Here is a 67,462-nt window from a genome sequence, read left to right on the forward strand (position 1 = left end):
ATCTCAAATTCACTAGAGAGAATGAAAACAGAAGAAAGATAAAATCAAGGTGGAATCAACTCGAAATAGCAACATTCATGATGAAAAAGATGCGTTTTTTGGATTACATTCGAGAAGGGTAGAGGTGATTTTAGCGAGGATGAAGAGAGCGTGAGCGCGTTGAAGAGGGGGCATTTCGGGAGGGTTTGAGGGTCGGAGAGCGACAAAAAGTCGTTAAAATGCGTTCGGAGTAGTTGAAGGTTGGAGAGAGTGGCGTTGGCTGCATCCATAACCAGCTCAGGAACTGCACCGCTCTCACTTGCTTTCACCATTTTGAAATTAAGAGGTTAGAGTAGAGAGAGAAGATGCTAGCTACCACCACTGTCACACACGCACACACAGAACACGGGTACAAGGTAGGGTTTGGTTCTTCTTTTATGCCACAAAATACAAGAAAATAGAGAGTCGATGTTGTTGGGTTGAAAGGGAAAGTTGAAAGGGAAAGGTTCAGAAATTTTCTAGGTTTGGATTTGGAAGGGGAAGCTGAAAGAGAGGTTCCCAAATTGGGAAGTGAATCAAAGACAAAATTTGGCTGCCCTATCTTACTGGGATAAATTCAGTGAACGTCCTGTAAGCGAGGGCGAACGGAGGCAGAGGCGAAACGGTAGTGGGTGATGGCTGCACTGTGATGAAAGTGGGGCGAGCGATGTCATATTTTGAAGGGTGAGTAACAGAAAATATAATTTTTGACAATTTAAAAATAATAATATCCAGCTCAACCTTTCACAACTTAACATGTCACCGCATACAATATAAAACTAATATAAAAATGACACGTTATCACTACATTCTGCCAGATAATCATTCTCTTAACTTTGTTTGGTTATATTTAACGGAAGGGACTAATTTGACTCAAAAATTTAAAAGTAAGAACCCATTTCAAACACTTTTGTAACGATGGACTAAATTGAGATTTGCCAACCAAACTAGGGACAAAATTGGGTATTAAACCTATTCATAAGCATTGCATAACATTCATAAGAATCAAATATTCGAAAGCAATTTCGTGTTCGTAGGGAGACGACTCAGGGTTACTTTAGCCCTATCTACCCTCTTGGATACTACTTGGCAATACGGAAGTTGCCTTGAAAAGTAGTATTAATTTGATAGGTTCAACAACAGCCTATCATTAGGCTTTGTTGCTATTGATGGCGCGACGACGCTGAGTTCCTGCGGCTTGGGCTGTTGAGGAGGAACATCGTGGCACGATGATGGAGGAAATGAGGGCGTTGTTGCGATAATCATGAGGGTTGGCGGTCCTGGTGGTGCTTGTGATGAAGGCACACGACGCGATTTTAGGGCTTGGGGGGCGTTTCTGTGGCAGTGGCTCATGACGGTGGCGACAAAGGGCAGTGGCAGGCGGTGTTCAAGGGTGAAAAAACCCCAACCCTAGGCTAGTGCGAGAGAGAGAGAAAGAGAAGGGGAGAAAACGCGGTGGCCAACCATGGTTTCGGTGGCACCTGCTGTCGCCGGCGATGTCAAGACTTGTGGAAGGTGGTGGCGCGGTGGCCAGTTCTGGCTGAAGCGGCGGCGAGCCTCCGGGAGAGGCAAGAGACCTTGGGTCTCTGGAGAACGTGAATTACGAGTGTTGGGAATGAAGGGGGAGATGCTCAACCCCTAGGGATTTCTGGATATAAAAAAAAGATATTCTTCCTTGCACCCCCCTGTTTTCCTTTTCACACCCTTTTCCGCTTGGGCTTAGACCCAATAAAGTTCGTTTAGTCATCCCTGTTCTCACTTCCACACCCCCTTTCAGCTTGGGCTTAGGCCTAGTATGTTTATAAAAGGAAAAATGGTTTGGATACCCCATTTTCTCATTTAGGCACTCCCATAATTTTTATTTTATTTATTTATTTACTATTTTATTTCATTTGTTTTGTTTTCTATTTATCTTATTTAATTTGTTTTTTATTTTAAATATCTACCTATTTAAAAATATATATATATATATAATGATACATAAAAATAAAATATATATATAAATAATAAAAAATATATTTTAAAGGTTAAAGCACACGTGTGACTTTTTGCGTCGTCCTTGTGTTAGAAACCTTTTCTCCTTTTTTTAAAAAAATATTTTTAAGATTAAAGCATACGTGTGACCACTCGCGTCGTCCTTGTGCCTAAAACCTTTTCTTTTTTCTTAAATAAAAATTATAAAAATATGTTTTAAAGGTTAAGCAGACGTGTGACCGCTCGCGTCGTGCTTGTGCTAAAAACCTTTTCTCTTTCTTTTAATAAAAATAACAAAGTATGTTTTAAAGGTTAAGCACACGTGTGACCGCTCGCGTCGTGCTAAAAACCTTTTCTCTTTCTTTTAATAAAAATAACAAAGTATGTTTTAAAGTTTAAGCACACGTGTGACCGCTCGCGTCGTCCTTGTGCTAGAAACCTTTTCTCTTTCTTATAAAAATAACAAAATATGTTTTAAAGGTATGAGTACTCGCGTGACCGTCTGCGTCGGCCTAGTATTCATTACCTTCTTTTTCTCAATCATGCCAAAAATATCAAAGAAAATATAAAATATTCAAAAACTAAAAACATTCACATTTTCCAACAAACAAACAATCTTTCAACTAGAACTACATGATCCTTGATTCTCCATCAAAAGTGGAGATACGTAGGAGCAGAGCTAGTCCTTGTCAGGTTCACTTCCCAAAAATCCAAAATCATTTCAAAACAAATTTTCAAACAATTTGCTAACAAACTTCTCAAACAATTTCAAAAGAACTACGTAACCCTGATTTCTCGTTTTGAATGAGAATACGTATGAGCAAGGTCAATCCTTGTCGGGCTCAAAAAACTAAAAAATATATTTTGTTTCTTTAGAGTTTTATTTCTGGGGATAATTAACCATTTTGAAAACCACATCACATTCGCGTATTTAGTTAAAGGTACTACCTTAGGGCAGGTGCGGTAGGGTGTTAATACCTTCCCTATGTGTAACCGACTCCCGAACCCAGAATCTGGTTTTCACAGACCATGCCTTATCCTTTTATGGTTTTTTCGTAGTTTTCAAGAATAAACTATGGTGGCGACTCCAAATCTCTTTTTCAACCGTCTTTTTTTGGATTGTCGTCCCGTCGCGATTCTAGTTGCGATAGTCTAGACTAGGAACCAAGCTTTAAGTTTCCACCTCTAGTTACCCACAAATTGATGGACAAACTGAGGTTTTCAATAGGTGTTTAGAGACCATGTTGAGGACTATTTTGAAAGGAAACCACAAATCTTGGGATGAGTACCTTCCCCATATTGAGTTTTCATACAATAGGGTGGTTCACAAAATCACCAAAATGTCTCCTTTTGAGGTTGTGTGTGGTTTTAATCCTCTTAATCCCATAGACCTCATACCTCTCCCAAATCCAAGTGATTTCATTCATAAGGAAGGAGTATCCAAGTCTGAATTTGTGAAGAAAATGCATGAGAGGGTAAAGTCACAAATACAACATCAATCTGAGAGATATGCCAAGCATAATAACAAGGGCAAGAGAGAAGTGATCTATGAAGAAGGAGATTGGGTTTGGCTCCATTTAAGTAAAGATAGATTTCCAACACAAAGGAAGTCCAAACTCAAGTGTCGTGGTGATGAACCTTTTAAAGTAGCTCAAAGGATTAGGCTAGAGTTGTGCTGTGAGTATGATGTAAGTGCTACTTTTAATGTTTGTGATCTAACCCCTTTTGTAGGAGATTTGGAGCAAGATGAAGATGAGGAGCCTCAAGATTTGAAGACAAATCCTTCTAAAGAGGGATAGGATGATGACAAACCTCTAGCCAAGGGTTCAATCACAAGAAGCATGACCAAACAAATTCAAGAAGATTTAAAATCATCCACAAAAGAAGGAACTAAATTCTTATTTACTTGGGTTATCATGAAGTATTTCTAGACCTTGTATTAAGGGTCAAGTAGTATATGATACCTTTTTTAGGGCTTGTATATTGGGCCTAGTATTGTATGGTTTGTAATCTTATCTTAAAAGAGTGTGTCCCACCATGGGACATGATGACCACATGACAAACTCTTAGTGAAGAGTTTTTCTTAAGAAGAATGTAGCCACGTGTCATTTTCTAAGTGGAGAAACTCTTGCTAAAGTGGATTGTCACATGTCACTCTAAGAGTGGAGAAACTTTGCAAAAGTGGATTGTCACATGACACTCTAAGAGTGGAGGAACTTCGCAAAAGTAGATTGTCAAATGGTACTTTAAGAGAGGAGAAAACTTTACAAAAATGGATTGCCACATGGTACTCTATGAGTGAGAAACTTTGTAAAAGTGGATTGCCACATGTCATTTTAAGAGTGGATAGTTTTTAGGGTTTCTTGTATACTTTGGAGACGCATTTCTCTATAAATAGAGCGGTCTCCCGCCTTGTAAAATCACTTGATGAATTTGAATGTTATTATGCCAAAATGTGTACAAACATATCTTGTCTCAAGTCAAGGCTAGAGCATTCCATGAGGTCCCTCTAACCACCCTTCTCTCTAGAGATCCATCAAAAACCTCCATCTCACCACAAATACTCACCAAAAACCATCAACACCACCTCAAAACCGTGAGCTCACCATTATATCCATAGCTTTCGCACCATTTCCACCTCCATAGCTTCATCTTCGTGCTTTGGCCCAACCTAGCTTGAGGAGGACCCTATCATAAAAAAATCCCTTTTTCTTCCACTCTCGATGCTTTACAAACTTCTCCGAAAAGTGCATTCTCACTGAGCCATAGAATCCTCTTGCTGGGTTATAGCTAGGCTGCGAGACTTTATGGTTGGGTAAGAGTCCATGTCTAGCTAGGCTAGTGGTGCTTATGGTTGGGCTAGTAGCTTTTGGCAGCAACTCTTTATTCTTCTCCAATCTTCCAATTTCCTGCAAAATATACCAAAAATAGATAATTATATATACCTTTGAAGACTATACATAAATCTTACATCTTTTCATGGATTCAACACAAAACACATGATATAAAGACAAATAATGAGTTCTAATAAGTGTGAATAATATGTAATTATTACACTTATAAGGTACCATAAATGTCATTGTAGGACAAGCTTTGTCAAGTAACTTTTGCTTGATGGTGACTTTACCTCCAATGTCAACCTCATTGAATCGTTCCTGAACCATATGTAGTTCACGTTCAATGGATAACTCTGGATGAGATTCATTTGATTCAATATTTCAGAAACGATCTCGCCCACATTATATGAATTTAAGCAAAAAGGATTACTCTAGGGTCATATCGTGCTAATTCACAAGCACAAAGGAGACCAAACGCCCGTCTTAGTATGCATCCACAACTTGAACTATCCAATCCTATATGTTGTACTTGTTCCAATTCCTCAGTAGTGAGATCCAAAGCATATTTAGCTACACGTCCAATAAGTCTTTTGTATCTGATTCCTTTATAAGTTTCACTCATAAGATTGAAACTTTTTTCGAAGGACGCCTTAATCTTGTTCTGTTGGAAGCCAAGGATTGTACAAGTATAAAGCATTGGTGATGGCTCCGATCAGGTGCTGAAACAACAATGACCTAGGCTGGTTGATGTCGTTTGTCTGCAGCATTGTTGCCAAGAGTATTGTCGCCACAAAGGTTGGGGTTATCTTCTTGCCATAGTACGCATCACTACAACACAACACAACAACATTGGCATACTGAACCAAATTTGCAATACGCCTAAAAATAAATGCCTTTGTTAGTGACACTGATGTTGTATCCAACCTCGATGAACAATGACAACAAGTAGGGCTTGACTGAGAGATGGATGAGGAAACAACACTTCATACTCTAAAGTAGATAACCAAATGGAGGTTAAGAATGGAGACATGAAGAAAAGGTTTTACGACAAGAAGAAGTGGAGAAGTTGAAGCTTCTTATTGCAAAACCCATGCAGATCAATTGCCAAAAAACAAAATCCCATGAAAACCTTATATGCATTATCTTAAGAGTACATTTTGGATTCGACAATCTAGAATTCTGGATTACATAAATTGGATTACGTTTCCAAAATTCATAGATGCATACTAGATTGAACAATCCAGAATGGTTTTTCGAATCAGGTAATGCATACCGAATTGAACAATTCAGAATGTAGTCTTGGATTTAGGAATATATTTCAGATTGCCCAGTCTAAATATCTCACTTATTAGACAATTCAGAATGTATTTCTAAATATGATACTACATTCTGGATAAAAAATTCTGTGAGTGAGCATTTTTGTGTGTTTTTTTAGGGTTGTTTGCTATGTGTGTAACATAAGCGTGTGGGGCACGACATGCGTGACCCATTCATGTCGTTGTTGGCGACAACTTCTCCAGTCAACATCATTGCAATCGGTGGTGGGATTTTATTGAAGAAGATTGTGGGAATGGTAGAGATTAGAAGGGGAAGTGATTAGAATATGACGATGGGTAGTGAAATAGTGAGAGGGAGGTACACGCGAGAGATAGGACGCTAATTGAAAATATGAGAAAGGGGAAAATGGGAGAGAAAACAATATTAGTGTTTTTAATGTATGAGGGTAAAAGTAGGATTTTAATAGTTTGGGTTGCAGGAATAAATTGCCCTTTCCAACATCATTTATTTCACATTATCATAAACCAATTTCCTTTTTTCACACCTTGTTTGCTTTTTTAGGCCCAATTTATATTTTAACAATCACACCTCAGATGTTGGTGGAAGTGAAGGAACAAGGAAACAACTCCAAAAGATTACACATGCTCTTCACACCTCAACAAGCATATGATCCTTTACCATCATCTTCAACCTTCACCTTGAGAACTGTCCTCCTCTCAATTATTCCCAATCACCCTCTTTGCGCATTCTCAACACCATATAGAGACACACTACCAATATACTTAGACATCCATTTGTTCATATTACCAAAAAATATTCATAAACAAAAAAATAGAGTATAAAAAATCAATAGAAAGTACTTGAGGGCCCACAAACGTCATAATTTTCCTATAAATAGTACTACCATTGAGATAAATAATTATGTTCGTTATTATAGCATTAACTGTTATCTGACACACTCAACTAATTTGGATATTAGAGTGCCTTTTGTACACACACCCCCTTTCAATCTTGAAGAGGCGTAGACCTAGAACATTTCGATTTGAAGAGTAAGGAGTTTTTACTAGAAGGAGTTTGAAGAGTCTTCACAAGGTGTACTCAGCTGTATATGAATAGGGAGGATATTAAATGTCAGGTTAGAAGCTATTAGAAGTTGTTAGAATACTCTATGTCAACACCTAATTTCGTTCGGGTAAGTAAATAATTAAAAATAAAGAATAAGAGAATAATAATTAATGGTGGGTAAAAAGGGATAAAATAATAACTATAATACCGGACACAATATTTTTGAAATGTTAGTTTAATATGGTAATTATTTGAATAAATATTATGCTAATAATTATAAACAGTAATTAAAATAGTATATTAATATAATTTGCTGCGTCAGTTGCTTTTAAAGAGGAAAATATGATTTCTTTTAAAATGGACAAATTTTCTGGCAATATTGATAATCAATGTTTTGAATATTATTTTATTTGTTTTCTAGCAACCAAGACCATTTCTTTCCCTATTGTCGCAACCGGAATCGCGACGGGACGACGATCCAAGGAAAATAAATAAAAGTTTTTGAAAAAAGAGATTTGGAGTCGCCACCATAGTTTATTCTGGAAAACTACGGAAAAACCATAAAATGATAAGGCATGGTCAAATAGAACCAGATTCTGGGTTCGGGAGTCAGTTACGTGTAGGGAAGGTATTAGCACCCTACAACGTCTGCCCTAAGGCAGTACCTTTAACTAAATGCACGAATATGATGTGATTTTCAAAATGTTTAACTATCCCCGAAAATAAAATTCTAAAATAAACAAAACATATTTTTTTAGTTTTTTGGGCCCGACAAGGATTGACCTTGCTCCTACGTATTCTCATTCAAAATGGGAAATCAGGGTTACGTAGTTCTTTTTGAAAATCTGTTATGAAAAATTTTGTTGAGAAATTGTTTGAGAAAATTGTCTGGGAAAATTTGTTTGGAAATGATTATGAATAATTTGGACTTTTAGGGAAGTGAACCTGACAAGGGCTAGCCTTGCTCCTACGTATCTCCACTTTTGATGGAGAATCAAGGATCACGTAGTTCTGGGAGGAAGATTGTTTGTTGTTGCTTAAAATTGTTGATGTTTTTGGGTTTTTTGAAGATTTTATACCTTTTTTGTATTTTGTTTTTTTAGAAAGAGAAAAGGTTTTTAGCACAAGGACGATGCGTGCGATCACACATGTGCTTAACCTTTTAAAACATATTTTTGTAATTTTACTTAAGAAAGGGAAAAGGTTTTTAGCACAAGGACGATGCGTGCGATCACACATGTGCTTAAACCTTTAAAATATATTTTTTGTAATTTTAGAAAAGAAGAAGAAAAGGTTTTAGCACAAGGACGATGCGTGCGATCACACATGTGCCTAAACCTTTAAAATATATTTTTTGTAATTTTAGAAAAGAAGAAGAAAAGGTTTTAGCACAAGGACGATGCGTGCGATCACACATGTGCCTAAACCTTTAAAATATATTTTTTGTAATTTTAGAAAAGAAGAAGAAAAGGTTTTAGCACAAGGACGATGCGTGCGATCACACATGTGCCTAAACCTTTAAAATATATTTTTGTTAATTTTATTTTTTTATAAGTAAAATTATTATATATATATTTTGAAATAAGTGGATATTTAAAAGAAATAAATAAAATAAAATGAAATGAAACAAGATGAATAAAAAGGCAAATAAATAAATAAATAATAAATAAAAACAACAAAATGGGGTGCCAAAATAAATAAAATTCTGATGACAGATTGGGCCAAAGCCCAAGTGGAAAAAGGGGCTCGACTTAGAAGAAAGGGGGGTGGCAGAGGAGAAACGGTCAGAAGAAAAGGGGGTGGCAGAGGAGAAACGGTTAGGACGAGCGCCAGAATATGGAGTGACCTGCACGAGCGCTAGAATAAGGAGTGACCTGCGCGAGCGCTATTTGCTTCCTAAACGAAAGCTTAAAACCGAACGCTTGGAGACAAACGTCATTGAGACCGAACGTTCAAACGAAGACCGAACGCTTATTAAACAATACAAACCGAACGCTTACTAACACATTACACGACCGAACGTTCACTAACACAAAACAAAACCGAACGTTCACATAACATGACCGAACGTCCACATACAACATGACCGAACGTTCACTAACACAAAACCGGACGTTCACACGAAGACCGAACGTTCATTAAAACATTATGACCGAACAGTTGACTCTTTGTATGACCGAACGTCCTAAAGATCAGTATGGACGAACGTTCGAATAAGGCAAAGTACGAATGGTGGAGGACGAACTTTCGTGAAAGTTAAAGGACGAACAGTTGCATGCACAGTTGATGGCGAACGGTCGCATAGGATACGGGAAGAACGTTTGAAAGGGGAGAAAACGAATGCGCACGGTCGAAAAGGCTCGAGCGCTCGTTCGTGAGAAGGTTGAATGGTCAGTCGAGAAAAGCTTAAGGTTAACGAGCGCTCGTTCTTTTGGATAACGAGCGTCCGTTGGTGTGAAGGTTGAATGGACGCTGGGAAACGGGCTGAATGACGAACGCTCGTTGGGGGACGAACGTTCGTTGGGGAATTGACGAACGGACGCTGGGAAACGGGCCGAATGACGAACGTTCGTTGGGTCGAGCGTTCATTGGGAAGATGAGGCGGGATGACGAACATTCGTTAGGACGAGCGTTCGTTGGGGATATGACGAACGTACGTTGAGTACAGGAGGGTAGATGACGAGCGTTCATTGGGAAGAGCGTTCGTTGGGCGATGACGAACGGATGCTGGGAAATGGGCTGAATGACGAGCGCTCGTTCGGAACGAGCGTTCGTTCCCAACGAACGGATGCTGGGAAATGGGCTGAATGACGAGCGCTCGTTGGGACGAGCGTTCGTTGGGCGATGACGAACGGATGCTGGGAAATGGGCTGAATGACGAGCGCTCGTTTGGAACGAGCGTTCGTTGGGCGATGACGAACGGATGCTGGGAAATGGGCTGAATGACGAGCGCTCGTTAGGACGAGCGTTCGTTGGGCGATGATGAACGTACGCTGAGAAGAGGAGGCTGGTCGACGAGCGCTCGTTGGGGACGAGCGTTCGTTTGGAAGATGAGGCGGGATGACAAACGCTCGTTATGTACGAGCGTTCGTTGGGGCATTGGTGAATGGACGCTGGGAAACGAGGCTGCAAGACGAGCGCTCGTTGTGGACGAGCGTTCGTTGGGAGATGGTTACCCAAACGGTCCGTCCAAGAAGTGGCCGGACGGACGTTCGGAGAGGAGGTAGATGACGAACGTTCGAAAAAAGGCCGAAAAACGTGCGTTCAATATGGGCTTGGCCCACCCGGGTGGTTTCTAACCTAGAATTCCCCTAGGGGTTCTCTCACTCTACACTCAATGCTGCCTCCCTCCATCGAGACCCAAGTCTCTTTCTCTCTGACCCGGAAAAGCTAGGGCTGGGAGGCACGCCCCGCCACCTCCGAACCAAACCAGCCACCGCGACGAAGATGGGCACCGCGTTACTGCCCCCTCTGGACCAGCCACCACGTCACGTCGCGTCTCGATCCGGCCACCCAGGGAGGGGTTCCTCTCCGGCGTCTCGGCACCGCGCCTGCCTAACTGGCCGCCGCTCACCGCCGCGACCCAGTCACCACGCCGCCGCCTCTCGTTCCAACCCTTCCTCTCTTTCCACTGTCATTTCTTTGATTGTGTAATGGGTGCCATGTGTGTGAATGTTGTTTTCTGGTTGTTACGGGTGTGTGTGTATGGTGAAGGGAAAACATGATTGAGACCAGGCACCGAGTGGGTTTTGGGTTTGGTTTGTTGGGATTGGCCGTGAGCGTGGGAGTTAGGAAGGAGAGAGGGAGCGTGGTGAAACAGAGAATGAATGGAAGTGGAGATCGGTGTTGAATGGTTGATGGCGACGGTGGATGGTACAGTGGCAAATTCTGGCTTTGATTCAGTGAAGGTAAAGTACGAGCTTGTGTTTGGGTGCTGGAAATGGGTCATTGTTCTTGGTTGGTTGTGGCTTTGTGCAATGCAGGTTGAGGATGATGGTGTTGGAGGTGATCATGTTGACCGAATGGGATGGGTTTCAAGAGCAGAGGAACTGAAATCAGTGGTAGCTGGGGAGGATGATAGATGTAGCGCGTGAGTTGGGATGGATTTGGTTTCTTCCGATCATTGTTTTGTTGTTGTTTTTTAATGCAGGGGAACTGTGAATAGGTGTATCAAGAAGGATGAAAATGGAGATGGTGATGATTTTGGCGGCAAAGATGGAATAGGAATCAAGGAATGAATCAAGCATGTTTCAGGTTAAAGTGGAAGTGTGCTTATGCGTTAGACCAGAGAAAGGAAAACATTCACACCATAATATCATACTCAAACAGAGCAAAATCAAGCATAAAATGACATACAATGCCGCCAGCTTATATGGACAGGGTGGGAGCGAGGTGTGCTTATCCCAGTATATATGACAGTATGAACCAGTGAAGGAGTTCCTTACCTCTTGGAGCTCCTGTGTTGTTGCTTGGTGCGTGAAGCCGGTGATCCCTTCTCCTTCTTCCTAGCCAACCTCTGTCTTTCTTTTGCGGGTGCCAACAATGGTGGACCTCAGAAGCAGTGTCCAATCCTCTTTTTCCTTTTCTTCCTCCAAACTCTCCTCTCTTTTCTCTCCAAAACCAGAATAATAATCCCCTCCTGCTCTCTCCCAAAACCAGAATAATAATCCCCCCCGCTCTCTCTCTGTGCTTGTTTTTGTGCCCTCTTCTGCGCCAAAAATCCTTGTACTGACTTCGTACGCACCCAAATCGCGTCTGCCACCCTGCTCTCCTCCAAAACGTCTCTGCCACCACCTCGGCTTTCTGCAGAAACAGTTTCTGTCCCCTCACGCTCCGCACACATTTTTTTTTTAAATTATATTAATTATATTAAAATATAATATAAAAAGGTAAAACAAAACAAAAAAAAAGAAATACTAAATAAAAGGGAGAATAAAATATGATAATTTATATAAATAAAGATAGAATAAAAACACAATAATAATAGATAACAAAAATGAATAAATAAATAAAAATAATAATAAAAAACGAAAATAAAAAAATGAAAAATAAAAATAAAAATAAAATAAACTAATAAAAAAAAATAAAAACTAAAAATACATAAAAAAAACAAAACATAGGAGACAATAAAGCCAAAAAAATCAATCCGGACGAAATTCGGTATTGACACCTATTTTGTTTTATTGTCATCTAATTCACAATTAAGGCAAGATTGCCATAATATTACAATGTGTGTATATAAATACGCACTCTGTCATAGAAAAAAAGGACGAAAGAATAGAGAGAAGGAGAAACAGGCAGAAATAATAAAAAGAGAGAAAAAAAGTATAGAGAAAAATAGGTTCTCACCCATAGGGGTTCTGTTAACGGCAATCACCAAAGAAGAAATAGAAGAGTATTGAAAGCTAAAAAGGTATGTCACCTCTACACCATTATTTTTTCCCTTTTTATTGTACTCTGAAGTTTTTCCTATAAGTATGTGTCAGCTTGTGGCCAGTTTCTTTCTTTTTCCCACCATTCTTAAATAATAAAAAAATACGAGATCTTTAAAACCAAAAAAATGTCAATCTTGTTAAACCAAATCTTTGTTGGGTTCGCTTTTCAAAAATCTATATCAATCTATAATAATTTTTAAAACAAACTCATAAACATTTTTCTACATAAAGAACTACGTGATCCCGGATTGTCCATCATAAATGGATATACGTAGGAGCAAGGTCAATCCTTGTCGGGTTCATAAAACAAAAAAATATTTTTTTGTTTTCTTAATAGTTTCTCTATATTATTTTTTTTAGGTACAATAAACATTTTGAAAAAACGACATCAACTTTATACATTTAATTAAAGGTACTGCCTTGGGCCATACGCGATAAGGTGCTAACACCTTCCTTACGCGTAACCGATTCCCGAACTTAAAATCTAGTTTTCGCAGACCATGTCTTATTTTTTGGTTTTCCATAGTTTTTTCATAATAAATTATGGTGGCGACTCGCAAAACTTTTTCTCAAACCCGTTTGTTTTCTTGGCTCGCCATCCCGTCGCGATCCCGGTTGCGACAGATGGCGACTCCACTAGGGAAGCTAGAGAATCAGGCCTTCTTAATTAAATGTGCAAAATTGATGTGATTTTTCTTTATTTTATTTTATTTTATTTATTTTCCCTATATTTAGAGGGGTTGTGTAGCGGTGTCACGTCTGGACTATTTCTAGTTTGGCTATCGTGAGAACCCCAGCCAGTGTCTATTCTCTTTACGTGCAAGTTCACACCTAGTTGCGTTTCAACTGTTGTGGAAAAGCTGTGAAAAGGACCATAACTCTGGTGGCCTTGATTTTAGGTTTAGGAAGCCATCCTTGTGAGATTGCATACAATCCTTAGACCTTAAGACATTGGACCTACCTTAAAAGCATAAAACAAAACATGTTGTCTTTTAATCATTATTTGGCATAAACATCTTCATACATCATATGCGTTAGCAATTTTCATCATTTTTCCTTCATTTTCTTTATATATAACAATAAATGTATCATGTTTTTATAAAAAAAAAGCAAAAACAAAAATTTCATGCTTTAATGAATAAATAAATAAGGCAAAATAAAAACCATTTAATCTAATAAATAAATAGAATAAACTTATAAAATTTTCATCATTTTCAATTTCTATCATAACGATATTAAGGAATTGTGATTTCCGCCTATTTTTAGCATGCATCATTTTTGCATTTTCGCATATTCAGTTTTCATCTAATTCAAATTAATAAAAAATATAAAGTTAAATAAAAAACAATGGCGGGACTTCCACGACATCCTTATAGAACTCGAGCGAACTCTAAGACTATGGAAGTTTGGGAAGAAGAACATGAAGTTCTAAAGGTCGATATTAGCCAACTAAAGGATAAGGTCGGTCAAATCTTGGAGGCTTTGAAAGCCATAAAAACTACAGGAGAGACTTCGTTTGTAAAGGCTGATGATAATGCTCACCCTCTAGTACATAACGCTGCAGGCACACAATTCACATTTCCAATGTATGGTTTACCACCAGGTTACACACCGCTTATTGGAGATCATGTAGAGGCATAGCACACTTTTTTGGTTTTTCCCATAACCAGCAGCGTACTCCCCATCAGTACCCAGGGGCCTATCTACACAACCGAAACCAAGCCGAATGAAATGTCCAAGCTTCCCCACAAAATTGTCGCACAAGATGCTGCTTTGCTCACAAATGAAGAAGGAACAAAAGGTAAACTTGAAATTCTAGAAGACAGACTGAGAGCCATAGAGGGGGTTTGAAAGTTACGGGGTTTAGTGACGTGGCAAGGTTGAGTTTGGCCCCACGGGTGGAAATTCCACACAAGTTTAAGGTGTAAGAATTCGAGAAGTACAAGGGTAACACATGCCCTAAGAACCATTTGACTATGTATTGTCGAAAAATGGCTGCCTACGCTGACGACGATAAACTACTTATTCATTTCTTTCAAGATAGTTTGGCTGAAGCAGCGTTGAGTTGGTATACACATATGGAATCCTCTCATATTCGTTCTTGGATAGATTTGGCGGATGCCTTTATAAGACAGTACAAATACAACATGCATGTCGCGTCAGACAGGTTACAATTGCACCACATGGTAGAGAAAGAGGAGGAGTCTTTTAAAGAATACGCACAACGATGGAGAGAGCTGGCAACGCAGGTTGAACCACCTCTATATGACAAGGAGATGGTTGCAATGTTTGTAAGCACACTACAACCACCTTTTTATGAGCATATGATTGGCAATGTGTCTTCCAATTTCGCTGATATCATCATCATAGGCGAAAGAATCGAAATCAGACTAAAAAGTGGAAGAATTATATCTCAAGCCACCACTTCGAAGAAATATGTTTTTAATCTGGGGAAAGAGAAAGAAGGGGGAGTGCATGCAACATCAGCAATACCCATGTGGGGAGGTCATGCGCCCACACATAGCTATCAACCAAGCCCGAGTTATCCTCCTTATGTGAACAATACAGTGTCTGGTTCTCAAATGAGACCTCGACAACCAGGATATTATCAACCACAACAGGCTAATGCCAGGGGCATTGGAGCCGGTTTAGGTTCAGATCAGAATGTTGGTCATAGTACTTATCCTAGGAGGAACCAATTGAAAATTTTCACTCCCATTCCTATGACGTATACAGATTTGTTACCTCATCTCCTTAAGAAGGGTTTGGCCGCTATTCGTCCAATGAAACCCTTACAACCTCCATACCCTAAAAGTTTTGATGCAAGTGCGAGATGCGATTTTCACGGGGGAGCCATTGTCCATTCGACTGAAGGATGCACCTCTCTTAAATTCAAAGTACAATCTCTAATTGATGTAGGATGGCTGAAGTTCCAAGAAGACAAACTTAGTGTTGAAGTCAATCCCCTTGCCGAGCATGGAAATACCTCAACAAATGCCATTGAGGTTGGACGACACAGGCTAGTGAGGGATGTTAGTAAAATTTGTAGTTCTAAAAAGGTCATTTTTAAACGCTGATAAGATTAGGTTTGTTAAGGGGTGGAGATGGCCTCGGTGAGGCATGTGGAATCTGTCCAGGAGCCGAACATATCATTAATGAATGTACCAGGTTTAGGAGCTTTCTCCAAGATCTGATTGACAGAAGTTTCCTACAAATATACTACGAGAATAAAGAAGAAGAAGTATCTGCAAACCCAAGAACTGAAAGATAAAGAATTTGCCTGTGATGCTTATTGAAATGTAATCATTTTTAATTAACCTCACTGCTTTGCCCGAAGCCTTGGGGTTCGTGCTTTACAGGTTGACACTTTCTTTTGCATTTGGTTTAACATTAAATCATGTTTGTGTCTTAATTTTTTTTTAAATCGAATAACATGGATATGACAATGAATGTTTTGAAAACAATAATGTGGTTTTTCCTAATTTTGAGCACCTTATCAATAACATGGAAGATGATTATGACTGACCCGGAACCCTCTCCAGAGTTAATGAGATTTCTGAAGCAAGATTCTAAAGAAATAAAACCTCATCAAGGGGAGGTTGAAATCTTTAGTGGAAGAGAAGAAAGCGAGAGAAAAAAGGTAAATGTGAACACTAGCATGAAGAAAGAGTTCAACACGAGTTACTACTCAAGCCAGAATGTCTTCAGAATCAAAGATGAAGTACGAAAGCAGTTCAATGCGAGATTCTTAGCTGGGGCAAAATACTCCCAATAGGTGGCAAGTATCGTGTTGAAGAAGGACGATAATGAGCAAATGCATGTGGACTATCATGATTTAAAGACAATTTCTCATTGCCGCAAACCTGAACAATCAAACTTCCCATCGTCGTCCAAAGATGAATGAGGCAATCAAGGCAGCTAATAAAAAATATCAAGAGGAATGTACCTTCGGTTACCGCACATCGGTACACATATCGACTAGGGCAATACCTTTTTCTTTGGTATATGGAATGGAAGCAGTACTACCCTTCGAGGTAGAAATCTCATCATTACGAGTGTTAATGGAAACCCAGTTAGAAGAAGCGAATTGGGTTCAAACTCGATTTGATCAACTCAATCTCATTGAGGAGAAAAGATTAACTTCCGCATGGCATAGGCAATTGTACCAGCAAATAATGAAAAGGAATTTGACAATAAAGTACATCCTAGGAAATTCCAAGAAAGTGAATTGGTCTTAAAAAAAAGAGATTTTGTCAATACAAAAGGATCACAGGAGCAAGTGGACTCCAAATTATGAAGGCCTATATGTGGTAAAGAAGGCTTTTGGCGGTGGTGCACTTATTCTTACAAGAATGGATGGAGAGGAGTTACCTTTGCCGGTTAATTCTGATGCGGTAAAAAAATTCTATGCATAATGATTCCATGATAGGGAATGCTTTTAAAGTGGAATTGACATTATTGTATTATGCTTTATTCAATATTTATTTTTTCTTCGAATTACCTCCCGAAAATAATAAGCATCACAGGCAGGTTCATGGGGTGCGAGTTTGTTCTTTAGGGATGTCGTGGAATTAGTTAAAGCGAAACGGGAAAGGTAATAAAAATATTTGAGTCTCACTTGATTTTTCACTCATACATTCATACATGCATCATCATGCATGCATTATCATTCATGCATCATCATGCATGCATCATCATACATGCATCATCATAGAGGTTCAAAGAAAAGAGAAGAGAAATATGGCACACCATGCATCGCCAACTCCAACGAGAATGATGGATTCGATGGAAGGAAATCAAGAAGTACATCAGTAAAAAGTTCATAATTTAAAAAAAAAGGGCGAACAAGGGTCTCACACGAATTTCCACTCATACATCGGTACATCAACAAAATTCAAAAGAGAAAGTCCAGAGCTATATAAGAAGAAAAAAAGAGCATCTGTTTCGAGCTTGTCAAAGCCCAGTTTTCATCTTGGCACCAAAGCCCAGTTTTCATCCTGGCACTCAAGCCCAGCTTTCATCCTGGCACCAAATCTCTTTCTTCTTCAAAAAAAAACGAGGTTTATACATCTCTCCAACGAAATTCATAGGGTAAGTACACATCTTAAGTGAAATCAAAGGTGATACCCCCTCCACAGCGAGATTCATAGGACAAGTACACCTCTTAAGCGAAATCAAAGGTGATACCCCCTCCACAGTGAGATTCATAGGGAGTGTACACCTCTTAAGCGAAATCAAAGGTTATACCCCTCCACAACGAGATTCATAGGGCAAGTACACCTCTTAAGTGAAATCAAAGGTCATACCCACTCCACAGTGAGATTCATAGGGCAAGTACACCTCTTAAGCGAAATCAAAGGTGATACCCCCTCCACATCGAGATTCATAGGGCAAGTACACCTCTTAAGCGAAATCAAAGGTGGTACCCCTCCACGAGGTTCGTGTGCCTCACCATCAAATTATACGAGGTTCGTGCGCCTCTCCATCAAATTTTACGAGGTTCATGCGCCTCACCATCAAGTATTACGAGGTTCGTGCGCCTCTCCATTTCATTTTACGAGGTTCGTGCGCCTCTCCATCAAATTTTACGAGGTTCATGCGCCTCCCCATCAAGTTATACGAGGTTCGTGCGCCTCACCATCAAATTTTACGAGGTTCGTGCCCCTCTCCATCAAATTTAACGAGGTTCGTGCGCCTCCCCATCAAATTTAACGAGGTTCGTGCGCCTCCCCATCAAGTTATACGAGGTTCGTGCGCATCACCATCAAGTATTACGAGATTCGTGCGCCTCTCCATTTAATTTTACGAGGTTTGTGCGCCTCTCCATCAAATTTTACGTGGTTCGTGTGCGTCCCCATCAAGTTATACGAGGTTCGTGCGCCTCACCATCAAGTTATACGAGGTTCGTGCACTTCTCCATGTAATTTTACAAGGTTCGTGCACCTCACCATCTAGTATTACGAGGTTCGTGTGCCTCTCTAGTAAGTTTTTTGAGGTTCTTGCGCCTCTAAAAAAAGGAATAAAAAAAAGATAAAAAGGTTTCAATTCACGAGGTTCATACACCTCTTCAGCAGAATTCATAGGGTATGACACACCCTCCATAGGTGTTACGGCTATTCAACAAAGTCCACAAGGTTGCTACATTCTCTACCAAGTACGCTCCGAGGTAATCTCTTTCCTTTTCTTTAGACCCAAACGAAATTAATGTCTTTATCTTTATTTAGCTTTTACTATGATAAATCAAAAACTCTAAGGTTCATGTTATCTAGCAAAATCCAAATAAAGAGGGGCAGGTGTCAACACCCAATTTCGTCCGGGTAAGTAAATAATTAAAAATAAAGAATAAGAGAATAATAACTAATGGTGGGTAAAAAGGGATAAAATAATAACTATAATACCGGACACAATATTTTTGAAATGTTAGTTTAATATGGTAATTATTTTGAATATTATTTTATTTGTTTTCTAGCAACCAAGACCATTTCTTTCCCTATTTTGTTTTATTATCATCTAATTCACAATTAAGGCAAGATTGCCATAATATTACAATGTGTGTATATAAATACACACTCTGTCATAGAAAAAAAGAACGAAAGAATAGAGAGAAGGAGAAATAGGCAAAAATAATAAATAGAGAGAAAAATAGTATAGAGAAAAATAGGTTCTCACCCATAAGGGTTCTGTTAACGACAATCACCAAAAAAGAAATAGAAGAGTATTGAAAGCTAAAAAGGTATGTTACCTCTGCACCATTATTTTTTCCCTTTTTATTGTACTCTGAAGCTTTTCCTATAAGTATGTGTCGGCTTGTGCCCAGTTTCTTTCTTTTTCCCACCATTCTTAAATAATAAAAAAATACGAGGAGTGATTCTTCCTACACCTCACTGCCTTCATCCTGCACCCCCAATTTTACCTTTTTACCCTTTATTAACAAAAAGTTAAAAATTAATACCGCACTTTGAAGTGCGTTTTAATTAATTTTTTTCTAACCGCACTTTGAAGTGCGTTTCCTATAATTAATTGTTTCTTTCCTAACCGCACTTCGAAGTGTGTTTCCTATTTTAATTAATTGTTTCTTTCCTAACCGCACTTCGAAGTGCGTTTCCTATCTATTTAATTGTTTCTTAACCGCACTTCGAAGTGCGTTTCCTATTTTAATTAATTGTTTCCTAACCGCACTTCAAAGTGCGTTTTAATTAATTGTTGCACTTTAAATCCAAAATAATATTTAACATTACATATAATAATTATTATTTAATTCAATAAACAATTTAATAATTATTTCAATTTCATAAAAAATTAAAAACTTAAATAAAATTAAATACATAATAAATAATATATTAAGAAAATAATAATATGTTGAAAAATAACAAATTCAACAAAATTTAACAAACAAATAAAATAATTCAAAATATATTAAAACAAAACATTTTATTTAACAACTAACATAAAAAATTAAATTTATTATACTAACCTAATAAAAATAAAACCTAATAAAATAAATATATACTAACCTAATAAAAAAATTAAAAAACTAAACCCTAAAAATCTAACGCACTTCGAAGTGCGGTTTGTCTCAGCCGCAGATCGGGGTTTGTGCTTTTCGCTTTTGGAGGTGCAGGAGGAAGTTGCCGCAGTTCGAAATGCGGTGTGCAGAAGGAAATTGTCGCAGTTCGAAATGCGGTTTCTCTGTGAAGGGTATCATTGGAATTAAAATATGTTTTGGAGGTGCAGGAGGAAGACCGTGAGGTGCAGGGAGAATCACTCAAATACGAGATCTTTAAAACCAAAAAAATGTCAATCTTGTTAAACCAAATCTTTGTTGGGTTCGCTTTTCAAAAATCTAAATCAATCTATAATAATTTTTAAAACAAACTCATAAACATTTTTCTACATAAAGAACTACGCGATCCCTGATTGTCCATCATAAATGGATATACGTAAGAGCAAGGTCAATCCTTGTCGGGTTCATAAAACAAAAAAAAATATTTTTTTGTTTCTTAATAGTTTCTTTATATTATTTTTTGTAGGGAAGATTAAACATTTTGAAAAAACCACGTCAAATTTATACATTTAATTAAAGGTACTTCCTTTAGGCAGACGCGATAGGGAGCTAACACCTTCCTTACGCGTAACCGATTCCCGAACTTACAATCTAGTTTTTGCAGACCATGTCTTATTTTTTGGTTTTCCATAGTTTTTCCATAATAAATTATGGTGGCGACTTCCAAAACTTTTTCTCAAACCCATTTGTTTTCTTGGCTCGCCATCCCGTCGCGATTCCGGTTGCGACACTCTAAACATCTCTTTTGTAATCAATACTTTAGGTTTATAACTATTTACATATAAGCCGATGTATTGTTTAAAATAAATCAATTGAGTAAATCTTTGCTCATTAAAATTAATCATTTTCAAGTACCAACATATAATTTGGCGTTTTGTTCATGTGGTCATGATTTATTCTTTTGTTGATATATTGAGTTACACAAAATTCAGTATAGATTAATTAGGTTTTATAGGCACGTCTAACAATTCAAGTTCAATCTCCCTTTCATGTTTGACTTGAAAATACTTCCACGTTGGAAATATTAGCTATTACAGACTAAGAACATGATGATTGTTTTTGGGAAACAAACCTTAACGTTTGATACCATGCAATTCATTTATTGGTTAAACATTTTAGGCTACAAGAGAGGATGAAACTAAATCCATCATAACAACATTTCATCCCAAAAGATGAAATTCATATGAACTGGGTAACCATAGATAGAAAATGGTATTAAATGTCATAATTTACATTGATCATATATTGTTTAAATACAAATAGTAATGTATGATAAGTGTGAACTTTACTTGTATTTGTTACTTAAATTGTTGTACTTTTGAGTAGTTTAAGTGTTTATTCTCATGAAAAGTATATAAATGTTGATGTAAGTATAGTTTTGAATGTTTGAATGTGTTTTGATGCTTTTGTATGTTTATATCGAAGTAGAATAAGCATTGGATACTATCAAAGACTTGGAGTGCTTCACTCGCCAAGCCAGAAGGATCCAGTAGCTCAGCCAGCTGAAGCTCCTCGCCCAGCGAGCTGGAGCTGCTCGCCCAGCGAGCCACTCGTCCAACGAGCCACTCGTCCAGCGAGCCACTCGCCCAGCGAGATGGAGCTGCTCGCCTAGCGAGTGGAAGCTTCTCGCCCAGCGAGAATTCACTTACGGTCCTTCTCTTTAAAATGTCGCGAAACTGATCCAGAGAAGAGGAGGAGAAAGAAGGGAACGCTGCAGCTCGCGTCCAGCTCGTGTTTGGGTGCTTCCAAGGTGCAAAACCACCACTTTCTACCATCCAATCCATCATTTATCGCTTCTGAGAGGTATATGTGTAGCTAGAACTCCATTTCACTAGGGTTGAGAGTAAATTTCTGAAACTCTTTGTAATTTCTCTATTAATGCATGATCTTGTATGAATTTTGTGTTCTATCTTTATTATTCATGCCTACGATGGGAATCTGAGCTAATTGAACGGTTAAATCATTGGGAAATGTATGAGACCGCGGACCTAGGATAGAACAACTAAAGGATTTCAAATCCTAGACATAGGTTGGAACTTTTAGTCATCTGTGACATTGTGTTTAAAGCAAATCTGAGAACTGAATTAGCTAAGGGATTAGTAATTTAGTTTGAATGATTCAGAAACTGTCATATGAGGGATCAGAGGTTGTATGCGCCTAGGATGTCGATGCTTAATTTTGAGGAATTGTGTTAGTAGAAAATTACCTGAGTGATGAACTTGAATTTCAACCCCAGTGAAGCTAATTTCGACTGTTTTTATCACTTTATTTACATCTGTATGCTAATCTTAAGTTTGTTACAAAAATACGTTTAATAATCGCTAAATTGGTAAACTTTAACAATTAGTGAATCGAAACAAATCTCTTGGGAAAACGATATCCGGACTTACCGGTTTATTACTTGAACGACTCGGTACGCTTGCCGAGGTCTCAACAATGTATAATCCAGATCTTATAATTATTGTAATATAGACAAATAATTTCCTAAATAGACGAATAATTACATTAATTACTGTAATATTATACCATAAAGGAAAATTAAGATTGTGAATCACCAAAATCAAGAGTCATTAATGATATAATATTTGATAGAATATTTGGTTTTGTTTAACTACCATATCCTATAACAAAACAACCACTTCAGCAAGAGAAACTTTATTCATTTAAAGGAACTAAACTGAATTAGTAATTCATTTTCAAACTTAAAGGATTCCTTCATTTCATCTTCAGATTCATCAGAGTCTCTGATGCACTACAAATCGAATATGACCTTGCTGGGGAGTAATCTCTAAAGATGGTGTCACATGTTTTCCCTTCCACAATGTCAGTCAAAGCATCAACAACCTATAGTAACAAATATGAGGTCAAGTAAAATAAAAAAGCATCACCTTAGAATCTGCTCATGCATTTTATCAAGTTGATCATGAATGTTAGGGAAAACAATATATGATTGTTCTTCATTTAATCTAGCATTGTCTCTAACATATTCTTTACTATTGGATATGTCCAAAAGCTATAAGTAATATAAAAAGAAGACAATTCCAAAATTGTAGCCTACCTGAATCATATTTAGTCTCCTTTGAGGGTCTCTAGCTAGACATTTCTCAGCTATTCGAACCATCCAAAATAGTTGATGAATATCATGAGATATAATTATTCTTTCATCAATTAAATGTGCATAGTTCCTCTCTTTTAAAAGTGGCTTTGCCTGCAAGAAATTTTCTTTTGGATATTAATTGACAAACTAAATAGGATATTTATCAGAGTGTTGGAGTTAAAACTTATAAATCAAACCCAACACTTCTATAAACACAAAATAAAAAGAACATTATCAATGCTAGTTTATTGTGTCATGGACTTAAAGGTCAACTGAAAAGAAATAGAAATGAACTACCAATTCTACCTCAATAATGTGAAAATAAGATCTAAGTGGGACTAATATTTTAGCATATCCCTGAAATTTATTTGAATCATGTTGATGCCTTGATGAGTTGAGGTTGTACGAAGGCTTTAAGATACTTAAATTAAAATTTGGGTTAAATATGTTTTTAGTTCCTAAACTATTGGTCGTTTCTGGTTTTCGTCCCTCTTTCAAAATAAGGTATAATTTGGTCCTCATTCTTTTCGAAACTTTGGTTTTAGTCCTCGAAAACTAACCTCGAAAACTAGCACATTTTTAACGGTGTTAGTTTCCGAGGACTAAAACCAAAGTTTCGAAAAGAATGAGGACCAAATTGTACCTTATTTTGAAAGAGGGACGAAAACCAGAAACGGCCAATAGTTTAGAGACTTAAAACATATTTAATCCTTAAAATTTCATAGCCTTTAGATTGTTACATATCCCACAACAAACTTCCAAGTCTTCATTTTGGTTTCTGATCGAAAGTCGCCTATCTTAGTAATCTACTAGGAAAGCAAAAAATGTTACTTTCAATCAACACAACAATCCTATAAATGTTATACAATATCCTAATCTTGCGTAATATGTTTTATCTTCACGCTTAACTTTTTTATATTTTAATCAATGTGAGGCTTAAACTCAGTTAGATTTCCAACACTAATAAACTTTTCAAACAAATTTAAACCATAACCAGTCTAACTAATATAATGTCACTTGGTTTAATATACTGTAACAGTGCAACAGACTTAAGAAGAACAGTGTTGCCAAAAAAGTGAGAAGAAATTGTTAGAATTAGTCATAAAAGGGTTTTATCCAATAAAAATCAATGAAGGAGAGAAGATTAAGGAAGTCAACAAATTAAATAGAAAATAAGTTAATATATAAGAGAAAAAAATGAATAACAAAAGATGTAGAGAAGAAAAACAAATTGCGAAGAAATTTCAAGTAATGAAGAAATAAATAGAGAGAAAAGTGATATTGTAATTTTTATTTTTTATCAATTATATATTTGTAGTATAATTTAAGGAGTTCTAGTTTGAGTGTTACTATTTCACATTTATACTTTTTTCTCACAAATCTAATTAAGAAAAATTATGCTAAATTTCATAAGAACTAGTATCCGAGCCTATTGTTATTATTGTAATCAACGATTTAAAGGGAGTGAAATTTAAGTGGGAGAAATGACTGTAGATGAAGGAAAGATAAAAATTGAAAAGTTCGATTATACAGACTTTGACTTTTGGAAGATGTAGATCGATCATTATTTATAACAGAAAAAGTTATATCAACTTCTCTCGGGACATAAAAATAACATGAAGGATAAAGATTGGGCTCTTCTTAACCGACAAGCTCTCTGAGTTATTCGATTGACATTATCTCGCAATGTTGCATTTAATATTGCAAAAGAAAAGACCATGTTGGGTCTTATGACAACTTTTTCAAGTATGTATGTAAAGTCATCAGTCTCAAACAAAGTTCATTTGATGAGGCGATTATTTAATTTGTTAATGTCAGATGACACAATGGTAGCACATCATCTTAATGAACTCAATATAGTTACAACTCAATTGAGTTTAGTTGGAATCGAATTTGATGACAAATAGTTTTGTCTTCTCTACCAGAAAGTTAGAATGCTACAGTCACATCTGTGAGTAGCTCATCAGGTAGTAATCAATTAACATTTGATGATGTTCGTGATCTGATTCTCAATGAAGAGACTCAACAGAAAGAGTATGGAAAATGTTCAACCTCTTCAGTTTTGCATACAAAGTCAAGGGGAAGAAGTTTGATTAGAGGATATGAACATGGAAAATCCAAGGAGAGGAGGTCCAATTCTAAGAATCATTGTAGTTCTCAAAACTCAAAGATACTTGAGTTTTGGAATTGTGGAAAGATGGGACACTACAAAAATCAGTGCAAGAGTGCACGAAAGAATCCAAAGGATAAAGTAAAACCAAATATTGCTTCAACCTCAAGAGGAGAAGATGCATTGATATGTTCTTTAGAGAATAACGAAGAGTCTTGAGTTTTAGAATCTAGAGCATCCTTTCATGCCACCTCACAGAAAAAATTCTTCGAGAATTATATCCCTGAAAACCTTGGAAAAGTTTACCTTGGTAATGAGCAATCTTATGAGATTGTTGGTAAAGGTATGGTGAAGATTAAGTTAAATGGCTCTGTACGTGAATTGAAAAATGTTAAACATATTCCCGACCTAACAAAGAACTTAATTTCAGTAAGCCAGTTGGCCAATGATGGCTACATAACAGTCTTCCATGGTGATCATTGAAAGATTTCAAAGGGTGCAATGACAATTGCTCATGGTAGAAAGAGTGGTACTCTTTACAAGATAGGAGGAGCTTGTCATTTGATTGCAGTTGCAATAAATGAAAATCCCAACATATGGCACCAAAGGTTAGGTCATATGAGTGAGAAAGGGATGGATCATGCACTCAAAGGTGAAACTACCAAGTCTTCGGTCAATAGAAATTGACAATGTGTGAAAACTGTATACTTGGAAAGCATAAACAAGTTAGCTTTCAAACAAGTGGAAGAACTTTGAAGAAAGAGAGACTTGAGCTTGTTCACTCTGATGTTTGGGGTCCAACAACTGTCTCATCCATTGGTAGTAAACAATACTTTGTGAATTTTATTGACAACAACTCTAGGAAGGTATGGACATACTTTCTTAAAAATAAGTCATAAATATTTGAGGCTTTCAAAATTTGGAAATTCATGGTAGAAAATGAGACAAGATTAAAGATAAAAAGACTTAGATCGTGGTGAATATGAAGACACTATATTTAAAAAATTTTGCTATAAGCACAGAATCAGAATGGAGAGGATCGTGCCAGGTACGCCTTAACATAATGGTGTGGCAGAGCTTATGAATCAAACTTTGATAGAGAGAGCTAGAAGCTTGTGTTTTCAATCAGGCTTACCAAAAGTAGTTTTGGACAAAAGAAATCAACATAACAACTTACTTAATCAATCGAGGTCTGTTGGTTCCATTGGAGCTCAAAATACCAGAAGAAGTATGGAGTGGTAAAAAGATAAAGCTTTCACATCTTAGAGTTTTTAGTTGTGTAGCATATTGCACATTAGTGATCAAGGTATAAATAAGCTTGATCCTAAATCGAAGAAGTGCACTTTCATCGGTTGTGGTGAAGGTGAGTTTGGTTATAGGTTATGGGATAATGAAAATCAAAAGATGATTCGTAGTAGAGATATGATATTTAATGAAAATGTGATGTATAAGGACAGGGACAACACATGCAATAATAATTCATATCAGAGTAGGCCAATGTATGTGGAGGTGGATGATGTCCTAGAAACTCCTGTAATTAAGACTCCATAGTCAGAAGAATCAATTGAAAATAATGATGGTGAACAACTTGACACACAAGAACTTCCTATTCTAACTCCTGGCTTGCAAAGGTCTTATCAGCCTCATGTAAATATTAAATATCTTAATTATATATTGTTAATTGAAGGAGAGAAGCCTTAAAATTATAAGGAAGCATGTCAGATGATAAATGCTAGTCTTTAACGTCCAATCAGACATGGAAACTAATAGAGTTACCTACTGAGAAAAATGCACTTCATAACTAATGGGTGTATCGGGTAAAGGAGGATCATGATGGGTCCAAGAGATACTAAGCCTGACTAGTTGTCAAAGGATTTCTGTAAAAAGAAGGAGTTGCCTACATTAAAATATTTGCTCCAGTTTTGAAGCTCAATCATATTATATTTTTTTAAGTATTGTTGCCAGTGAAGGATTGTACCTTGAACAACTAGATGTGAAGACTACATGCATAAACCTGAAGGCTTCTTAGAAGAAAGAAAAAAGAGCATGGTATGTAAATTAAAAAAAAGCTTTGTATGGTTTGAAACAAACTACAAAACAGTGGTTCAAGAAGTGTGAAAGCTTCATGCACAAGGAAGGTTTCTAGAAGTGTAATGTTGACCATTGTTGTTTCTTCAAGAGATATAAGTCCAGTTATATCATTTTGCTACTTTATGTTGATGATATGTTAGTAGCTAGTTTAGATATGAAAGAGATTAGAAGCTTGAAGCAAAAATTATCGAAGGAATTTGACATGAAGGATTTGGGTCCAGCAAAAAGGATCCTTGGAGTGCAAATCACAAGATATAAGCAAAAAGTTATTTTGCAATTATCTCAGGCAGAGTACATTAATTGTGTTTTGTAAAGATTCAACATGAGTGGGGCCAAAGGAGTTAGCACACCTTTGGCCAGTCATTTTTGTCTGTCTAAAGAATAGTCCCCTTAGATGGAGAAAGAAAAGGAGTTCATGGATAAAATTCCATATGCTTCAACTATTGGAAGTTTGATGTACACGATGATCTGTACAAGGCTAGACATTAGTAATGCAGTGGGAGTTGTTAGCAGGTTTATGTCAAATCCAATTAAAGCCCATTGGGAAGCTGTTAAATGGATTTTGAGACTATGAGGCACTATAGAGAAATGTTTGTACTTTAGCAAAGGAGAGTTAAGAGTAAAAGGTTACATAGATGTAAACTTTAGAGGTGAAGTAGATCACTAAAGAAGTACTACAGGTTACATTTTCACTGTTGGTACTACAATTGTTAGTTGAATGTCACAAGTACAAAGGATTTCTTTATCAACTACAAAGGCTGAGTATGGAGCAGTAACAGAAGCTAGTAAAGAATTCGTATGGCTTCAAGGATTTTTAACAGTGTTGGGATTCATCCAAGATGAGTGTTTTGTATAGTGATAGTCAGAGTGCAATACATATGGCAAAGAATTCAGCATTTCACTCTAGGACAAAACATATTGAGGTTTGTTATCACTTCATTAGATCTTTGCTTGAAGATGAGGTGCTAAAATTGAGAAAGATTCTTTAGAGTAAGAATCCACCTGACATGTTAACAAAAGTGGTAACCATTGTCAAATTGAAATTTTGCTCAATGTCGGTTACCTTGCTACAATAATATATTACAGAAGATTATTGTAATAATCGAGGTGTGAAGACAGATTGAAATCAATCTTCAAGTGAGAGATTGTTAGAATTGGTCAAAAAGGGTTTTATCCAATAAAAATCAATGGAGAGGAGACGATTAAGGAAATCAACAAATTAAATAGAAAATAAATTAATATATAAGAAAAAGAATTAGATAACAAAGATGCAAAGAGAATAAAAACAAATAATTGAAAAGAAATTTCAACACAGAAGAAATAAAGTGAGAGAAAATTGATATTGTAATTTTTATTTTTTATATATTATATTTGCAGAATAATTTAATGAATTCTATTTTGATTATTATTATTTCGTATTTATATTTTCTCTCACGATTAAGAGAAATTATGCTAAATTTCCCAACAGAAGTGACAGTGAGTTCTATGCATCAAGCTTTACTCTATTCACTTATATGATTCTTACCCATTCCACCAGACCTTTACCACCAAGTCGTTTGTCTGTGGTCCTCATTCCAGTTATTAACTGTAGTAGAACCACCCCAAAGGAATAAACATCTGTTTTAATTGACACTTTACCAAATTCAGCATATTCTGGGGCCATATAACCCATATTCCCAACACATTCTGTACAGTATGAGGAGTCTTCAATCACAGTTCTAGCCAAACCAAAATCGCCTAGCTGATAAAACAAAAATTAATTCGTTAGTCAAACTTGATGAGGGGAAGCATCTTTTGGCCGTGGAACCAAATTACAGTGAACTATAACAGCTTATTAAATTATCACTCATCATTACTATATAGCAAATAAAATATATAGGAATCTACTGTTTCTAATAATCCATTATAAATGAAAGCCTAAATGGTAGAGAGTAGATGCTACAATATTGCAAAAGGGAGAAGCATTGCTAATAAAATAAATTAGTTATTCATTCTTTTGATGATCATGTAATATGCATGCATGTATTTTGTTTTATATAAATGATATATATCATAAAGTATTGACTGTGCATATTATTACCAATGGATCATAATCATGTGTAAGAAGAATGTTGTTTGCCGTCAGATCTCTGTGTATTATGTTATTCTCATGCAGGTATAACAGTCCTTTGGCAGTACCATCAGCTACTTTCACTCTGTCTGGCCAATCAAGAAGCTTACGAGAATGTTCTGCACAGTGAGAAACCAAGGTTTGTACCCCTTCAATTTAATATCAACTAAATGCACGCATTCATAATCTTGGTAGTATAGGCTATATAAGTTTGGTTTGATTTCTGTCATACGAGATAAATGTAGGTCCAATGAAGCATTGCAGAGATATTCATACACAAGAAGTCTATGGTGCCCTTCTGAGCATGATCCTAACAGCATGACCACATTCTCATGCATTGCTTTGCTGAGAACATCAACTTCAGACTTGAATTCCTTCTCTCCCTTTTGGTTAGCGTACGTGTGTTGCTTGACAGCAATCTTCTGTCCACACAACTCCCCTTTATAGACAGAACCAAACCCTCCTTCTGATAGATAGTTCTTAGGGGAAAAGCCTTGTGTGGCTGCACACAACTCAGCATATGAGAACTCTTTTTTTCTGTTCCTTTCAAACTGTGGTCTTCTGTTATGGCAAACAGAGCAAACAGATTTTGCAGCCCTTTGGTGTGCTTCATGGTAGCTCATGTGCTGTTTTTCTTTTTTAACTTGTGTGTGTGGATTAGACATTTTTGTTTGACTTGTCCCTTGAGCATAGAAAATGAGAATGCACAATGCCCTATTTGAAGGATTCTACTAACCTTGAATTTGGAGCCAGAAAATTTGGCATTTTGTGAGATTATACATATGCATGTTGGTGCCTTGGTTTTCCAAGTTTTACTAAGTTGAAGAGCAATTGAGGATCTTGAAACTGTCTTTACCACATGACATTGTAGTGATTGTTAAGGAATTGCATGTGAGGATTCTTTTCATGAATATACTTGAAGTTTTGGTGTTATCAATTTTCTTTTATTCTAAAACTGATTTTCTTCCATTAGATCATACAATCAAAAGTACAGTCACTTTTTGCAAAACCTTCACAATTACGGCAAATAATACTCAAGAGAGAATAACAAATGATAAGATAGAAAAATTGAGTGGTTTTCACATTTTTATATAAGAGTCTTAAAATATTATAACTATTTAGTTTATATTTAAAATTCTCCCTAGTCATGATACTTGGTGAGGAAATTTGGTTAGAAGTTTATTTTAATGAAAAAGGAAAAAGAAATTCTCGAGGGGTTAAGATCCTAAAAACAAAAATGTTGAAGAAAGAGACATCTCCATAGTACGAGGAGTATTGTCTATGTGATATTTAGGATTGAAATGTTTTAACTTTGGAAAAAGTCTAAAAGTAGCATTGTTGTCGAAGACACTGTTTGAGAATTCAAGATAGGCTTTGGACATGAATGGAATAACAATGTGCGAGAAATTAATGTTTCTAAATCACAACTTGTAGGCTTTTCAATATTTTAATACCCTACAACAATGTTGAAGCAATGTATTCACACACAAAGATGTTAAAATTGATTTCTTTCAAAAATAAGATGTAATATATATATATATATATATATATATATATATATATATATATATATATATATATATATATATATATATATATAATTTTACGAGAACTTCACAAATTTTAACCAATAAAATTATAGTGCGTTAAAAGAAATAAAGTTTGAAAACTCTGAAAATAATTCTCCACTCGCATCTCCATGTAAACCGCATCAACAATATCCTCTGTAACATCATCTCTATAAATACGATCATCGCAGATGAAAACCATGACAAAAAATGCAAAGGTGAACTAACAACATCAAAATCAAAAACACATATAATAATACAATTATTATAAAACAGTTATATAATAATGTACAAGTTCACAACACAAAACAAAATTTTTTATCCAAACTCTTATACAGATAAACCATGTCATCACCCTCAACCGCTATCGCTATATGTTGTCTTCCGTACTCCAGCACACACGATCAATTCACCAAAATCAGGCCTACGCACCACCGTAGGACTTTCTTGTTCACCAAAACGTGGCCCATGCACCAACGCAGGTCTTGCATATTCACCAAAACAGGATCCACGCACAAATGTGGGACTTGCCTATTCACTAAAACAGGACCCACACACCAATGTGGGACTTGCCTATCCCAAAATAGGACATGCTCAACAAAGTAAGGACTTTCTCACATCACGGCTAAAGAGTACGTAAGACTATATACAATCCACTATCTCAAACACAACAACATGGTTTATCAGACAACAATACGGAAAAACAATTCAACCAACATTACAAACAACTCAATCAACATTACAAGCACTTCAAACAACTTGGCACACATATATAATGATTTGGCAACCACATCACACAACTTGAAAAGTAATTTAAATAGCTCGGTCTCACCTAGACCATCTCGGCAAACTGCTTAAATAGCTCGCCCAACACCATAGATAGCTTGGCCAGGTGCTAAAACCTCCAAGCCGACCTAAACCACACTCATAAATAATTTCCAGAATCCCGAAATCGAGGTCCCCAAACAACACAACCATACAACTCAGCCAAAACACGAATAATTCAAACAACACCTAAAACAACTCGATCAACTTCACCAGGAGGTCGACCAACATCAAAAACCTTTAAAACGATCCTAAGAATGTCCAAATCTAAGCTTTAGAACCTTGAGATCGATGTCTAGAATCTCTTAGACCTACACATCCCGGCCGCTTGGCCAAAGACCTCGGTCAGCCAGGCCATAACTTGGCTAGCCCGATTTCATACCCTATATCACCCAAAATATACCAACAAGGCATCGAAACATGGAAACACACCAAGTACTCATCAATACAATCATAAAACATAATTATAACAACCTAAGAAGCATGGAAATCAACTATAACAATGCATATGAGTCGACCATCCTTTAAACATAATAACCTTATGTAAAACAACCCTAAAGAACTCTGCATAGTCTATTAAAAACATGGTCTAGGCATATATCAGCTTGACATTACACATACACACCCCTACACATGTTATACTAACCCTATAACAACCCGACATAACCCAATACCACCCTTACACAACCTAGTCTTGGAAAACAATAATCCAATAGAATCATATAATACATAAAATCATGTTTCATGTTCATGCAACACTTAAAAACCCTAAAATTATTCATAATAATTTACGAATAGAAGGATGAACATAACTCAACAAAACACATACAACACAATGACATTTGGTTAAAACAATTAACATGACTCATATGATACATACCATCACCTTCACTACACACACACCAAACAAAATAGACATGCACTCACACATAATTTCTCAAACATATACATTGAAGGCTAACTCCCTTTACCTCTACCCAAGCAACCCTTATCCGTACTCAACCTCCAACACTTTCAACTTCTAGACCTTGACGTGACAAATCCAAAAGCCCTCTCTCTTTCTTTAAAAATTCTCTCAAGGTGGCTAGGTTTTTTAATTATGAGGCTAACCCTCATTAATTTAGATTTATATCCCTAAACTAGACCTAAAACTTGTCCCAACTTTGGCCCAAATCTAGAAAAATAAAATACTAACCTTAACTCACCGTTTTGGCCCCAAAATTAAAAGAAATCAACCTCTTTAGACACTTTGGGGCCTCGAAAGGGTGTAAAAGGGAAAATAATATCCCTCACACCACAACCAAGACTCGAAGGCAGGTCCTTCCCCGCATGGAAAGCGAGGTCCAACACATCCACTATTGGACCATTGCGCCTAAACTAGTAAACGATGCAAAAACTAATATATAACCCCTTTTTATCTCACTTGGTAGTTCTCCAACATGATAACAAAATTAACAATCTCTTATACAATATTACATGCATTCACCCAACATATTTAATCTATGTCACAAGTGGTAGTAACATAAGGGAAATTCAGGAAAAGAATCTAGAGGAGAATAAATCTGTTAGGAAGAATGGACATATGTCAAGTAATCCTATAATTGTGAGTAATAGAAAAAATGCAAGGATGAGGAGGCGCAATCTACATTTGAAAGATTATGTGTGAGGTGGAAGTAGTTATATAAATCTGAGAGGAAAGGGAAAAAATGGGGGGTTTGTTACATTCTGTTTTTCTTATCCGTCTTGTCTCTGTAGTTACTATCATTTTGAAGTGCCCTTCATTCCTGATGAGAGAAAACGAAGCATAATAATACTTTGAGAGTTTTTTCGTCAAACAATATTTTGCTTTGTGACCCTTGTCATTACATTGGTGCTTTCACTCTTCACTTCCATTCGTGGATGAAAACACTCGCTTGAAAGAGTTATCCTCTGATGTTAAGTGCATTTTAAAATTGATGGAATCTCGGCACATGGAGTATTCTACTCGTTTTGAGAGTCTTGAAACTACAATGACGTCGTTGCATGTAGCGAGTACCTCATCGAACAGGTCTGATTCCAGTTTTGTGACGCTATTTCAGATTCGTAATGTCAAACTTGATTTCCCATGTTTCAATGGTTCAAATGTGTTGGAGTGGACTTTTCGGGTTGAAATTTTTTTCATGTTTTACAATACCCCGGAGGAGCAATGTGTTACCATTGCTATATGGAGGCAAATGTAATTCCTTGTTTCAAATACTAGCTAAGACCACTCCATTTCAATCTTGGATTAATTTCAAGCGATCCTAGGAATTGGAATTTATCTCTTCCCCTTATGAATGTCTTCGTTCTACCCTTTTTAAATTGATGCAAATGGGATTCGTTTAAGATTATTACCGAGAATTTACAGTTTTTGTCAATCGTGTTTAGGACATTACTACAGATGCTTAACTTGATTTTTTCATTAGTGGGCTCAAGATTGACATCCGTCGTAATGTTATTGCTCAAAATCTCATAAAATTATTACGTGTTGTTTCATTGGAAAAGCTATTTGAAGAGAAATACCAGCCAAAACAAAAACCTACCTCAACCCTTCATTACCCCTAAATATCCACTATCCTCTTTAGCCCAAACAACAAAATCTACCAACTTAGCAACCTTGTTACCCAACCCAAACACTATAAACCAGCCTAATTTATAGTTAAGTAAGTTTGTCAATGTTAAAAAAATGTTTACAACAAAAATGCACTTACGCCAGGACAAAGGATTGTGTTTTACTTGTGATGAGAAATTTTCACCTCGCCATAGATGCCCTAACAAACAATATTTGTTGTTACAATTAGAGGAAGAGGTGGACTCGACACTAGAACCTGAACCACCTGATGTAGTCAATAATCCTCACATGCAATCACTAGACCAAGAACATCACCTTTCTTTTAATGCTCTCAAAGGAGCCTCTAGCATTGGTACTATGCGATTTCAGTGTACTACCAATGGGGTCACGGTTCAAGTACTACTTGACAATGGGAGTTCAGATAACTTCTTGCAACCACGACTTGCCCATTGCTTGAAATTAACCATTGAACCCACCACTAGATTTCAGATCATAGTTGGTCATGGAATCTCCTTGACTGTGGAAGGTATGGTGAAGGTAGTTGACCTCCAGATCCAAGGGCACTCTTTAAAACTACCAATTTACTTATTGCCAATATCGGGTGCATATTTAGTCTTAGGGGCAGCTTGGTTACCTACTTTGGGCCCCATATTTTTTACTACAAGGCTTTGACATTGAAGTTCTTGGTGGAAGGGAACTATATAACACTTCATGGGGATAAACCACAACTTCCAACTCCAACACAATATAATAATCTTTGAAGATTGCAAAGAACTCATGCCATATCTAAACTATTTACACAGTTTCAGCAACCCCATTGTGTTGTTGATCACAGATTTCAATTACCTATGATTTTAGACCCTGAATTAACTTTACTTTTGCAGACCTATCATGATGTTTTTGCAGTTCCTACTAGTCTTCCTTCAAGTAGATCAAACGATCATTGTATTCCTTTGATTATAGGGGTTGATCCTGTTAAGGTTATACCCTATAGATACCCTCACAGTCAAAAGGAACAAATTGAGAAGATGGTCAGAGAGATGTTATAAGAAGGAATTATAGTGCCCAGTAATAGCCCTTTCTCTTCACCAATTATGTAGGTCAAGAACAAAGATGGTACTTAGAGATTGTGTACAGACTACCGCGCCTTAAATGCCATAATCATCAAAGACAATTTTCCTATTCCCAGTGTTGATGAGTTAATTGATGAGCTATTTGGGGCTCAATATTTTTCCAAGCTTGATCTCTGGTCTGGCTATCATCAAATCTTGCTTAAGAAGGATAACCAATATAAGACAACATTCAGAACACATCATGGGCACTATGAATGACTTGTAATGCCATTTGGGTTGACGAATGCTCTAGCTACATTCCAGTGCTTGATGAGTGAAATCTTTCAGGATATGTTGAGGAAATTTGTGTTGGTTTTTTTTACAACTATACTAGTCTATAATCCAATGTGGTCTTCTCATTTACACTAACTAGAAGCTATCTTGCAATTACTAAGGAAGCACAAATTTTTTTCCATGTTCTCTAAGTGTTCATTTCTTGTTACTCAAGTGGAATACTTAGGACACATTGTTTCGGGTCAAGGCGTGGTTGTAGATGCTTCCAAGGTAGACGTTGTGTTAGGCTGGCCTCTTCCTACTAACCTCAAGTAGTTAAGGGGATTTTTGGGTCTTACAGGTTATTATAGGAAGTTTATCAAGGGTTATGCATCTATTGCATCTCCTTTGACAAATTTGCTAAAGAAAGACAACTTTAATTAGGATGTTGCTACCACTACAACTTTTGACACTCTCAAATCTGCTTTAACTCAGGTTCCAGTACTTATTCTTCCAAATTTTTCTACTGCTTTTATATTCGAAACAAATGCATCAGGGACTGATATAGGAGCTATGCTTAGTCAAAGAATCATCTAGTTGCTTTCTTTTTTAAGAAATTAAACCTCGGACTTCAGAAATAATCAACTTATACACAAGAATTATATGCCATCTTTGAAGCAATAGCAAAATTCATACATTGCCTTTTGGGGCACAAGTTCTTAATTAGAACAGATTAGAAGAGTCTTATTCACCATCATTTGCCAATGGCCCATATTATGTACCAACAACTAGTGAGTTTATTGATTAAATTTTGATAAAAGTTGACAATATTGAGAAACACATACGCATCAATGTATAACACGATATACAACTCTCTTTTAGACTCAGTCATCCATGTTTGCATATATAATAGTCTGGAATCTAATGTGTTTCCAGATGGTTGAATGGTCTGAAGTTCAAGAAAGTCATACATTGTTGCCCGACCTTGTTCCACTACGATGGTGTCCATGTACCTATAACAATAAAGTTAAGTATATTTATTAAAAAGTAATAATAATAATAATATATAAATTGTTAAATAACAATTAAAAAACTTACATGCACCATAGTTGTATGCATGAAATGTTCAACATTATTTCTCCAACAACGACTTTACTATCGAGTATAAATCAAGGAAGGACAATTTGGCAGTAGATGCTTTATCTAGATCATTTTTCATGGCATGGCCTCAACCAAAATTGACAATTCTACCCGTATTATGTGATGCGATTACAACGAATACGAAATTACACAACATCTGTGAGTTATGTCGCAAGGGTATCCCTTCCTAGGAATCATGACTTGATTCAGCACATATTATATGAATTTTACTCTTCCCCACTCGGCGGAAATTTGGTTGTTGCACAAACTGTATATTGGATTGCTGCACAATTTCACTAGCAAGGTCTGCATAGCTAATTTTGTTAAGAAATGTCTCATTTGTGAACATGATAAGTCTTCCAATACATTACCTTCAGGGTTGTTGCATCATCTTCCCATTCCAGCACAAATATGGGATGATATCGCAATGGATTTCATTACGGGACTATCCAATGCTTGTGGGTTTACAGTGATCATGGTAGTGGTTGATAGACTTTCTAAGTATCCCATTTTGCTCCTCTAAAAGCCGATTACAATAGTGTGCAAGTGGATGAATTGTTCATGCAGACAGAGGTGAAATTGCATGGATTTCCCAAGTCTATTGTATCGGATAGAGACAGTTTTTATGACTTAGTTTTGAAACAACTATTCCAGTTGAGTGGCAATTTGTCGGCCATGAGCACCGCATACCATCCCCAATCTGAAGCTGTCAATCGTTGTTTGGAAATGTACTTATGTTGTTTTGCTTATGACAATCCAAAGATGTGGCTGAAATTGTTACCTTGGACAGAATTTTGGTATAATACTTTTCCTATTATCCAATATATTGGTACGATGGCTTTCAAATTGTTGTTGCCTTCAACTGCTGGCATTCATCCCGTTTTTCATGTGTAGCAGTTGAAACCATGTCACTGTGTTCATAAAAAATCATATATTCCACTTCCTCTAGTTACTAATGACCAAGGTCTTATATTATAGCCACATGAGATTTTGCAATCTAGAGTTATTATGCAAGGAGGCCAACATATTCCTCAGGTTTTGGTACATTGGGACGGTATCGGTGTAGAACATGCTACTTGGGAGGATTTTCTTATGTGCAAAACACTTATCCTAACTTCAACCTTGAGGGCAAGGTTGATTTTAATGGGAAAGGTACAGCCACAAGTGGTAATAACACAAGGGAAATTCAGGAAAAGAATATAGAGGAGAATAATTCTGTTAGGAAGAATGGACAGATGTCAAGTAATCCTATAATGAGCAACAAAAAGAGTGCAAGGATGAGAGGCCCAATGTAGGTATGAAAGATTATGTGTGAGGTGGAAGTGGTTATATAAATCTGAGACGAAAAGGAAAAAAGAGTGTGTTTGTTACATTCTGTTTTTATTCTCTGTCTTGTCTCTATAGTTACTATCATTATGGAGTGTGACCTTCATTCCCGATGAGAGAAAATGAAGCATAATAATACTTTGAGAGTTTTTTGTCAAACGATATTTTGCTTTGTGACCCTTGTCATTACAAACTATGGTAAATTCATACAAATATTATTTATAATTATTTCTAACACAAAACAACCACTTTAATAAGTGGAAACTTTATTCATCTCAAGGAACTAAACTGAAATATTGTCCCTTATTTCAGCTATATATAATGCCTAGCATCTAAAAATTGAGCTACCCTCATTGGATTTTGATATTTGTAATGCTTCACCATCACTAGTTGACTCATCATGAGAATAATGCGAGCTTGAGCTACTTAGAGAGACGCTCTGAATTGGAGGAGATGGTGGCTGTCTTAAATTCATGTGCATCATCTGACATGTGCTATTACTATCTATGAATTCTGAACTGCGAGTTGGTGATTCATCTTCGCACTTGAAGGATTCCTTCATTTCATCTTCAGATTCGTCAGACTCTGATGCACTATAAATCGAATCTGACCTTGCTGGGGAGTAATCTCTTACGATGCTGTCACATGTTCTGCCTTCCACAATGTCAGTCAAAGCATCAACAACCTGTAGTAACAAATATGAAGTCAAGGAAAATAAAAAAGCATCACCTTGGAATCTTCTCATGCATTTTATCAAGTTGATCATGAATGTTAGGAAAAACAATATATGATTGTTTTTCATTTAATCTAGCACTGTCTCTAACATATTCTTTACTACTGGATATGTCTAAACTTTTTCAAAGCTATAAGTAATATAAAAAGAAGACAATTTCCAAAATTGTAGCCTACCTGAATCATATTTAGTCTCCTTTGAGGCTCTCTGCTTAGACATTTCTCAGCTATTCGAACCATCCAAAATAGTTGATGAACATCATGAGCCTTAATGATCCTTTCATCAATTAAATCTGGATAGTTCCTCTCTTTTAAAAGTGGCCTTGCCTGCAAGAAATTTTCTTTTGGATATTAATTGACAAACTTATTAGGATTACTTAGTTATGTCTATTCATCTGAGTGTTGGAGTTAAAACTTATAAATCAGGCCCAACACTTCTATAAAGTCAAAATAAAAAGAACATTATCAATAGTAGTTGATTGTGTTCATGTACTTAAAGGTCAACTGAAAAAAATACAAATTAGAATAACTGAACTACCGATTCTGCCTAAATAGTGTCTTAAATGATTGTAAGAAAAGATTCAAAAGGGACAAAGATTTTAGCATATCCGTGAAATTTATTTGCATCATGTTGATGCTTTGATGAGCTGAGGTAGTACTAGAAAATTAAGATACTTTGAAATTTCATAGCCTTTAGATTGTTACCCATCCCACAAGACTTCTTCCTCCAAGTCTTTTATCTGTAGTTCTCATTCCTGTTATTAGCTGCAGTAGAACCACTCCAAAAGAGTATACATCTGTTTTGCTAGACACTTTCCCATGTTCTGCATATTCTGGTGCCAAGTACCCCAAAGTTCCAACAACTTCGGTTGAGTGTATCGAGTCTTCATTTTGACTTCTTGCTAATCCAAAGTCTCCTATCTAAAAAATCCACCAGGAAAGAAAAATGTTAGTTTCAATCAAGCTCAGTTTCTTAATGGAATTAACAGTGAGCTTATACAGTGCTCTCTGGCTATCATATCATTTTTCTTTCTCATTTGCACAAATGCATTAAGTACTGCCTATAAGTCTTTTCTTAAATGTTTTACCATTATTCAACAATTGAACATTGTCAATGCTTTGGACTAATATCCTACAAAGCAGTCCTGGATGCATCATTGCTATTTGCAAATTTGAATATATGTCATTTTGTAGCTAGTATCATATGAGTGAAATATGTGTAGATTCAGGACTCGGTGTATTACCAATGGTTGATGATCATGTGTTATAAGGATATTGTTTGGTCTCACATCTCTGTGTATCATTTTATTCTTGTGTAAGTATAGTAAGCCTTTGGCAGCTCCAATTGCTATATTGATCCTATCTTCCCAACTAAGAGGTGAGCGAGAATGTTCTACATCAATATAACAAAAGTTAGTCTCTTATAAAATGCTGTATCAAGAATAACATAAGAAGAAACAAAAAAATACTAAAGTTAAATCCTGATTTCTTACCTGATAGATGTTGGTCTAGTGAACCATTGCAAACATATTCATACACAAGAAGCCTATTAGTTCCTTCTGAGCATGAACCTAGCAGCACAACCACATTCTCATGTCTTGCTTTGCTAAGTAAATTCACTTCGGACTTAAACTCCTTCTCTCCTTGGAAACCTGCATTTTTATGTTGCTTGACAGCAATCTTCATTCCATTAAGCAGTCCTTTGTAGACAGATCCAAATCCTCCTTCTGACAGAAAGTTGTTGGGAGAAAATCCTTTTGTAGCAGCAAAGAGCTCTGCATAAGTGAAATCTATCTGCAATCCAACTTTTGGTCGTCGATTATTGCACACAGAACAAAGTGGATTTGTAAATTCTTCCTCCATATGAGATTTTTCAGTATTTCTACCGTGTTTCTCTTTTTTATCTACTTCCGATTGGTTCATTTCTTCATTCTCTGAAATGTGAAATAGTGATCGGTTCCCTGCTGTTTCTTGTTCTATATTTGAATAGAAATTTCCCTCTTGGTCTTGATGGCCATACCGGAAGCTTCCAAAACTAGAATTGGAGACTTCTGTACTCCACTGACTTGAGGCTCCAGTTGATGTCAACATATCACTCGATGAAGACCTGGACACTGCTTGATGTAACATTGATCACAGTCAGGTGTACAATTTAATCATCAAAAAGAGATGTATAGGATTTAAGTAGTACCACACATCATTGAATTAATGGAGATTGTACTCAAGTTCTTTAGCTGTTTTATTTAGCAGTGAATGTAGCAAGCGTTTGTTAATGTGACTAACTATTACCTCAACAAAAACTCAACAATGATAAACTTGCACCATAATTTTTCTTTGCATGATTCTTGAGTAAAAATTGAGAATCTTCACTATGTGAAATGGAAGTAGATAGTATTGATTGAGCAAAAGACTATCTATTCAAAGTTAACATATATTGACCATCTTTCTTTAATTATCATAAAGCGTTTGACCACTATTGGATATATTTGCAGTTTTTTGACAGATAGGGTTTGGAAGAACGCCAGGATTCCTTGTGTTTATGGCAAGGATTTTCACTACATGACAAGACTGACCACCCACAAGATTCATGTAAATATTTACTAAGTTATCATTGAATCTTCATGACTTTAAATTTCTATAGATTTGAGAAGTGATGAAAATTGGCCCAGTCAACACCAAAATGGAAATATATTATTACAACTCATCTAATTAGAAGTTTTTGACATTATAGGTGGGGTTTTGAAGATATTTTTGTATGAGGTTTGTTATCCTTTCCAATTTGTTTCTACTATGTTTTGGGAAATAGAGAGAAAAAACATAACCTGTCTATGACAATATAGAAATATTAATCTATATATTTGTATATTTAGACAGTATTGTTATGCCAAAAGAAATACTCACTCTGAAGAGAACGTTCTTCCTCTTCACTTCCTGGAAACATTTCTTTATAGCTTACATTTTCTTGCCTGTCAACAAGTGATTTGGTGCTGGATGTTGATTTTGGATCTTTCAACCTCTCAATTGAATTGTCACTTGTTATCCTATACATGCCACAAGGATGCCGGCGCATGAAATACTTCATATCTTTGTGGATCTGTCTGCAGTGAGGCAAAATGCTATAACTTTAACATAGTTTATACAAATAACATTGCATAAGTGGTCTATGGATAGTTTGATATCATAAGCTAGTTTCTGGTTTTGTTAGAGAAACTATTTCTCCTTAACAGTGGCCTTAAATTAGCAGTTGTCCAAGGTTCAGCTTAAATAAATCTGCATAACTAAGTTCTGAAAAGATGAAAAATAATGAAAGATCCTATATTTTGGTCCTAGACATCATCTTTTTCTGCTCAGAGTGGGATTTTTTTTTTTACATTTTGTGTTTGTTCTCTAAACATGTTCAATTCCCTCTTAAGTTTGTTGTAGAGCAAGAAAAAACGATATGCAGCATACCTAAATAAAATCAAACTTGTGGCCTGAAAATCCTTGGCAGCAGTAGAAGCAACCTCTGCAGTAGGGCCTACAAGCACTTCAATTTGGAATCCAATCTGTGAAACATCATTGAAAGAAAAGTTTCATTAACCATTTTCTCCTTAAACAGTATAAAGGTCTGTTCAGTTTATCCGCAAGATCATTATCTATACAAGGGAACATGTATAAAACATTCGTATTGATGTTAATAAACCACAAAATATGTATATACATTTTCTGCTCTACTTCTTGTCAAATCCCTTTTCTAACTGTGTTAAGTGTTATCTATACTTATTTGATATTTCAGTAATGTATGTTAAGTATATGGATTGTGCTAACCTCATTCAATTTACAGTAGTTGGAAATCTCCTTGATTTTCTCGTTCATGAGATATTCTTTCTTTTTTTTGGTATGCCATTTTCCAATTATTTTCTGGTTTGTTGAAATCATCATTGAACTGGAATCAACTCTGACCATGTAACCCACTAAAGAGAAGAAAAGTGAAAAATAAGTCAGCAACATCAATTACAATTAGTAAGTAAAATGGCTTATTCAAAATTTGACTTTACTTTATGTATTTTAACATCACTTTCAACCTAAAACTATGAGTTTATGAGTCTTGATTCTTATATGGTGTTCAAATTTTTCGTTTTTATCCAATGTGAAACTTAATGCATTTTCAATAGGAAAAACATGGTATGAAAACAAAATATGGATCCTACAGCTTTTGGTCTCTCTAATTTCTTTCCTTTCAAATCTTTTCTTTAACTTTCTACTTTCCTTAAACCAAATAAGGCAAGGCACAAAGAAATTATAGTGAATTCTTACTAGGCTTTCTTGGAAGAAAAGAAAACATACTGGGACTGCTAATCCAATCAAGGATAGCAACAATTATAAGCTGATCTCCAGCTTTAACAGAAAACTTTTCCAGGGCTCCAAGGATAGCTTTTGAACTAACATCTCTTGATGCATCCTGGATCACCACTACCCTCTGAGTTTCTGCACTCATCGTTTTTGTGCTTCAAAGACTTCCTCTTGAAGTTTCTAACAAGTTTTTAGACACACAAAAAAAGGTGTGTAGAAATTTTATGTGGAGCTGTACAATTCCTAGACCAGAGGATTTAACACTAAATGCCCAGCATTGCTTCAAACTTTTACCAAATATTTCTTATATATGAAACAGTGAAAAGAAAATCATCAGCTACTAACTATAAGGGACTGATATTATATATATACAACAAGGATTTAATATATTAGAACAAACATAGTCAAGAAAACAAAGGGTTTTAGGAGAACTATAAAGGAACATATTTGTATATTGTAATTCTATCAAAACAAAAAATAGGGGACCTCTGAGATCAAACACATTGAATATCAAATTCTCCAAACTTATTATTTCTCTGACACATGTTGATACTTATAGAGAAGTGAGTTAAAACAAAATTCAAGAGGATAAGGGTGGTGATCGATGCATCAGAGCTCAAGAGAGTGTTAGCAGTAGCAGAGAATATTATTAGCATATCCAAAGGGCCCTGAATCATTTTCCAATTAATGAGAAACAAGGAGAATTTATTAGCCTAATTTGAGAATATTATATTCTTTTTCATTTACTTTTATGCTGCATTCATTGAAGAAATTTTGTACACATTGCTGGACTCAAAAACAGGAAGAAAGAGCTTAGAATGTGGTGGAATAACCTATGCTGTGTGACAAGAAATGTAACATTGTTGGCAAGAGATTTGTTTATTCTTTCTGGTTCTGTCTCTGAGTACAGAGTGTTGAGACTTTGCACGTGTAAGAGCTGGACAAGGCAAAGTAATTCATTAAAAAATTGCATGAACAGAATTATTATATAGCTGGTTGTTGTGTGATTAGGTCATCATTATGTCCTGACATTTTTTTGTGTTGTTGATTTAAGACACAGACCAATTCAGCATGGACACTATCATTTCATAGTGTATTTTAAGGTTTCATTATACTTTAGTCTTCAAAATTCATAATGGATTCTATTTTAATTTCTTACATTTAAAAAAGGAAATTATTTTAATCTTGTAAATGAAGTCTAATCCTTTAAAATTGTTGTTTAAAGATTAACAGTAATTTAATTTTTTTTTTCATCCTTTAAATTTAATGTTATAAAAGGCTACACAACTTTTTCTTCAATGTTATGATACTCAATTGTGATTAAAGTATATGGTAACAATATGAACCTATCCATCGTACATTTAGTTTCCAAAGATTGGAGTGGATTAATCTATATAAGACTTCAGATTAGTAAATGTTTAGATCGGACTGACAAGTGATATTTTAAATTGTTAAGATTAATTATCATACGTATGATATATTATTTATTTATGGTAACAATATGAACCTGTCCATCTCACATTTAGTTTCCAAATTGGAGTGGATTAATCCACATAGAAAATGTATCGATTCTAAGTTCGAGAAATAATATTGTTAAGATTAATCAACATATATTTAAATATACATATAATGTATTATCCATTCTAGAGTATAGATTAGTTTTGTCTTTTAAGAGACATGTAAGAAATAAAATGAGTATTTAAATTCTATTTGATCTTAATTTCTAAGTGTAACATCCCAAAATATAGTAATTACCATAAATTAGAATTAATCACATTTACATAATTAAACAGTGTAGTCTTAAAAGAACAGCTATCAAAAGCCGAACGTTAAACAGCTACAGCGTTACCAAAAATCAATACAGAATAACAAAGGACCAAGACGAACGGTTTTACAAAAAAACTAATAACCGAACGTCACAAAAATTCTAAGCAGACTAATCCTACTGGACGATCTAAGTCTCGGCCTTCACTTCGACGTCCACCAGGTTTTCTTCTTCAACCACTTCCTCCAAAAGGGTGTCTCCATCTGCTCACATCCACACGGATGATCATTGCATTGACAGAACGGACGTTCATAAACAATAGACAACACAAGGAAAACGCAAGGGTAAGCTTAGGTAATTTAATTCATACAACCAACATACAAATCAACATAAGCAATTCAACATACAAGAATTATCATAATATATATATACCAGTGCAGAATTAATCATCCAAAACTCTCATAAGACAGACCGTCCGGACTGTATGAATCCATGTATCTACAGGCGTTCGTGCACCCGGGTGATGTGATAACTGGGTAACACTCAACAGTTGCCACCCGAGGTTAGCCCTATCAGTCCAAAGTACTCCTAAGGACTAGGACCTCCTGCCGTTCCCACACATGACCTACTCCCCTCTACGTGAGGACGAGCACTCACGGAACATCAGGATGAACGGCCATCAGTAGCTTTACCACGGTCATACTACACCACTTATCATATTCCAACCATTGAGTCGTTCCTCCTTGGAACGCTCGTTCAAAATCCATCATCATATAATCACTCCAAATATGGTTCACACTTCAGAATTCTTCACTTTATCTTCATTTTCATCTTTAGTTTTAAGGGTACAAAATAACGAACGTTCAACCCTCTGAAGGACGAGGACGAACGCGAAAAGCGAGATCGAGAAAGACTCGTTGCAAATAAGAATAAGTCTACACATGGTTATTTAACGGACGTCAGGACTACTCAAATCAGTTGAATGAAAGAACTCAATAGTGATACCATCAATATTCAGAAATAATTCAAGTATGCAGGCTCTAGGCCGAATACAAATGGATACATATACCACAAGGACAAGTATTTAACTATGCTGAGAACAAATCGTTTAAAAGGGGTCGACTGCCAGTCAATGACCGAACGCCAATTATACATATATACTTACTAACAATTTGGACGAACGCTATTTACGTCCGTTCAGGAATCAAAGGTAAGGACGAGCGTTCGGTATAAAACCGAACACTACTTAGGACGAACGCTAGGTAGGTGACCGAGCACTAATTAGAACGAACGCTCGGTATAAGACCGAACACAATTTGGGACGAACGCTTAGTATAAGACTAAGCGCTACCTATAACGAACGCTTGATATAAAACCGAACGTTACAAATATATATGACTTCAATTAATTTAAGATAGTCGGGTACCACTAGGCTGAGCCGAACGCTCAAACCTAGCCTTTCACAAGAGGACGCTCGTTCTCGAGCGGAGTTCTTTCCAAATAAAAGAATTCCATTTAGCCATTTACTAGAAAACCGAACGGTATAAGACCGTTCGATGACGAGCGTACATTATCAAGGTAAGAAATATCATTTTTCAGATTTTTCATCTATCTTAACTCAACATTTCACATACGATTCATATCTTATAATTTCCTATCCATCATTAAATCACATACTTTATAGAATTCATATTATTCACTCATACTCTACAGTAATCATCCATTTTCAAACTCATACGTATCATCATCAACATGCAGTTCAAACAATATAACCCATATTCATTCAGAACACAGTGCTCGTTCATGCATAATTACACAACATACATCTTATACATCCAGTTCACATCATGCTTTCACACAACATACAAGTATCAATTAAATTACTAAGCTTCCCTTACCTGGTTCAGTAGTGAACGTCCAAATGCAAGGGTTTAGTTCGTCCTCTCACAGCTTTCTATCCAAAGATTCACTCAACAACTTTCACTTAATCTAAAGCATCAAAATTCAGAAACAACTCAGACCTATAACCCATGCATGCAACCAGAACTTGGGTTCTCTTGAAACTAAATGGACGAACGGTCAGAGACGAGAACTTACCAGCTCAGATCCCAGTTCTGTTCGGTCCAGAATGACACTCACGTCTCAGGGAACGTTTCTACGGTCTCTGAAAGTTGATCGGAGGAGATGGTGGTGAGTTACAGTAGAGAGAAGATGAAAGGGTTCTAGAGAGAAGGAGGAGAAAAATGGGGTCTGAGTTTGGAGGGAAGAAGATGAGTGCAGGAGAGGGGAAGGGTTTTCCAGAAAATTCTTTTTGTTCCTCCCACATCCGCACGAACGTGCGTCTCCCCCGTCGACACCTGTACCCCCTTTACTGACTCCCATTCTATCTCGGTGACACTTGGCAGTGAGTGGCAGAGTTATGAAAGTGCGTTTTTAATGCACTGCAGAAGGGTTTCCCATGCATTAAATTTGATTTGACAGTGGTTTATGATTTAAATTTCTAGGGTCTTACACTAAGCAATGTGAATATGATACTATTCGGTATGATAAAAATAATAAACAATCCACATAAATTGAAAAAAGAAAAAATATTTAAAAGGTTTTTAATAACTTTTTTAATCTTAGATTTCAGTATCTTCAAAAATAAGAATTTATCATAAACATAACTACTAAAGAAATTAAAAACTAATTATTTATTGTTTACTGTGAATAAAAAAAGAAAATATATTAAAATGAATAAAAAATAAAATCTAAATTTATATGTCTAAATATATGATATGAATTAAATAATGAATGAAAATTTCTAAACATATTTAACATAAACACTACTACACGAGAGTAAAATATTAAAAGAATTAGTGGAGAGTTATGGAATAAAATGAATCTAAGGTTTTTTTTTTCTTACTGTTTTGAACTGGACAAAATATCGCATTAATTAAATAGATAAAATCTTTTGACGTCTATATGGCAAACATCATAGAATTAGATGTAAGATGATGATGTCTTCGTGTATATGTAAATTTAGTCATTTCATATGTAGCTAAACCATCATCCATTCATATACTTAAGAGTTTTTATTAGAATATGATCACAAGAATTTAATTTCTAACTAATAAAAGTGTAATTAGAATATTGATATCCATGCTGTAAAAGAATATATTACATATCAAGTAATAATATGATGTTGACATATAGTAAATTCGTTAATTTTTTATAATGATTATTATGCAAGCCATTCTATGAATAATTTCTGATTTGATGATACTATATATATAAATCTCTTATATTAATTGACTATATATAAAAGTTAAGCTCAATACTTTTAAAAAAAATAACCAGAAGAGTTTAATAGGCATAAGTGTGATTTTAAACAAAATTTGAATTAGGTAAAATAAATTACTGAAAAACAATTAAATATTTATTTTAATATAGGCACTAAAATGTTAATTAACAAAAATAAATTATTAATATCATCTAAACCAAATTATTGAATACTCGTGCAGTTTCTTAATCCCACATAAAGTCATAAAGTTCAACTAAAAATTGTAAATGATAAAGTATTTATTATTAAAATATGATTATTCTTTGCTGAAATCATAAATTTTTGACGATTTTTACAATGCAATTGCACTTAACACTACCACCACCGATCAACAAAATGGGACCCCTTTTATATGAGTGAACTTTTAAATATTGATAATATAATATAATTTTTTAAATTAGATAGCTAAAACTTAAATATTTGAGTTTAATTTTTTTTTATTTGTGTAACTTTCACTATTCATTTATAAGAATCATTCATCATTGAAATTTGATGTTTTGTTTTTACTTTAACCTGAGATTTCAATAAATTAAAAGTATATACGTAACTATTTTTAATGTTGACTTATATTCTATATAGTGTATTAAGTTTGAAAAACCAAAACAATGTTTTTTTTTATTTGAGTCTTAATAATATCTTCTTCTTTTTGTACATTAGGAGTAAAACTAATGTAAAAATTTAGTTGAATATTGTTTCTTCTTAGTCTTATTTGGTTAAACTCAATTCTCCACCTCTTATCCCTGATCAACAGAGAAAGTGATATAGTGAAATTCTTAACCCTAATCAATAAATAAATAAAAAGTGAAGTATAATTAGGAGTCTAAAAAATAACATTGGATAAAATATCACTAGTAAAAAAATGCGTTCATTATGTTTTGGTTGATCAGAAATCGAAGCATAAAGCGGTACGGTGACATTTTTGAAATTTTTGTAAAAATATATCATCGGTTCTATCTTAACTGAAGTCATAAAGTGTATATGGCATTGATTATCTTTGTAACCAAATTCATAGAGACTGCGAAACCTGTCAAGAAAAAACTTTTCACTTGACAAAAATATATGTGCAGGGGTTTTGACCTCGATTGTTCTCATAACAGAGGCCAAAAACCATCTGCTCCAACTGACATTCTCGCTCTGCACTCTGACGTTTAAATTGAAAAACTTTATGAAAGGTGTCAATGGTCTCGATTCCCTGCAGAATCGAGGCCATAAACCTCTTTCATAAAGTTTGTCAATTGTAACGTTCAAATTTTCACAAGGGTAATTAGTATTGTGCAGGGGTTTGGCTTCGATTCCCTATAGAATCGAGGCCATAGACCATTTTTGACATTTTTAAACAATTAAAATATGATTTTTTTGAAACGTTTTGGCACTGGTTCACTAGGAATCCAAGTAGTATACATCTTCTGCCTCGGGTTGACATTGAACCAAGGTAAAATGGTTGACGAAAATTGCAAACCTGCCATTTAAAATTATTTTTGAATTTTTTTTTCTTGGGACTTTAGGCCTCGGTTTTATACTTAACCGAGGTACTATCCCCTAGTAGGGTTAAATTCTCGCGAAAGTTGTTTCCCTGAAACCTCCGACGCGCCGCGAGTTCCTTCGTTTCTCCTTCCTTCATGACTCTGTTCTTGTGTCGTTGATGGAGGTCGCACCCCATACAAATTTGATGTGCAATAAGAATGCAGTATAGACTAGGAAGTTACTCCTAAGTCGTCTCTCAAGGACCAAATATGGTTCAGGACTTAGGTCAAACACGAAGTGGGGGGGTTGAAAGTGTTTTTGTGACTAGAAATGAACTAAAATTAAAACACGAAGTTAAACATAACTGAAAGCTGAAAGAAATATGGAAAACATGTAAGACTGAACAGTCCTAAAGTGAGACTGAATAGTTCTAAAGCGGAGACCGAATGGTCTCTAAAGAAAGGAAATGGAAATGTAGGAAATTTGGAAACTGAACGGTAAAAGCAACTTGAACAGCAAAGTTAAACGCCGAACGGTCCTACATGTGACTAAACGGTACTAACATTGAGACCGAACGGTCTCTAAACCAAAAATGGAAATTAGCACAAACATGAAAGTCGAACAGTAATAGAAATCAGAAGAACAACAAAGACAAGTCGAATGGTCTCTAATAATAAAGCATGTTAGAGACCGAACGGTGTTATTGGAAAACCGAACGGTACTTCAGTAAAGGCAGAAACAATAAACTTCCAGAATCAAAATGCAGCAGAAATGAAAGTAGAAAACACAAGAGTACAACAGAACGAAACTTAAACAGCACAATGTGAATTTGAAATTGGAAAATGCACCAGAAACAGAAAACGCCAGTGAACAATAAAATGACGAACTACAACAGTAAAAAGGACGAAATGAACAGTAGAACACAACAATGAACAGTAAAAATATCGAATGCAAAGAAGAAATGACGAAATGAACGTGGTAGAGAGTGAAGAGGCAAGCTAGCATACGTGGCCTCGTCGTTTGCCACATATACTAAAAGGTAACGCCGTCCAATTTTAAGAACTAATAGTAAGAGTTTTAAAACTATGACGACTAAAAACCATCAAAGTTTCGAGTAGGGACTAAACCCAAAATCGTGTGATACATAAGGAACGTAAAACATATTTAACCCTTAAAAAAACAGAAGAGTTTAACAGACATAACTGTGAGTACAGTTTCTTAATCCCACATAAAGTCATAAACTTCACCTAAAAATTGTAAATGATAAAATATTTATTATTAAAATATGATCATTCTTTGTTGAATCATAAATTTTTGACGATTTTTACAATGCAATTGCACTTAACACCACCACCACCGATCAACAAAATGGGGTCCTTTTACATGAGTGAACTTTTAAATATTGATAATATAATTTTTTAAAAATTAGATAGCTAATAACTTAAATATTTCAGTTTAATTTTTTTTATTTGTGTAACTTTCACTATTCATTTATAAGAATCATTCATCATTGAAATTTGATGTTTTCCTTTTTACTTTAACATTAAATTTCAATAAATTAAAAGTATATATGTAAAATTATATATTGATGCAATCTAGTCTAGAAAAGAGTACCATCTTTTTTGAATTTGTATTATCAAGAAACACAACAAAAATAAATCAGAAAAAAACATAAATAAGACAAAGACGCATATGTCATAATCTAGCAAATTAATAGGTCAAGTAAAAATTCAGCACAAATATGTTAATATTCACTACAAAAACTTTTGAAACTCTCAGTATGATTTTTTTGAGAAAAGTAAATCTATCACTAAATTTGAATTACTGACAGATTTTGAAATTTGAATTACCAATAGATTTTATTGACAAATTTTTTTATCAGTAAAATCTATCTGTATGTATATTATATTAATTGGTGAAAAAATTCGTCGGTAAATCCATCGATATTGCATATTTTACTTACTAACGACAAAATTCGTCGATAAAATCCATCATTTCACTTACTGACAGATAAATTTGTCGATAAAATTCATTGATAAATGAAATTTACATTACCAAGAGAAGTATTCGTCGGTAAAGGAATATACATTACTGACGAATTCTTTAGTAAAAGGAAAGGGAACCTTCCCGCCCATTTTTTTCCTCTCTATCCGCAAGACACACAATATTTATTTTTCTTTCTCTCGCAGGTGTTCATAATTTTTGCACGAGTTAGCCTCCATGTTCTCTTAGTTCCCCGTCTCGTCTTAGACCACTACAACTACAACCCAGGCCACATCCATCTTCATGTAGCTAGGTTGACGTCTCCGTTCAACTAGACCGCCTTCATCATCGTTCAGTCAAGGTTCCCCTATTCTTCCTCTTTCACAAAAAGATGCAACCAAGAACTGCAATGCAACCAAGCACTGCCACTACCGCAAAACTTCGTCGTTATCTGCTCTAAGTCTAGCCAACGCTAACATTTGTAACTACCCTTGCATGAGAGATGCACCTTGTACTGTTTGGCATGAGCTATAATATCTTTTTTTAATGTCTTCATTCTTCTGGTAAAAGTAAAATATAAAAGAAGAAGGAGAGTAGGAAAGAAGATAAACCAGATCGCGATATTTATCAACAAATTTATCGATGGATTTTTCCATTGGTAATTACTGACAAATTTTTTTGTTAGTAATTACTGGTACAAAAATTACCTATAATTTACCGATGAATTTTGACCAATGGATTTTTGACCATCGGTAATATTTGTTTACCGACGATTTTACGCATTACGAACAAATTTTGGTCCTCGATAATATCAATTTCTCTTGTAGTGATTTGATAAGAATCAAAGTTCTAATCCAAGAATCAAGGGAATAATCTCTCAAAAAGCAAATGCATATATTATGACTCAAAAATGTCTACATATGTATTTAGTGTCCCTATATATATGGACAAATGTTTAAAGCACCTAAGAAACCTTAAAACAAAGTCCAAAGACATCGGGTCCAAAAATAACTTAAAAAAGTAAAAACATAAACAAATTATTGACGAATAAAATAAAATTAAAATTTATTTAATTTTCTAAATTATTCTTCAATTATTTTTATGATTTTCATGTTCTTTAAATTCCTTTCTTCATATAACATTATAAGATTCAACGAAAAATGTTTGATAGTTAACATTGCCATAAATGTTTTGAATTACAAATGTTATTCTTCAAATTCATCTCATTTATGTTTCAAGAGATAGTCCTCTATTATATTCATATATTCATATATATATATATATATATATATATATTATTAAATTTGAAAAACTAAAACAATGTTTATTTATGGTTTAATACCTCTTTTGGTCCCTAGAAAGGGGGCCAATGTTCAATGTGGTCCCACCTTTTTTTAGAAGTTCAATGTGATCCCATCTTTTGTAAAAAGTGTGCAATCAAGTCCTTTTTGGAAACGGTGTTAAGTTTTTAACGGAGCAGCTGACAGGGTGGACTGAAGTTAGCTACGTGGCTTTGTGTGGGTAATACGTGGCAGTGAGAGGGTGATACGTGGCTGTGAGAGGGTAAATTTGGTAATATTAGTGAGGTTAGGAAATCAGAAGTTAGGGTTTCAGGAGTTTTAGAGAAATTGGTAATTTGGGATACGAATGGCTTCTTCTTCTGAAGGGTGTTCGTCGTGTTCGAGAAGTTGGGGCAAAGGATCTTCTCGGTGGTCCCATGGTTGTGGTGTGAGAGGAGGTGGGATAATCCCTACTTGTTACTGTGGTGATGTTGCTGTAACCAAAGTGGCGAGAACTATGAAGAATGCTGGGAGAAATTTCTGGGGTTGTCCACGTTACAAGGTTTGAATTATACCCTTTTGAGTTAATGTTTTTTTGAATTGATGATGCATTTGTTGATAGATTCCATAACTTGGTGAATAACAGGGTGGATCTGCAATTGGCAGCTCGTGTAACTTTTTCAAGTGGTGTGTTGAAGAGAAAGTTGATGAAAAAGATTGCACAATGGTGAGGAGGATAAGTCAGCTGGAAAATTCAGTGCAGGACTTGCAGAAAATGATGAAGATCTTAGTTGTAGCTTTGTGTGTGTGTATTGTGGTTTGCCTTGTTCAGGTTCTGTTTAGGTTCATTTAGTTAGATTGTAAGGTGTAAGATGAATTATGCAATTCAATGTATTACGTATTGACTATTGTAATGAGTAAATTTTAGTGCTTAATGTTCAAATCAGTCCCCCTGATGTTTTAACAATGTTGAAATCAGTCCCCTGATGTTTTAAAAATGTTGAAATGAGTCCCCCATTTGCTTTAAAACTGTTCACAAAGGTCACCCAAATAATGCATATGATGCTGAATATTGGCACATAAAACAAATACATAAAACAAGTACATAAAACAAATACATAAAAGCAGTTTCATTCATTACGACACATAAAAGAAATACAGAAAATCAGTTCAGTAAGTAAGTTAAGTATGTATTACACCACCATGTAACAAATAGTACATATTACACCACCACGAAATTTAAATATCTAATAACCCAATTCTTCTGACTTTGCATCTAAGTATGTTTTCTTCTGACTTTGCATTTTGTTGGCCGGGATGATTGGGGACTTGATGGCTGTGATGGTTCAGGGGTTGGGGAACTTGGAGGTGGCTGTGATGGTTGTGTTGTTTCTACTGGCTGGGGCTTTAAAGGGCAGTTACTCTTGTTGTGCCCCATCTTACGACAAAGACTACATTTTTTCTTATGGCCACCAACACGCATTTGAGTCTGATCTTTAGTTAGCTCCCATGCTTCCAACCTCCTTTTTTTCTTTGGCCTCCCAGGCATCTTCCTGATCAGTGGTGGTAGTACATCATTGAAATTTGTGGTTTCCCATAGTAGGTGGCCATTGAGTGGAAAAATGATGGACGCATAGACCTCTTCATAGGTGGATCTTGTGAACACATTGGGGACAAAAGTCTGTGGATCAACGTTGGAGAAGTTCATTGCTGCAATTGCATGACAGCATGGAATGGCACTAATCATCCACTTTCTGCAGCTACACTCCTTTATGTCCAGGTCCAGTGTGAACTTGTTCCCAACTGAAGAAGTATGCCTAACCTCAAAAATCTTTCGTGCAGACCAGCTGAAAGAAATGAAGCACATCAACAATGTAGATAAATAACTTGTATATAAAATAAATTGAGTTATATCACCTTGGCACCCAAAATCTTGACAGATTACATTCCTTCTCAAGTCTCTTCTTTATCTTTGGGCATATTGTGAACTCCATAGATGCCACCTTGGTTCTATTGGTGGCCCACCTTTTCATGAGATAAACTCTGATATCCTCCATCATGGTTATAATAGGGTTTCCTCTTGAATGAATAAGAACACTGTTGAAAGCTTCACTGATGTTGTTATCTAGTGTATCAGTCATTGCTTGACCTGTGAAGCGAGATCTTGACCAAAACCTGTTGCACACTCAAATGGGTTACAATGCATCAGGGACAGTAAATTGTATGTAATGGCTAATGGGTTACCTCGGGGGAATGGCTATGAGGTATTTATATGCTTCAATATTGACTTCTTTAATTTTCAGCATCTCTCTCTCCCAAGCCTGTGGATATGTGCTTGTGGCAGCTGTCCACATCAGGTTTTTTAAAATTTGACCACCAAACCTTTTTCTAAAGTTTGCATACAGGTGCCTCATACAGAATCTTTGTTCTGCCCCAGGAAGAAGCTCTTGGATAGCTGGGACCAACCCCTGCACAAATAATTTTAGTCATAAAACAAGATCCTTTAACAAAGCATTAACTAAAATTGAATATAAGGTGTATATTTACCTTCTGCTGGTCTGACATCCACGTGCACCCCCCACATACTTCACTACCCCCGAGGTCTTCAATTAATAATTGCAAGAACCATGTCCAGTTGTCTTTGTTCTCCACTTCTACTACTGCATAGGCAAGTGGTAGCATTTGATCGTTTGGGTCCCTACCAACAGCAGTGAGAAGCTCTCCCTTGTAATAACCTTTCAAAAAACATCCGTCTAAACATATTATGGGCCTACAAGTTTTGAAGCTGTCTTTACAAGCTTTCATACAAACATACATTCTTTGGAAGATTGTATCACCATTATGAGAGTCAACTTTAATCTGCACTGTTGAACCTGGGTTACACCTCAACAACTCATGTCCATAGTCGTATATCCTTTTATACTGTTCTTTGAAATCTCCTTCAAGCTGTCTTGTGGCAATTAACTTTGCCCTTCGTGCCTTGGATATTGACACATTTGTATTCCATTTTCTTAATGCTTTAGTACGAATATCATTCACCTTTAAGTTAGGATTGTCAACTAAAGACCTATTTATTTCTTCACTCAACCACTGAGCATTCATTAGTTTGATGTTAAGTTGCCTACTACAACCGTGAGTATCAATTATCTTCCTTAATTGCCAAATTTTGCGTGATGGCAAGTATCCACAGTAAGCTACCCATGGGCACTTCCCTTGGCCACCCATGCAGCGCACCCTCACCCTACGCTTATCATTCTTCACAAATTTTAGATCCCTCCCAGCATGAACAGCATACCTTCTAATAGCATCCTTAAACTCTTCCTTCCCACTGAAAATGGTGCCCACTTCCCACTTGTAATCTGCCATGGACTTCTGTTTTGTATATTTTGAGAAACCACCCATACATAGTCTATCCTCGTTGTCATCCTCCTCACTTGAACTGTTTTCAGGAGTTACAAGCATATCAGACTCCCAATCATCATCTGACAAACCCCTGCATTGTTGTTGGGTTTCTTCATCATTGTCTGCATCCACATACTCATCACCACTAAGATCATCCATTCCAGGTTCATCATCACTGTCCACGTCCACTTCCAATTCTTCTTCACTATGAACCTCCCCTCCATCCTCAATGTCTGCTTCCAATTCTTGTGCAGTATGAACCTCCCCTCCATCCTCAATGTCAACTTCCACTTCTTGTTCAGTAGGAACCTCCCCTCCATCCTCAATGTCAACTTCCACTTCTTGTTCACTACGAACCTCCCCCACCTCCTCAATGTCCACTTCCAATTCTTCTTCACTTTCAACCTCCCTTCCATCCTCCCTTCCATCCTCCCTTCCATCCTCAATGTGCACTTCCACTAATCCCTCATTCTCAACCTCAACATCTTCTGCATCCTCCTTGTCATCCTCCCAGACATTTTCATTCTCAGCATCCTCCTTCTCACCCTCAAGATGTGTTTCTCCTCCAATGTCACTACCCTCACCACTGTCTGCTGGACATTCACATAGGTACAAAATCTCATTGTCATCATTTTCTACAATAGCTGGTTCGTCCACCCCATGCACAACATACAGGTTCACTTTCCCCAAATAATTAGCCACCTTCATCATGTTGATGACTCCTTTATCATCATCAAGCTTATGTAAAACATGTTGGATATTGTAATATAATTCTTTTACTTCCATGTAACCCAGATCTTTAAGTGAACCTAATACTCCAAAATAACACCATTTATCGGGATCTACGTCCCAATAAACTATCTCCCCACCCATATACTTAAAGGGGACTTCTTTGATCAAGGTCCCACCGTGATGGACCACAACCTGAAACATGTCATCACCCATCCCTACCCCAACCCTGCAAACGCAAACGGGGACCACTAATTTAAGTTAAACTAATATCTATGGGACCACTATGAACCATCAAAACAAGACAACTTTTCACCCCTACTTAATCCCCCTATAAAGCGACAACAACAGTGATAACATATACAACAAATACATATCATAAAATTATCAAACATAAACCCTAACCTGATTTGCGGTTTCCAATTTGAGCTTCAGATTTGTGGTATCCAATTCGCGCTTGAGATTTCAACACACTTCCTCCACGATGATCAATCCCAAATTAGCAATTTCTCTAAAACTCCTGAAACCCTAACTTCTGATTTCCTAACCTCACTAATATTACCAAATTTACCCTCTCACAGCCACGTATCACCCTCTCACTGCCACGTATTACCCACACAAAGCCACGTAGCTAACTTCAGTCCATCCTGTCAGCTGCTCCGTTAAAAACTTAACGCCGTTTCCAAAAAGGACTTGATTGCACACTTTTTACAAAAGATGGGATCACATTGAACTTCTAAAAAAAGATGGGACCACATTGAACATTGGCCCCCTTTCTAGGGACCAAAAGAGGTATTAAACCTTTATTTATTTATTTGAGACTTAATAATATATTTACTTTTTTTACATTCAATTAGAAGTAAAACTAATGTAAAAATTTTAGTTGCATATTGTTTCTTCTTAGTTCACATTTGGTTAAACTCAATTATGAAACTCTTATCCCTAATCAATAAACAAGAGAAAGTGATGTATAATCGAACTCTTATCCCCAGTCAATAAATAAGAGAAAGTGATGTATAAGGTAAGAGTCTAGAAAATAACATTTTTAAAAGTGATGGAGTATTTTAAATAGTGAGACTCGATTATTTTAATAATAAAATGTTAAATGTATAAATAGAGTTTTTCGTTAACGAGTTTCATTACTTAAAAAATATTATCTCTCTAAAACTTTGTCTTAAAGAGTATTTACACTCTCTTTAAGTAATTCTGACTTATTTTTCATGTGTTTGAATATCAGAGACCGTCCGAGTAATCCTTAAAGCGAGGTCTTCTACTTCAATCAATCAGTTTCCTCAATTAATTTATGTTTTTTTTTCTCGATTTTAGCCATTTTACCACGCATGTGAGTATGGCTTAGTTGCATGTACATCTGAATTTTCTATTCAAATTTTTTATGATCAATGGTTTAAATAATGTACCCTGATTATGATTTGTAGTTTGTAGCTACATATAGAGTTTTGTAATCAGTGAGAACAATTTTAGATTCTATAAAAAGTGGTCTACACTTCTAACAAATAAGGAAAACTAACTATTTAGTTTTAAATGTTATTATGTTGTTTACTTGCATTGGATGTTTGGTTTAGTCTGAATTAGTCACTTTGGTATGTTTAGTTGTGGTTGTGTTTGTTGTATGAGATGTACTTGTTTTGATTGAAATTGAGGTCGAATTGAAGAATCAAGGATATGATCAATTGAGTGAATGGATGTTCAATCTGACACCTAAACCTGCTATAGAACTTTTCATTGAGTCAGGAATATCAATTTGGTCATTTGAACATGCCTTTGATTCCTCAATTCGCAGTGTTGAAGTTTCTGGTTTCTAGTTTGGCGCTGAGCAACCCTGGTATGACGTTGAGCTCTAGAGTTATAGAGGGGTCTGGAAGAATTTTAGCCTTAGACCGTTGAATTCCATATTCGTGTTGTTGAGTGCCAACGTTGTAGGGAGGGGTCTAGAGCTTATTTTGGGTAATTCGTTGATATATGATAATTATGATTTTGATGGTTGAACTAATTTAGGTAAATGCATTTATGTTGAATTGTGAATCGGTGAACTGTAGGTGTTCATAGGATTTCTGGTGGTAATCGAGTCTGTAGTTGTTGAGCTCTCGGTTCGGTCATAGAGGTAAGGGGTTTATGTTTATGGACTCTGAGTATACTTGAATAATGTATTATGTGTATTGTGAGATAAGGTCTTAAGGAGAGATTTTATGTATTGGTGAATGATTAGTGTGTGCATGATAGAAAGAAATTTTGAAAGGATATTCTGATATAATACCACCATTCAACTCATATAGAGATGAATGGGAAGGGGGAGTATGAAAAGAGGTCTTTACGTGGACTTTGGTTTCGAGTATAAAAGATTAACCTCATAAGTAATAGGGCGATAATCTCTCATTTATAGCTCCGCTTATGAAAAGTGAAATCTAAATATCTAAAGTGGTATTATATGATTTGCTTGAATGATTAGTATTATAAGTTTTTTTAAAATATTAACTTATCCTTTCTTGTTTATTTGTTTGTGTGTGTCAATAATCATGTATTTGGTGGAAGCAGAGAAGGTGATAGGTATATATATATTTTATATATATCTCTCTCAATCATCATATTGTTTAATAGTCTATACTATTTAATAGAAGGTTATATATATATATATATATATATATATATATATATATATAAATCTATCCGAACTTTTGGAGTTATTATAAAGAATCAAAAGTTTTTAAGGTAAGAAAAGTGTAAAAGAGAAAGTCATATTTGTGTGATTATTAAATTATTTATATTTTATCACATAGAACTTTTTAGATCTAAAAGAATTTTGATTTTATCCACTGTATTAATTTTTCAAGTTCCATTTAACTTATATTTGTAATTGTTTGTGTTTTTACCCTGATAGCACTAACCGTTTTAGAAATTTTAGTAAAATAGACAAAAGAGAATTGTTATCACTGAGGTATAAATTTGTTATAAAATTAATCTAATATTAATTTTAACATAAAATTGTATAACTTAATGTTTGTTGGTATTTTTGTCTATGTTACGTAACTTTTTATTTATATTTTATGTACGACTTCCGATTAATACTTTTATTTTTAATAATAATATTTTATTTGAGTTGATATTCAAGTAAAATAATTAGTACATAAAAAATTATCTAAAAAGAGTAAAAAGGACAAAAATATATACAGGAATTTAATATTGATTTTTCTAAAAGCCTAGGTATTAGAAGTGATAGGATAATCTACATAATAAGACTAGTTTATTTTAATATTAAAGGTGTAAATATAAGTTTTGTTAATGAGTTTCATAATATAGAAATATACTATCTTTCTAAAACCTATTCTCTAAGTGTCTTTTATCATTTCTTTGAGCCTTTTTATCCTTTGTTCATTTGTTTAAAGATAAAATAATACCTAAGTGATTAGTGAGGTGGGGTCTTCAAGTTTGTTCGACCAGTTCTTAAAGAAGAGTAAGTTAGTTTCATCTTTTTTTTATAGTTTGTGCATTTTCCCATGCATGTGAGTTATAGCTTTTTTGCATGTTCCAAGAGTTCTCTATAGGGCTCTCTACTGATCAATGAAACTAACGGTATGCCCTGATCATGTTTTTGTGATTTGTAGGATATGATAGAGTTCCTTGAGCTAAGGGAGTCATTCTAGGTTCCTTAGAGCAATTTGATCTTCTAACAGGTAAGGAAATTTGAATACCATTATTTTTCAAGTTCAAATATGATTATAATTGTGCGTGCATGTTTGATCGCCTGTGATTGATTGAAATTTTTGATTTAGTTAATTGAATAATTGATGAAATCTGTATTGAGTCTTATGATGGTGGTTTGTTTGACACGCTTGAATTGGTCTACAATTGGTAGTGTGATATAAGGACATTATGTTCTGACTACTGGTTGAAAGTGTTACTATTTTTGGTTGTCTGAAATGGATGAAATTGAAATTTTGATTTGTTGGAATACCACTGAAAACCTGTTTAGGAAATATGATTGTGTGATGTTTGAATTGGTTGCTTTAAGGTTGAATTGATGGACTGAGTATCTAGTGAGATGAGCAAATTGGTATTCACTTTGACACTGAAGAAAGTATCATTCACTAAGTTAGAAACACCAATTTGGTCATTTGATTTGGTCTCTAGTTCATAAGATCATAGTATGTGAAGTTGTAGGTTTCTGGTATGGCACTCGACGCTAGTTTCCACCACTAAGATGCCAAAAGTGTGAATGGTTTGGCGTTAAGGGGTGATAGGGTACCGCTGAACACCAATTACCATTGTAGGTCTGGAGATATTTTCACTCTTTCTCGCTGAGCGACGAGTACAGCTTGCTGAATGAGAAAAAGTGTGAAAGCTCTAGCACTGAGTGCTAGGACTAGCACTAAGCACCAGGGCTAGAGCTAAGCATTCTCTTTTGCGATAGCTTCTGCGCTGAGCTTCAGTCTGGCCGCTAGTGTGATTTTCTTATATTTGCTTATTTGAAGTGGTTTTCTATGGATGTTATGTATGTTTAGTGTGAAGTTTGTGATTTCTTATGAACTATATTATGATTAAATGTTATGTATAAAGTATGTTGTGAAAGAAATTTCAAGGAGAAGTTTCTTGTGTGGTTTCAAGTCATGTATGTATTGATGTAAGGATTCTTTATTGGGGGTTATCCTAATACTCTAATAACCATCCAATCTCAAGTAGAGAATGGTGGGATATGTGGTGGGAGGAGTAAAAGGTCCTAATCTAGGGACGTTACCTTGACCAAGACGTTAATGGACTAATCTTGTGTGACAGGATGAAACTCACTGACAATGACTTTGTAAAGCAGTAGAGGCTTTCATAAGTGCATAACGTGCCAAAGTTTGACATCAATACATGTATCCTGATGGTTACGTCTAGAATTAATGTTGTATGCTTTAGGATTTGTTTGATTTACTTGTGTTTAAGTGTTATATTCATAATTTGATTGTATGTATGTTTCTTTGGTAAATTAGCTTACCATTTCTTCTTTGTTTGTATGCTTGCTTGTTTTCTTGTTTCTCATGATCAACTTAATGGTGTGAGCAGACGAGGATGTATTTGTTGAGCAGGTGCAAGGTGGTGATGGAGTTAAGGTGTATAATAGAATGTGTTTTTTTTTTTTGTAAAACTCTGATATTTCAGTCTTAGTTTGTTTAAAAGAACTCTCAATAGTGTAGGATCTTGTATGTATATTTTGGTGTTATAGTTATGATTGGATAAGTGTAATGACATCTTATATTTTCTCTTGAGTTAACTATTTTTATGTGTGATGATTCCTTTGATAATTAAAAACTATTAAAATGGGATGTTATAATTTTAAATATTAAATACAATATAAGTAATTAATAATCCCCCCTCCCCCTTAATCTAATTGTAATTAATGGTCTTGATCCCTCCCAACTTGATTCTCCATGAAAAGATTAGCAAGCCTTAGACAATGTGACAATTCTAATTAGAATTAACCATATTCATGCAACACATCCACACATAAGTTAGAATAGGTCAAACCATTTCATTTATTTATATCATAAAGAATCCTGATCCAACCTATCTTTACATATAGTTCACATTTCATACTCCACCTTTTTCCTTTTTTAGATTTCACTATATTGCAATCTTTATAACCATACCCCATTCAAGAAAAGTTTTTATCAAAAACCTTTTATAAATTTTCGCTGAGCGTCACCTATTCTTTACCTAGCGTGTCATTCTTGAAGGTATGCCCACCTAATGAACAACTTGGCATGCCCAATGGAAACAATATTGAGGGTTATGTTCAACACCAAAAAACCAGCGCCCAACACAAAGAAGCTAGCGCCTAGTGCCAAACCACTAAAGCTATCTGGAACTTAATTTCAAGTGGTTCCCAACGATTAAGAGGTGGTGCTCAATGCCCATAAGTTCCGTAACTCTCTATAATTTACATTCTCAATGGTGTCCAATGCCTTTGTGATTTCCTCTGGTAGTAATGCAAATTTCAAAAGTTACCTATGTGAGTCAAACAAGGTAATTGAGCCTTTTTAAGCTAGTTTACTCTTTTCTTATATTAAAGTAAGTGTAGTTTGACTCAATTTGTATTTAGAGAACATCAATTAACCAATTTTATACACCATGAAACAAATTCATTCATCGTACAATCACTCATACAAAATTTCAATATTTCACAAACGAACCACGATAGATCCATCATCATTCAAACTCATAAATCTTACACATACCATAATATCTTACTCAAGATACTATCACACCATCATTTCAATCCCACTAGTACACGCATAATTGAGCATATATAACATAACTGAGCATACATAACATAATTTCAGTTTATTTTCAAGCTTAAAGAAAAACCAGTCATACCAACACATCACCACTTTTAAATTTAATTGATTAGATCAAAGCATGAAGATATATAATATAGAATTAGCTTCGTTTACTAGAGCAAGGATCCTCCATAGATTCCTAAGAAAGTTTTAATAACTCGTTCTAAACCATTACTATTAAGCTCTTTACAAGATGTTTTAACTACCTACACAAACATCATATCTCAAATTCAAGCATATCATAATGATTACAACTAAAGAATGATTCATTTTAAACTATTTTGAGTCACGTGCATCGACCCTACAACCATGCGTGTCTCAAAATGCTAAACTAGCTCAAAAAATAGAGTAAAGAGTTAACTTATTCTGTTTTAAATTTTAACTGATGAGAAGTGTACATATCTATGTAATGAATCTACTAATATTCTCTTATCATCAAACAGATGATAAACGGACTCAAAAAATTAAGAAAAAGATATATAAAAGTTAAAAAAGAAATCTAGAAAAATAGTGATTTTTATAATTGGAAATGTTTTATTACAAATTTATAAATAAAATAGTTAAGCATAATATTTTAAAATCATTATTATTCTTATAGGTTCTTATATCCTAAAAATATAAAACAAATTATCATGAGATAATATAAAATTATCAAATTATTACTTTTATATATTTGTTTCATATTGTATCGTAACTAGTGGAGACCGAACGGTTAACATTTGGAATCGTTCGGTCCATCCACTCAGGACCGTTCGGTTGATCCGCTACAGTCAACCAGGTCAAAGATTGGGCCGTAATTAGGCCAACGTTTAAGTTATTGGGCCAATAGTCCATCAGATGATAAAATAATCAAGAATATCTAATTAAAGATATTGATAAGAAACAACCAACCAAATTTTTAGGTAATTTGTTTATATATCTTATTCTGTTTATATTTTATTGGACTTATGTCAGCTTAAGGTCCATGAGACAACTTATAAATAGAGAGTCAGGGCGACAAGCCAGGTATGTTCAACTCACACTTAATGACACCCAAACATTCAACAGTGATAACCCTTCACTAAATACTCAACTAAGAACTAAAATTCTTCAAATTTATGCCTAACTTGAGTGTCGGAGTATCTTTTGCAGGTACCCCGTGGAGCACGAAGGCAATTGATCGGCCAAGACTGACGTGATCGAACGACCCAACGAAAGTCAACCGAACGACTCAGACAGAAGAAAGGCAAGCAGCTCAGGCGATCCCCTCTTTTGGAAGGAAGGAAGACGCGTCGGAACAGGTTAGTTTCTTGGTCCCGTAAATTCATACAGAAATATTTTGGCGCCCACCGTGGGGCCGGGGGGCATCCCTTATATCCACAAGGAACCGGACAAGGATGCAGTCTCACCATCAACGTCAACAAGCTTCTATGGCTTTACATATAATTATTTTGATATAGATTAATTTTATTATTTAATTTAATTTAAATATCTTAATTCAATATTATAATATTGTTCAAGATTTATTAAGGGTCCAATAGCGCACTCACCACTTAGCCAAATTTGGCATCAAGTGTTCAACCTTGCAACAGTTCGGCCATTCGGCATCACTGGTATTCAGCCGTTCGGCTTCACAGTGCAGGTGACAAAACCATGCTGATCACTCGGCCAAGAGAAGGGCAAGAACCGAGAGGTAAATCCTTCACGTCCATTAGGAAATTCTCCAGGAATTCCTAGGTAATAGAATTTTAGACTCAACTTCGAAGGAATTTGCAACAAAACAAATAGATAGAATCGAAATTCTAATCTAAAAAAGGATTGGAAATTTGGCATCAAGTGTTCAACCTTGCAACAGTTCGGCCATTCGGCATCACTGGTATTCAGCCGTTCGGCTTCACAGTGCAGGTGACAAAACCATGCTGATCACTCGGCCAAGAGAAGGGCAAGAACCGAGAGGTAAATCCTTCACGTCCATTAGGAAATTCTCCAGGAATTCCTAGGTAATAGAATTTTAGACTCAACTTCGAAGGAATTTGCAACAAAACAAATAGATAGAATCGAAATTCTAATCTAAAAAAGGATTGGAAATTTCTACGGGCATTTCAATATTTTTTTTAGGAATATAAAAAAATCCATTCGAGATTGTCAAGAAAAGAGATATTTTGAAGTGAAGTATTTTGGGGAGAATTGGGGAGAATATGATTAGAGTATGTAATGTGTAATGTAATAAGGCTTGTATTTTTGAAACATGCATATATTTAACTGCAGCTATAGATCTGTCTCTAACTTTAGGTAAATCCCTTTCGTCAACCAGAAGATCGAAGAGGTGAATCCCTTTCAGAAGTAAGCCATCACTAGCGTCAACAAAACCCAGCGAACGCTCTCTGAAAACCCTTGGTTCTAAACCGAGCGATGAGGAACGTTCTCCATGAACGCTCACTCTCGTCTTAAACCGAACGGTGTTGGACATCCCCGAGGACTGACACTCTCGTCCACTAGGAAGTTCCAAAACGAACTCCTACACTGAAAAGCCGAGCGGTGAGGAACGTTCTCCGTGAACTCTCACTCTCGTCCTAAACCGAGCAGTGTTGGACGTCCCCGAGGACTGACACTCTCGTCCACTACGAAGTTCCAAAATGAACTCCTACGCTGAAAAATCGAGCGATGAGGAACGTTCTCCGTGAACTCTCACTCTCGTCCTAAACCGAGCGGTGTTGGACGTCCCTGAGGAATGACACTCTCGTCTACTAGGAAGTTTCAAAACGAACTCCTACGTCGAAAAACCGAGCGGTGAGGAACGTTCTCCGTGAACTCTCACTCTCGTCCTAAACCGAGCGGTGTTGGACGTCACCCATGGACTATAAACCAAATGGTGAAGACAGTACCCCTTGGACTATAAACCTAACGGTAAAGCTCGTTCCTTAGGAAGAACTCCTAGGTCAAAGTCACAAAGTCGAGAGGTAAAGCCCTATCACTAGGAAGTTCTCCACGAACTCCTAGGTCGAACACCAAGAGCTGAGGAACAATCATTCTCAATCGAGCGTCTTCAATAAAGCACTCTCCCACGCTTGGCCATTCAACCTTATAAAATTGGTTAGTTTAATAATTTACATTCTTCTGACACTTCAAATTTGATCGTTATTTTTCTTGAGAAAAGAAAAGCAAGTTCTAAAAAGAACTCCCATCATAAGCTGCTCGGCCTATTGAAAAGTTCAAAAGAGAAGTTATAAAGTCCATCGTTTCGACAGCAGCGAGCAACAACTAAAAAGAGCCTCCTTCAAACTCATAATTCCTATAGTTAACCACGGCTAAAGTCAAACGTTTAACTCGGACTTGGGGGCATAATGTATCGTACCTAGTGGAGACCGAACAGTTAACATTTGGCACCGTTCGGCCCATCCACTCAGGATCGTTCAGTTCATCCGCTACAGTCAACCAGGTCAAAGATTGGGCCGCAATTGAGTCGACGTTTAAGTTATTGGACCAATAGTCCAGCAGATGATAAAATAATCAAGAATATCTAATTAAAGATATTGATAAGCAGGTTATAAACAACCAACCAGATTTTTAGGTCATCTGTTTATATCTTATTCTGTTTTTATTTTATTGGGCTTATATCAGCTTAAGATCCATGAGACAACTTATAAATAGAGAGTCAGGGCCACAAGCTAGGTATGTTCAAGTCACACTTCATGACACCCAAACATTCAATAGTGATAACCCTTCACTAAATACTCAACTAAGAACCATGGTTCTTCATATTCACGCCTAACTTGAGCGTCAGAG

At 35.7% G+C, this 67,462-nt stretch overlaps 1 protein-coding gene and 2 pseudogenes across 2 annotated transcripts; all 3 read right to left on the minus strand.

The window, feature by feature from the left end:
- Nucleotides 1-22,830: 22,830 nt before the first annotated feature.
- Nucleotides 22,831-30,244, minus strand: LOC148201598 (proline-rich receptor-like protein kinase PERK8; annotated as a pseudogene).
- Nucleotides 30,245-38,518: 8,274 nt separating this feature from the next.
- LOC124821724 (uncharacterized) lies at nucleotides 38,519-44,419 on the minus strand (annotated as a pseudogene). The gene is made up of 9 exons (XR_015784781.1): nucleotides 43,382-44,419; nucleotides 42,893-43,038; nucleotides 42,536-42,630; nucleotides 41,987-42,183; nucleotides 40,579-41,199; nucleotides 40,330-40,478; nucleotides 39,791-40,006; nucleotides 39,263-39,412; nucleotides 38,519-39,038 (listed from the first exon to the last, which is right to left on the minus strand). The product of XR_015784781.1 is annotated as an uncharacterized LOC124821724 (transcript).
- Nucleotides 44,420-54,507: 10,088 nt separating this feature from the next.
- Nucleotides 54,508-55,798, minus strand: LOC148201599 (uncharacterized). Its single transcript, XM_088108861.1, has 3 exons — nucleotides 55,476-55,798; nucleotides 55,149-55,406; nucleotides 54,508-55,078 (listed from the first exon to the last, which is right to left on the minus strand). Exons 1-3 carry the CDS (start codon nucleotides 55,643-55,645, stop codon nucleotides 54,508-54,510), a joined length of 999 nt encoding a protein of 332 aa, XP_087964987.1. The 5' UTR covers nucleotides 55,646-55,798.
- Nucleotides 55,799-67,462: the final 11,664 nt, after the last annotated feature.

The sequence above is a fragment of the Vigna umbellata genome, chromosome 3 (assembly GCF_029865625.1).
Source record: "Vigna umbellata cultivar VRB3 chromosome 3, Vumbellata_1.0, whole genome shotgun sequence".
NCBI classification, from domain to species: domain Eukaryota; kingdom Viridiplantae; phylum Streptophyta; class Magnoliopsida; order Fabales; family Fabaceae; genus Vigna; species Vigna umbellata.

What these genes read in the sequence shown, in the direction of transcription:
- LOC148201599 (XM_088108861.1), bottom strand. Translation starts at nt 55,645, where the DNA reads ATGAGGCACCTGTATGCAAACTTTAGAAAAAGGTTTGGTGGTCAAATT. An exon ending in CTCATAGCCATTCCCCCGAG is followed by an intron (nt 55,407 to 55,475) that starts GTAACCCATTAG and finishes AGTGTGCAACAG; the next exon opens with GTTTTGGTCAAGATCTCGCT. An exon ending in TCAAGATTTTGGGTGCCAAG is followed by an intron (nt 55,079 to 55,148) that starts GTGATATAACTC and finishes CATTTCTTTCAG; the next exon opens with CTGGTCTGCACGAAAGATTT.